Genomic DNA, 56,657 nt, shown 5'->3' with positions numbered 1-56,657 from the left:
TACCCTGGAGGTGGTGAAGCAGCAGCCCCTCACCTGCTTGGGCCCTCTACGCCCTGCACCGAACTATGTGTCTCTCGTCTCATGTGTATTTTAAACCTCATTATTTCTCTTAAAGGCACTGCCCCGCCCTCCAGAACACGGTACAAGCTTCAGGTCCCACAAAACCTGAATCCACCCCTGGGAGACGGGGGCTGGGTGGAAAGAGGGGGTTCAGGAGGCAATAAGCAAGGGAGTGGGGGGCTCTGGCCTCTGAGATCCAGGCGAGCGAGGCTTTGCCACTCACCCGCCGCAGACCTTGGGCAAGTCATTGAACCTCTGCGTGCTTCCTTTTCTGTAAAACAAAAATCACGAACGTGCTCATCCCCTCGGGCGGTTTGCAAGGTTTAATAAGATAATGTGTATAACGGAATTAGCGCCATCATTCGCACATAGCAAACACTCCGTGCCTTTGCTCTGATTTCCTGTTATAGAATATTCTTGTTAAAATGTATTTCCTGGGGGATCCCTGGGTGGCTCAGCGGTTTAGCGACTGCCTTTGGCCCAGGGTGTGATCCTGGAGTCCCGGGATCGAGTCCTGAGTCGGGCTCCCAGCATACAGCTTACTTCTCCCTCCGCCTGTGTCTCTGCCTCTTTCTCTCTCTCTCTCTCTCTCTCATCAATCAATCAATCAATCTTTTTTTTAAAAAAAAAAATGTGTTTCCCTGGTTGGTGTTCTCAGGATTTGTAATTTTCCTGTGTTGGGGTCCTGCTGTGGTCCGTGGATGGAGGGCCTCTTGTGTTCCCCCATGATTTGTTTGGGAGCGTCAGATCCTGTCCTGGGAGGCACACACTGTTTCGCAGGAGACATGTGGCCCTTGCAGGGTGGTGGGCGACCACCCAAGCCCACTTCTGGGATCACATGTACCAAGTGGCCCGTCGCACAGGCCCGAGGCCACGTCCCTCCTCACTGCGGTTGTGTGCCTCTGCGCCACCCCCAGGGGTGTGACCGGCAGCCCTGCTGCCCATCAGATCTCCCCCTTTCCTCTGGCCCCGCCGCTCTGGGGGAAACAATCCTTTGTCACTTGGAGCCAGTTTCTGGAGGAGAGGGTAGGTCTGCGATTGCAGACGCAGCCCCCGAGCATCCTCAGGGCAGCCGGTTCCTGGCCGGCCCCGGGTGTGGAGCGCACCCCGACAGCTGGTGTCCGTCTGCGGGCTCCTGCCTGCGGGGCCTGGAGTGACAGCTTGGCAGGCCCAGGCCACCGCGCTCCAGACCCTCCCCCAGGGCCCGTCGGGGACCTCTTTCCGGGCCCCCGTGTGGCCATTCCCCGGGAGGCCGCTTGATGGAGCTGTGGCTCCACCGGGCGGCGGGCGGTGGGGCCGGTGGCTCTGCGGGCTCCTGGCGTGGACCCGGGCCTGGCCCAGCACCACCCGCTCCCACCCCGCGAGGCAAGAAGCCCCGGCCTCGGTGCCCTGGCCCAGGCCCCGGCCTGGCAGAGACGACCCAGCTCACCCCGGACTTTTTATTCTCCTTAAACCATGTTTCTTTTTTTTCTTGTTTTGTTTACCTGCCTCCTTGCACCACGTTTCTGCGGTCTCACTAATAGCTCTTCACCGGGTCCCTTGCCCCAAGCCCCGGGGCCTGCTCAAGAACTATAATTTCATTTAATCTCTGCTCTGATTTGGGGTGGAGGAATGGAAGGAAGAAATGGCCGGGCTGGCCTATTTCCTCCTTTCAAGCTTTTCTGTGGCTCTGATTTTGCTCCAAGGAAGGAGAAAAAAAAAAAAAAAGTCCTTCTTAGGGCTGGTGCTTGGGAGAGAAAGGTGTTTGAATATAAAGTTCAAGCGAGCTGTCTAGCGTGGAATGCAAAGCGAAAAAATTAAGAAGAAAGGAAGCTTTTTAAAAGAGGACTTTTTATCTGACTCCAAACATGCTGCAGTGGCGCTTTTATAAAATCGTGAAAAACACGGAGGAAGAAATAGAAAGCTTTCATGATTTTTCACCCCGAACGGACTTCTATTTCAGTATCTTATTCTCAGCTATATTGTCAATCGCACGGATCTGCCTTCCCTAATCCCCCAAACTGGATCCATTGATTCCCGGGTTTGGTTGTCTGCTTTTTAATGTAATACATCAAGTACATTTTTAAATTTTTTTTAATTATTTTTTTTTATTTCCCCCCTTGGCAAGCTGGCTTTTTTTGAAAGCTGAACTCAAGCAGGTCGACTTTTGAAGCTTTTCTGTGCAGACGGCTCTCAGCTAGGTGTCTGTGCGAGAAGATCTCCCTGAAGCCGTGATTCAGACGGTTGGAAGAGGGTGATGGAAGTGTGGCTTCCGGGGGGCAGAGCTGGGGAGATGTGGCACGTGGTGAAGGCCCGACTTGCCCCGTTTCGACTTGCAAAGCGAGCTGCCCCCACTTAACTCAGCAGCTCTTAGAGCCCCCGGAGCGGGGTGACCAGGCCTCCGGGCTTTGAGCTTGCCTCGCAGAACCTCCGGGGTCTGGTGTGTAGCCACAGCTTCTCCAGGCTGCCCGGGTCTGGGGACCGAGGGGCGGGGCTCAGGGGTCACCGATTCAGGCCCTTGTCCCTTTGGAAGATCCTGGGCAGAGGCAGGAGGCCCATGTGTGCGTGCCTGTGCATGCATGCGTGCGTGTGTGTGTGTGTGTGTGTGTGTGTGTCGCAGGGGGTGTCGGGCTGCTTGTCCCAGGTCGGGCTTCCTCTCCCAGGCGGGGGCAGCAGCAAGGCTGCCCGAGCTGACCGGCCTGTGTGCCCCACCTAGAGCAGCAGCAAAGCGCAGGGGCAGGAAAAGGCTGGAGCTGGCACCCCTTGGTTCCCTGCTTTGAGGGCAGCGGGGCACTTAGCTCCAGGAGAAGTGAAATTTCATTTTGTCTTCTCTCTCTCTCTTTTCTTTTTCTTTCTTTCTTTTTGTTTTCCCCCTGCTCCTACTCCTCTATGCCACCCTGCCTGGCTGCCCCTGGAGGCACGATGGGTCCTGTGGTTTCTCAGGACGCAGGGAAGAAACCGCAGGGGACAGGGATAGAGGAAACAGAGCACTGTGGTCATCAGAGCTGTGATAGCCCGGATGACACTGAGGTCCTCTGTGCCTGCAGTGGCCCTGGAGCAGGACAGGGTGATGGGGGTGGTGGGGGCACAGCATCCCGTAGCCACACTGACCAGAACTCACACCCCAGCTTGGCCCATCTCTAGCTTTGTGTTCCGGGGGCAGGGAGAAATCCCACAACCCTCTTGGCTTTGGTTTTCTTATCTAGAAAGTCCAGAAACATCGACCAATCCATAGGTTTGATGTGAGGACAGCTGAAGTAATGGAGAGCGCTTTCTTTTTTTTTTTTCAAAGATTTTATTTATTTATGCATGAGAGACCCAGAGAGAGAGGCAGAGACACAGGCAGAGGGAGATGCAGGCTCCATGCAGGGAGCCCGATGCAGGACTCGATCCCAGGACCCTGGGATCATATCCTGAGCTGAAGGCAGACGCTCAACCACTGAGCCACCTGGGCGCCCCTGGAGAATCCCTTCTTAAAAGCTGGTAGTTAAAAAAAAAAAAAAAAGCTGGTAGTTACCAGATGCCTCCCATGAGCCACATGCTATGTTAATCCTCACAAGACCCCAACAACGTACATGTTATCATGGTCCCTGTGGTGGGGACCTGACACCCAGACAGGCCATTGTCGCTGTGCCCACAGTCCCCCAGATGCCAGGCCCTGGAGCCTCCGAGCTCGACCCTGACACCTTTTGCCTGGTGGCTGTGCCCCCCCTCCTGCCGCCTCCCCAACACCACTCTCCTCTAATGCCCCTTCCCCGTGTGCTCCGGCGTGGCAGGCAGCCAGTCAGATGGCGGCTCATCCCACCCCTTGCCAAGGACCTCGGGTTTGGAGCTTTGCGGGTTTCTTCCTCCAGAAGTCATGGGATCCACTTCCTGTTTCTGAAACTCCACAAGAAACCACCCTGGAGCTTTGAATAAAGAAAGGAGCAGCGTATTCGGTAGTGGATATGCACGTTTGTGGTCATAAGACATGAAAAACGTCTCCGCCGTATCTCGTTTCCACTAAGGAAGAGCAAACCTTTGAGGATGCGTGTGTGTGTGTGTGTGTGTGTGTGTGTGTGTGAACATGCACTTGAGTAGGTGGGGAATCCTCAGCCCTGCAGGTGGAAAGAGCACCGGAGCCAGATGGCGTGACCCAAGGCATCAGGTAGGGGCGACGCTGGGAGACGGAGCATCACTCCAGAAGGCAGGCAGGGGTGGGGTGGGGGAGCGCAGGGGGCAGGTGGGGAGAAGCAGGGCGGCAGAGCAAGCCTTCCAGGGCAGGATGAAAGGCCTGGGGTGCCTTCTGGGGCTCCCCTGCCTACGTGCCTCTTGTGTCCTTGCTGCTGTGGTTTTCTTATCCAGTAAGTCCAGAAACATCGACCCTTCAGACCCTTCAAAGAAGAAAAGGTCCTTTCATTTGACTCTCAGGGGCTGGCCCCCCAGGGCAGTGCCTGCGGTGACACCTGAGTGCCAGTGGGTATCACTTGAAGCAGTGTCTCTGGTGGAGGGAGCATGCGTGCCTTCAGGCCCAGCCGTGGCAAGGATGACGGTGGCGATGAAGGGCTGCTGCTGCCCGCTGGAAGGCAAGAGAGAAGGCAGGCACATGGCAAACGTGGGGACCCGACTCGGCCAGGGTGACGTTATTTACTTTCTGCTGGGCCAGGTGTCTTTGGGGAGGGACTTTCTGATAGACCCGGTGAGAGAGCTGTTTCCTTTCTAGAGCTGGCCACCGGACTGTGCTTTTCTCCCTAGGACTTGCTGTCTGAGGGGTCTCTCCATCCTGTGTGACAAAGTGTGGGAGAGAGCTCAGTTTTAGGGCACACGCACGTGTGCACACACACCCCCACACGGGTTGTTAACACAATTCATCTCCAGTTGAGATGGGAGGCGGCCACAGCCTGTGAGAGCCACAGGTGGCAGATGGAGATGGCCCCTTGCATACCCCCAGGTCCCACCCTGAAAACCCACGTCGGGGTTGGAGGGGGTCCCCACATTCCCCTGATGTTCCCACAGGTGACTCTGCTCAGTGGGGACCATCACCTCTTTCATCCTTACGATGCTGGTGGCTGGCCTGAGGACTTACCGCCAGGTTGGAGTTCCTGGCCTTTCTTTTAGCTCTAAAAATGACCCCCCCACCGGTGCTAATTTGGGGAGGCATGAGGGAAGTGGTCCTGGGGGGATGTTGGCATTTCCTATCGCTCTTGGGTGGTGAGGCTGAGGCTGCTGTTGTGTCAGCAGGAGCCTCTCGCGGGCCTTTCCCGGAGACCCCTGGGCACCCCTGACACACACATCAGCAGGTGTGTGTCAGTGATGCAGGGTATTCCAGTAATGCTGCGTGTGATGCCCAGAACGGTACTTCATAGAAACAGTGAGAGGCTGCCCTCCTGGGGCTTAGAGTCAAACACTCATGTAAATCCCATAAGCAATAGCTTGTGTTTATTGCCCGTGTGCTGTGCCCAGATGGTGTTTTGCATGGGTTCTCCTGAGACCTTTCACAATTCCGGGCGGATGGCTAGGTATCATTGACATGGTGGGAATGCAGAAGCATATTCAGAGAAGTTAAGCAACTGGCCTGAGGTCACACAGCTTGTTTCGGGCAGAACTGAGAACCTGATTCTCATCTATCTGTCTGCCTCTCCAGAGAGAAAGTGCCCTTCCTGCTCAGCGCCAGGTGACACTGGGGGCCAGAGCCAGGGGTCTGCCCCCCCCCCCACCGGAAGGGCTCATATGCTCAACTTGACCCCCTTGAGAGCCTGCTGCAGCTAGAAATGCCCCGTGGGACTGACACCGCAGCCCACTGCCCTGCTCCCCGGGGATGCTGAGGAAGGGGGAAGTGTCAGCTAGCCCTCTGGGCAATGATGACAGAGGAGCATGTGGTTGTCTTCTGAGATCTGATCTTTGCTGTCTGGCAGTTGTTCAAAAACCAGCCGGACAGCTACGTGCTGTGGTCAGACCCCTCTGGGGTTTCTGCTTCCCCATGGGATCTGCAAGCCGGAAGGTGTCTAAGACACAACCCACTGACCTGCCTCGTGGTGACAGCCATGTGCACATACCTGAGTCCATTCATCCCTGGATGTCGCAAACAGGAAGAGTTCGCTGCCTTCCTTCCCGCCTGCTGCCTCGGGTCCCGGGGGCTGACTTCACCTGCCCGGGGTTCTCCTGCTTGTGGAGCCTCTCTTCTCCTCGGAGCGAGGGACGGAGAAGCCAAGATGACCTTGCTTGGGCTTCGGACTCAAGCCTCGGGTGAATACACGTGGGCCTGCACCCCGGCCTGCCTCTCCCCGAGCTCCTTCAGCCTTCACGTAGTAGAGGTCACCTTCTGCAGACTGCAAGTAAGCGCGAGTGGAAGGCAGAGCAGTTGTTTGCGGGGCGAGCTAGCTTGTCAGCGGAGCCTCTGCTTGAGCAACTCGTGGCCCAGCACCACCCCGCAGACTGCCCCGGGGCGGGGGTGCAGGTCTGACACTTGTAAACATCCGCACCTGGAATGAGTTTGGATACCTGTTTTGTGTTTGAGAAAGAAAACCTCTTATCCGCAGATCTCCACGAGAGGAATTTATTCATTTGTTAATTTATTCAACAAATATTTGTTGGGCCTGCACTATCGGCCTGGCAGGTGCTGTGTGCCCGGGCTACAAAGATGCATGCAGATACGTGCCTTCCAGGGCAGGGCTCAGATAGTCGGTAGGCAGACCTGTGGGCCAGAAAGTGGTGTGTGGTCAGTGGCTGGGGAGGGAAGTGTGGGGCTCCTGGGGGTCCGCCCGGCCATATGGGACGCAGTCAGCGGGAAGACGCGGCCAGGGAGTTTCGTTCAATGGGCTCTAAAGGACGAGAGTGTTCCACGAGTGTTGGATGGAGGAACTGAGTAGGGGAAGGGCATTCCAGGCAGAGGGAACAGCGTGTGCAGAGGCCCCGGGGCTTAGAAGAGAGGTTAAGGGATAGTGAGTGGAATAATAGGAACGCCCGAGCTTCAGCTTTGGGGACGAGAACACGCAATAGTGCAGGTAAAGTGCACAGCGCAGTCCTAGGAAGTAATGCTCTAAAGAAAGGTCTGCTTTTACCATCTTTCTGCTATTAAAATAACATCATCCCTTCCCTCTTCACCACTTGTCTGAGGTTTTTTTTTTTTTTTTTGAAGATTTTTAATTTATTTATTCATGAGAGGCACACAGAGAGAGGCAGAGACATAGGCAGAGGGAGAAGCAGGCTCCTCGAAGGGAACCCAACGTGGGACTCGATCCCAGGACCCTGGGATCATGACCTGAGCCAAAGGCAGACGCTCAGCCACTGAGCCATCCCGTCAGAGTTTTTCTTCCTTCGTTTTGGACCCCTAACGTACTTTTTTGTGATAACACGAGAAACGTTATGATGACCGTTGTCAAAGGAGAACCTGACATCAGTACTGTTTTCGTGACACTTCGGATGTATTTTGAACATGTTCACGGAGTGTGTTGTTTTGGACGGACGTGACAGGTCCCCTTTCGAGAGCGATGGTGATAAAGTGTGGCTGGGATCCGAGTTTTGGAGACGTGGCATTATTACGGATGACCGGCGGGCTTGGACGCAAGAAAGAAATGTGTTTTTAAATTGCTTCTCACGCCTTCTGTGCTCTCACGCACACTGAGTTAGGCTAATAACCTCTCAGAAAGCGTTCCTACGTATCTCAGGGTTGGGAGGGCGGTGGGGGGGGCTTTATCTGGGGGGTGCTGAGGTCGAGGGACAGGCCAGAGTGGGTGGATCCGACGGGAGCTTGAAATTGAGACACACAGCCAAGGTACAGAAGACCATCTCTTCCTTTAAATGATTTTCAATTTTTTTTTTTTTTTGATTTTCAAATTTTAACATCGAAAGCCTCCTGGGAGATTTTTAGACACGGACAGGCAGGGATCGTCTCAGGATGTCTAGCGACTTGGCCCGGACATTTCTTTGCAGCCTTGGCTGTTTCTTTGCAGCCTTGGCTATTTCTTGGAAGTCACCTTTATTGATTCTCAGAATTCCTGGGAATTCTGCAACCTATTCCCCCGTGAAATGTCACATTTCACAGTATACCCATTGTGTGTTTCCAGTGCCCTCTTATCCCAAACCCCAGCCCCGCCTGAGAAGTTGCAAAGGGCGCTTCCTTCCTGACCTCCCCTCTCTATTAAATTAATTAATTAAAAGGCAGGGACCCTCGTAGCCAGAGAACATTCTCCTTTTCTTTCAGCTGACTCCTGCCACTCAACAAAAATCTTCCCACCGTTTGGGTGACTTATGGGCCGCAACCGGCAACATTGTTTCGGGCTTCGTTCTTAACATCTTGGGGCTCCAGATTAGCTCCAGCAAAGAGACTTTGTCTGTCTGTCTGTCTGTCTGTTTGTTCATAAAGTGCCTGCGTGGGTGGAAGGGAGAGGACCTCCCTTTTCTCTTGAAAGGAGCGAGATGGAAATGCAAGGAACAGGATGGCCAGGGAGTCCACCTCCTGCAAGATAATCAAAATGAAAGAAAGAAACAAATGCATTGACAGAGAATTACTTTGAAGCATCAGGATTTGGGCCAATGGGGGAGTCGTGTTTTCCAGTACAAAGAATAACCTCATGTGCGTCCTCCCTCCGCTTGGTGTATCTCTTCTGCTGCCTCTTGGTCCACAGCAGAAAAAAAAATATTAGGGAATATTTTCTCTGTCCCCCAGCCCCCCTGTGAGATGATGTAAACACCGAGTCTCACTGGGTCCCTCGGTGGGCCGTGCAGACCCAGCATTTCCCAAATAGCAGAGGGACAAGAGACGAGGGGCGGGAGGTTCGTCCTGCCAGGGTCGGGCAGCTTCGGGCATGTTTCAGAGGCCACCTGTTACTCTCTTCACTGTCCTTCCATTTTCCAAATTATCAGGTTAAGTAAGAGCAAAGCGAAAGATGCCTGGGTGGCTCAGCGGTTGAGCATCTGCCTTTGGCCCAGGGTGTGATCCCGGAGTCCCGGGATCAAGTCCCGCGTCGGGATCCTCGCAGGGAGCCTGCGTCTCCCTCTGCCCGAGTCTCTGCCTCTCTCTCTCTCTGTGTCTCTCATGAATAAATAAATAAAATCTTAATAATAAAAAAGAGCAAAGGAGGAAGCACGCTGGAGTGTGTGCACATCCACTACCGTGGGTGGCTCTGAGAGTTGATGAAGTTGACTCGGTATTTATTTTAAGGTTGTTTCTAGAATGGAAAGTGCGCGGGTTGATAGCTTCTTGTTTTGCAGAAACCATGAATGGACTTATCTTTAACGGTGCCTATCTACACACGAATCTTGCTGCTCCTGGTGTGTGTGTGTGTACACCTGAGCCCATGCTTCCTGGCTGGCATATCTGTGTGCAAACATGTGCGAGACTATAAATAAAAGCCAAATGAATGCCTTTGACTAAAACGTGAGGGCTACTCTTTCTATTTTATGCAGTAAATGAGGCTCGCAAATCCCCTTAGGAGACCAAGCCTGGGGGGAACAGCAGCTCTGGGAAGGGGCTGGCAGAGGGTGCGGGGGGTCCCAGGGCCTCTGTTTACCTGTGGGTGTCTTTTCCTTGTATGGACTTGAAGGATGACTCCTCCTTTGATGCTCCAAGGTAACAGGGTATGAGCCTCAAACACAGACTGGTCGTTCTGCCATGCATCTTCCTAGGGATGACACCTGTAGGTTTCTTTCTTTCTTTTTTTTTTTTTTTTTTATTCATTCGTGTGTGTGTGAGAGAGAGAGAGAGAGAGAGAGAGAGAGAGAGAGGCAGAGACACAGGCAGAGGGAGAAGCAGGCTCCACGCAGGGAACCCGACGTGGGACTCAATCCCGGGTCTTCAGGATCAGACTCTGGGCCGAAGGTGGTGCTAAACCACTCAGCCAACTGGACTGCCCCACCTGTAGGTTTCTGAGGCCACCAGAAGGGTTGGAGGGGCTGCGCTGTTGGAGGGGCTGCGCTGGGGACTGGCCTTTGTGAGCAGCTGTAGTAATTAGAGTGAGCATTGTTTGAGCACCTGTGGTGTACTGAGCCCTGGGCTCAGAAGCGTTATCTCACTGAGCACCCAGAGGACCCTGGGAGGTAGGTCAGATTGTCCCCAGTTTACAAGCAGAGACAGGCCCTCCAGGAGGGCCACCACGTGGAAGCAGCATCCCCCAGATGGAAGCAAGGCCGGGATAATAGTCCGGGGTGGCACAGTGCAGAGCCTGCATGCATCTGGAGTCCTTTCCCTTCCTTCAGAAACGTCAATGCCCATTGAATGAATGAAATATTACGTAAGTCAGAGAAGTCGAAACACTCTCTCCAAGTGTACAATCTAGACATTAGCTGTGCACCTTTAGGCAAGGTATTTAGCTTCTCTGTCTCTGTCTCTTCACTTGTACGATGGGCAGATTATAGTTAGCACACACACTTATGAGGATTAATGGGGTAATGATCACGAAGCACTCGGGACAGGGGTGCTGGGTGGGGTGCTGTTAGGGGGATGATGGCCACGGTTACCAGGAGGTGCGGTGGGTGACGAGCTGAGGATGACATGCGGGAGGTGAGAGCAGACAGGAGCACCAGCTGATGGGTGGCTGGTGTGCACCAGGTCGGGCTTCCAAGAAGGGAGGATGACACAGGTGAGCCACAGGGGCAGGGACAACACGTGGGGGGTGACAGGAGGGAGATGGGCCCTGCCAGAGAGATCCAGGCCGCGCACGACCTCTAAGAGAGTTGTTACACCAGAGATGGGGTGAACCCAAGAGGGACGCTGCTTCCCTAGCTGTCTGGGAGAATGCCAGGCAAAGAGAGTGCGTGACACTTTGCTGGGGCGGGAGGGCTGTGGGGTGGGGGTGGGGAGGCAGGGGTGGGGTGGGAGGGGGAAGAGGCTCCAGATCAGTGGCTCTGAGCTGAAGACACATCAAATAAATGGAAGCTATTGGGTTTGTGAGGGAGCGGCCTGGGAGTTGAGACCGCGGAGGGAAAGGTGAGGCGAGCTCTGCAGGATCTCAGATCCAGGACCCCTGGGCAGCGCAGTACTGTGTTTCCTTTCTGTGGGTGCAGGTGTGTTCTATAGGTGGGTATGGAGTTGAGGGGGACAAGGAGTGGGGGACACCTCCCAGGTTAGGTAGATGGACTGCAAGGGCTACTTAGAAGCAAGATGACATCGGGAAAGTGGGCAAAGGTAGTTGGTGGAGTGCCGGGCGTGAGAGGGGGGCCTGTGAGTTCAGGCAAGATGAAAGGTGATCACAGAGGGAGCTGGGCATGAGATGGATCCGTCTCAGGGAGACCTCTGTGTCTACACCCCAGAGCCAGCCTTCTGGCTTCCTTTGACTCAAGTCGTGGTCCTGGGGTCCTGGGATCGAGTCCCGCATCGGGCTCCCCATCTTCCCAGGGCCCATCCCTTTCTGCGGAGATGCTTATGGAGCCAACTCTGAACCCCAGCCCTGGAGCCGGACTCTGGGTCTGAATCAGACACGTGCTTGTACTGAGCCAAGCGCTGAGCGTGACCCACACCAGGATGGTCACTACATAAAATGAAAGCATTCCATTTCCCGGAAAGAACGTTAGCAAGACCACCGGGCACACAGAAGAGGAACGTACATGAGACCAAGACAACAGTTTCCTGGTTGTGTGGCGGGGGGATGAGTGGTGGTGATGGAGGTGGAGAAAGGGAGTCTGGAACCTTGCTCACACTTCCGACGGTTGTACGGGGCTGAGAAATGCGGCAGGCAGCCAAGTGTCCTGATTTCAGGAAATACGATGGTTCTTTTTGGTGTGCTTCTGGATGGTAAGAAGCCTCAGGTGCATTTGCATCCCCAGTTGTGCAGATGGGTGAACTAGTTTTCCACCATGTGGGCATCTGCAGTAGCTGCTGGCGTGTTGCTTGGGTGAAGGCTGGAGCTTTCCTTTTTTTGGGGGGGGGGGGTTGGTAAGGCTGGATTCATAGCTGGAGCTTTCATAGCAAAGATGGCCCAGGTAGAGTACATAGATGGCCCCAGGCTAAGAGGTACAGCTGTCACACAGAGTTTGGGTTCAAAAATGGCCCACAAAGGGTAGAAACCATGGGCTGAAACCAACAAAGACGCAACTCTGCAATGTTAGGTCCTACACAATTGTATAAGGGAGAAGGAGTGATTCTTTGGAAGTTAGTCATATGATTAATATATCAAGCTGATATTTTTATCAAGCATCAAGAGAGTCAACAGTGTCCAGATAATGAAAAGTGTAGTCAAACAATTCTGGGCCACACAGAGCTCTAAGGGTAGTTGGTTATTTCGGGGTCCTATAAATTGGAGTGTATCAGGAGGAGGGTGGCCAGCTCAGGGGGGGGGTGTGTGATAAATCATACTGCGAAAGAAAGAGTTGTCATATCGCGGTCATCTGATATATCTTATGTGTTGAATGAGTGAATCATCTAAATGAGACAATACGTATGGATTTTGCTACCTGAAAAGTTGCCATGTTGGGAAGAGAATGTGTATGCCACGTCCTCCTATGACGCAAGAAGAGAACCACCTTTGTTACAGTTCTTGAGTGACAGATTTCAGCACGAATTAGGGGAGAGTTTGGTGAGAATCTCTAGTTCCTTTTGTCATGTGCTTCCATCTACTGCCTTGCAAAACCCATCCAAACAGGAAATAAGCTGCTTGACTACGGTCTCGATTAACTTTCCTTCGTCCAGGTGACCTGTTGGTAGAGCCAGCTTGGATAACAGGAGTGTGGGGCTCAGGGGAGGGGAGGTAGGAGCTTGGGAGAATGCATTAACTGTTGATTGGAACCTTTTCTAACAAACGGCTTGGCTCTCGTTGGGCGTGAAATAAACCTGTGGGGCTTAAAAAAAAAAATCTGTGTGTGTGGAAAAAAAAAAGAAATAAAAAATCTCTGTGCGTAGACCTTTTATTAAAGAATACCGCATATAAAATAAACAAATATGAAATGTAGAGCTTAATGAGTTTTTACATACGCATGCCTCCGCGTAACGACCATCCAAATCAAGATACAGACTATTTCCAGCAATCTGGAAGGTGCTGTCTTGCCAATCCCTCCCCACTTCCCACAGATAAACATTTCGTGGTTAATTGTAGTGTTCTGTTGTGGAAAGGAAGGCTCTCACGCTCACAGCTAGATGGTCAGCAGATGAGCCCGGCCAACAAAGAGAGAAGCATTGGCTTCTTGTGGAGATGTGTCTAAAAGGAAATTAAAATGGAGCTACATTTTGAGGTCGCATGAATCTTGGTGGATCCCAGGACCTTTCTTTGGCTGAGATATTTAGACACTGTTTTAAGAAAACTGTTTTGCTCGTGTGTAGACTTTTATCTGGCTGGGTTTCTATCCGGATGGTTTTCCTTTCTACTTATCTGACAAACCATAAATTTTATTTCCTTTAAGGGCAAAACCAACCCTTGCGTGCGTTCATGGCCCAGGTTTTAAGAGCCGGCCGCCCTTCCGATCCTGTATCTCTGGTTAAACACATTTTTCTTTTGCTTGGATCCACTTGGCAGACCATGGGGGCCGACGATCTGTAGTCCTCTGTGGAGAACTCCTGCCCACCCTGTGGGACAAGAGGAAGCCCCATTCCAGCTCATTCCACTCTGGTTGCCACGTCTCTCCGGCTGGAAGCCTTCCTCCTGGACACCGGAGTGCTTTACCTGACCTCTGTCGCTTGTCCTCGCTTGTTTTGTTCTCCTTTCTTGGTTTTTAATTGATTTTCCTCTGGCTCCTTTAAAGAGCGGCAGGTAGTTGGACTTGGGACCATTCATGTGCCACCATCGCTGTTGAGCTTCATGGGTCCGTTTGTGTCCAGCTCTGCAGCCTGCTTTCTGGTGAGCTGCAGGTGATCGGTTGACGAAATGAGAGAAGTGTCAGGATGCCGGGAGGGGGTTAGTGCCCCGCGTGTTATCTCCTTGTCTCGTGTTTGTGATGTTAGAGACGCGGGGGGTATAAGCACCAAGACTTGGAATTGGCGTCTTTTGAAGGACTTTCCTGCTTCTTGCCCTATCGGGAATAAGGTGGTTGAAAAATGTAGCTTTCTCTTTGAGCTTAGAGGATTCTTTCTTTCACTATTTATTTACCTAGAGTTGTGGTAACATACTTAATATAAAATGAACCATTTTAACCCTTTTTATGTGTACCATTTGGTGTCATTAAGGACGTTCACGTTGTTGTGCAAACATCACCACCATCCCCCCACAAAACTTTTACCATCTTGCAAAACTGAAACTCTGTCCCTGTTAAAGAGTAGCTCTCCATTCCCAGTGCCCCGTCAACCACCATTCCACTGTGTTTTCTCTATGATTTGACTATTCTAAGTGCCTCATTTAAATGGAATCAGACAATATTTGCCCTTTTGTGACTAACTTATTTCCCCGAGCGTAACGTCCTCAGGGTTTACCCACATTGCAGCATGTGTTAGAATTCCCTTCCTTTTCAGGGCTGAATAATGTTCCCTTATGGACATTTATGTATTTATTTATTTAAGATTTATTTATTTATTCATGAGAAACACAGAGAGGAGAGAGAGGCAGAGACACAGGCAGAGGGAGAAGCAGGCTCCATGCAGGGAGCCCGACCTGGGACTCGACCCCGGGTCTCCAGGATCACATCCTGGGCCAAAGGCGGCGCTAAACTGCTGAGCCACCCAGGCTGCCCGCGACAGACCATATTTAGAACCTAGTTTTTAATGCAAGGACATCACAGACCCAGTCTTCTTATTCTCACATGTCTGGAGCACCTACTGCATTCTTGACTACACGCCTGTTACCTTGTTGGGGGGCTTCCAGGTGTGGCTTCTGTGTTTCAGATGGAGAAGCAGAAGCATGTATGGGTGAAGCTGAGCTCTTTGGGGGGAAACAACCCCTCAAACTCCTCATTTCCCACGTTTGTTGCACAGAATGCTTTGAGGTATGGTCTAATACTTCTCTTCTTTTGGCAAGCCACCTTTCCTAGATTTATAGAAATATGACTAGGATTGTTTTCGTGGGCTTCAAAGCACAAACAATGATGTGTCTTAGGTGTAGGCTATTGGCAAGGCTGGTGGCATGTGGGGTCATTGTCCCCTAAATAAATATTGTCTGGAGACTTTTAATGTGATGTTTAAGATATATATCCATATATAGATATAGATAGATTTTTTTTTTTTTAGAGAGAGACTAAAGCACTATTTTAAGGGAATTGAAAATACAAAAAAAAGAAAGTGAACAAGCCAAAAGCCAGGCCCAGTTCTTCTGTTAATTCATTTTAAGACTCTAGAGAGGCTCTTCATTGTACTCCCTAGTTTTCTCCTTGGTCACATGGGAAGAATATTCCTACCCTCCTCCCACGTCATAGAGGTCTTCATAGGGAAGGATGGTTCAAAGCCCGTAAACCCTTTTTTTCCCCCAAAGATTTTATTTACTTACTTGAGAGAGAGTGAGAGAGCAAGCAGGAGCCCGACATGTGGCTTGATCCCAGGACCCTGAGATCATGACTTGAGCCCAGGGCAGATGCTTAACGGACTGAGCCACCCAGTTGTCCCTGAGCCCAGAAACCTTTTAAACAGGATTTCCTGTCAGTTCAAATGGAACTCCCAGCCCATCTTCAGCCCCTTGATCTGTACAAGGAAATGCGTGCTCGGGTCACGTGCACTAATCCACCTCCTGGTCTTCCCTGAAAGGCTTACCTTCCAAATCCATTCCTCTCTTCATCAAATAATCATCAATGGGTTCCTTTTTCTAGGCAATGCATTAGCATCCCAGTGAGAGAGAGGTGAACAAAATTTCAGATTAAGTGTATGTTGATCAAACTTTTCTGGGGAAAAAAGAGGATTCTGTGAAATCATACCTCCAGATTATTTTCATGCTCAGAGGCCAATTTGCACTATGCAGCCTCCCCTTCTCTCCCTTTCCCTCCACCAAAAAGCAAGAAAGAAAGAAGCTGTTTTGACTCTTAGCACCTCTTTGTCCTCTCCCTTTTTGAGAAAAAATATATTTTGAAGATTTTGTTTATTTATTCATGAGAGACACAGGCAGAGGGAGCAGCAGGCTCCCTGCAGGGAGCCTGATGTGGGATTTGATCCCGGGACTTCAGGATCACACCCTGGGCTGAAGGCAGGCTCCAAACTGCTGAGCCCCCCGGGGATCCCTAAAAAAAAAAAAAAATTATTGATTGATTCGTGAGAGACAGAGAGAGAGAGAGAGGTGGAGACATAGGCAGAGGGAGAAGCAGGGTCCCCGTGGGGACCCTGATGTGGGACTTGATCCCAGGACCTCGGCATCATGACCTGAGCTGAAAGCAGACACTCAACCACTGAGCCACCAGGTGTCCCTCTTTGTCTCTTTTGGATGAGTGTCCAGTGCAATCTTGATGCTCACAGATATTATCACTTCAAGACCTGGATGCAAACAATCTTTCTGTGCTTCTGTAGTTTTCTCTATCAAAGGAGAATATCAACAGGTTATAGATACTCAGGGCTTGGTGGTTGATCAACAGGTTATAGATACTTGGGTGGGGGCAGGGGGGACACCGGTGACATGGGGCAGATGGCTTTTGGTAGATCTTTGGTGCAGGGGTCCCTGCTCTCTGACAAAAAGAGACTATCTGAACCCAGACATTCCAAGTTCTTTTGGCAAATGGCACCTTCCCCTTGGGACTAAAGCGGTGACAGCCACAGCTAGTTCCCAGACCACCCGTCCCAGACTAGGTAAAGCTCACATGATCAATAGGTAGAGGGAGTCTTAAAGGTGCACTTTTCTGAATAGGGATACTGATTGCACCCTGAAAATAAGAGTTGGGGCAGAGATTCATGTGAAGGAACCCTTTTGTGGGATGATTTCTTGGCCCATAAGAGACAAACCTCATTGAGGTGCTGCTCAAAGTCATGCAAGAAGGCAAAATGAGTGACGGGTAACCTGGAAAGTGCTGGATGCACCTTGGGGAGACCTGCCTCTCCATCCTGGGGCCTCTGTTTCCCCATTGATGAAATGCAAGAGGTTGACCAGATGCCCCTATGGTTCTTTGGTGTCTGATCCCCGCACCATGGTTCTGGCAGTGTTTTCCAGCTCAACTCTTGGCCATACCACCTCCGGCCTGTAGCACGGTCTCTGGTACACGCCTTTGGGACCTGTTTGAAAGAGAGTGTTGAATACACAACCCTGAAGACTCTAACGAACCCTTCTAGGTAACACTTACTTCATTGCACTTTTAAAAATGAAAAAGAAAGAACACACCGCTTAGCAGACTCATGGTAATCAGGGCTGACAGATGTCACTCCGAATTTTATTATTTAAAGCCACAATGATTTTCCAAATAACCTGAAAATATATAATCCAACCTCAAAATAGTGTCCTGTAACACAGGCCAGGGAACCCTGTAGGAAATGAAGTCAGAATTTTGGCACCCATGATGTGGTGGTTCAGTGGCTTTGAACACTTTCACGTCCTCCCAGGAACAGAGCACATGGAGTCCTATCAAGTTGCTCGGCGTGGATGCCAAGCGCTCAGAACGCAGAGAGTGTCTTAGGTGTCTCACTCTGGTACCTAAGCCAAGGTGACACCTCTTCTAGTGCCCATGAGGAGCTTTCTCCCCATTCTATGAGAATAGGGGTGAATATAGAACAACCTTAACATGTTTAAAAAAAAAAAAAAGCACCTTTTAGCCTGTTAGTTATTCTACTGTATTCGGCATCTGGGCAGGTGGGTGGTACCGGCAGTTGTAACAGGGAACTAAAATGTATGGAGTAGGGGCCCCTGGGTGGCTCAGTGGCTGAGTGTCTGCCTTTGGATCAGGGCGTGATCCTGGAGACCTGGGATCGAGTCCCACGTCGGGCTGCCTGCAGGGAGCCTGCTTCTCCCTCTGCCTCTGTCTCTGCCTCTCTCTCTACATCTCTCACGAATCAATAAATAAAATCTTTAAAAAAAAATGTATCAAGTACCTACTGTGATCTCGGCAGTGTGCTTCATGTAACCCTTGTGTTGTTTATTGATTCCTCGTAGTTATTTAATGATGTATTAAACATTACTAATATTTGCATTAACTACATTAACACAGGATTGATGATAAAGTAATGCATTCGTTACATGGCTTTGTGGGAAACTACTGTCCCATTCGACAGATGAGGAAATCGAGGCCCAGGGAGGTTAGGGAACTTACCCCATGGATTACAGCGAGGAGATAAGGAGGCGCAGGGGCCTTTGAAGGCTGGGGGGGGGGGGGCGGTATTTGGGGTTTGGGAGCCGGCCTGAGTTTCAGTGCTGGCTGGGGCCCTGGGACAGTGGGTGGGACCAGGGAGCTGTCTTTCGAGGACCAGGAGACTGCAGAACTGGTCTGGTTTGAAGTGGGAGGGAGGACAGGCATCTGGGCCCCGTCGCCTGCGCCCCGCCCTTCCCACGGAGGCGTCAGAAGCCAGGCCCTCTGCCCCCGGTGGCAGCCCCTGCAGCACATCCCGCTGGATGCTATCTCTCCAGATTGATCTCCAGGAAGCATCTCCCGTGGCTTCCGAGCTGGGGCGGGGGGAGGCCCAGCATCTGACTGGCCGTTATTTGGTTTTCTCTGACTAGATCTTTGTTTCACTGAAGCCCTTGGTTGCTGAGGCTCCCGTGCCTCGGCTTAATCGCTGCCGCATGGAGCGCTAGCCTGGTTAAGTAAACACCGTTGGAATATTACCTGTCTGTTAACCTGTCAAAATTGCTTTACAGCCCCCTTTTATCTCCCCCCCCGGAATTTCCCCTGGAGTGGCCTGCTTGCTCTCTGGCTCCTTTGCTCGCTGCCCCTCCACCCTGCAAAGCCTCCCCACCCCCCGAAGTCATTAAATATTGTCGGAGTTCCGCCACTTACCGCTGCCCGGTTTGCCCGGTGCGGGTAGATTGCTGTTGACTGTGATGCAGACCGAGGACACCGGGCCCCCAGCCCCGAGCAGGGAGCCAGGATGCCCGCCGGGTGGGCCCCAGCCTGGGGGAGACTGCCCGGTCCCCCACGTTGCCTCCCAGCCGAGCCAGCCCTCTGCTTGGCGGCCTGACACCCCTCCTCCTCCGCTCTCTGTCCGCCCCAGCCTCTCCTTGAGCCCCGAGTTTATACCTTTGAGGGGCTTCGGGGAACATCCAGGTCTGAGTCTCCTCCAGGCCAATCCCCGGCCCCCATGGTTTGGTCTCCCGCTGTGGTGAATAAATTCAAGGATCCTTTGGAGAGTCACTTGTTGTTGATGATGATGTTACGGGAAAATACGTAGAACGTGAAATGTATCGTTGTAGTCATTTTGAAGCGCACAGCTCAGTGGCATCAGGTGCATTTGTTCACAGAGTTGTGCAACCCTCACCACCATCTAGTTCCAGAACTTGTGGAACCCACCCCACCCCTTTCCCCAGAAGGAAACCCCGTACCCGTTAGGTAGTAATTCTCCATGCCTCCCTCCCACCAGGAGCCCCTGGCTACTGCTCATCTCCTTTCCCGTTGCTGTTGCAGGTTTCATGGAAAGAGGGTCACACAATCCGTGGCCTTTTGTGGCTGGCTGCTTCCCCTAGCCTGAGGTTCTCGAGGTCCTGGAGATTGACTTTTGTCTTCTGCTCAGGGTGGGAGGACTGCCTCAAGGGACAGTGGGACAGTTGCTGGGAAACCTCTGGGTCCTGTTCGTGGCCGCCTCGAGCCTCTGATCTCTCCATCCCGGGGCCTTCCCACCAGAGCTGTTCGCTGTCTACTTGGGGGGGCCGTTGGGACTTTTAGTGAGGCCACGGGGCCTTCCCTCCCTGTGTGGCTGGGCCGAGGCGAGTCCGGAGCTCACCCAGGGCATGGAGAAGACCGTGCAAACGGGGACCTCTCTCGAGCAGCCTCCATCCTCGCGATCCCAGCCAAGTGCTACTCTCTTTTCATCCTCTGGATCAGGAATCCGATGGGTCCTGGGACCAGTTCCCTCTCGGGGCAGTGAGCGCAGGACGTTGCACGGAAGAGCCCCAGCTTTTTCATCAGTCAGGGGAACGACGTTAGGGGTGTGGGCTTCAGCGTCAGCCGGGCATGTGCGTCTTCCCTATGTCATCTCTTAGCCGCATGAGCTCAGTTTTTCCACCTGTAAAATAGGGATGACAATGCCTTTCCTTTGGGGCTATGATGATTACATGGTGATTGCATGCGGCACTGGCCATAAATCACTTTACACCGAGTGTAGTGCTTGACATTTAGGACATGTACAGTAATTGGTTATTGTTAATAAAATCCAGGATAAATTAATCAGTACCCCACCCCACATCAACCTCTGCCATTCTAGACTTCTGGCGGCTTCTAGAAAGTGCACAGGGCTTTGGGGCAGCACTTAATTGGGTGCGTTTGTCGGTTTTCAGGATTCTGAAAAGCTCTAAACCCGGGTCATGGCTTGGCCTGTGACAAGGAGAAAACCTTGCTCCTATTCAAGTCAGCAACAAAACAAAATGTCCCCATTTTTTTTTTTTTCTCTCGCTTCACCGTTTTTGGAATTCCTCCATTCTAAGGCCATTCCCGACTCATTCGTGTTTCCATTCCAGTAGGCTGACCCCTGGGACGTTGGTGACATGGCGCTCATTAATCACACGTGACACGGAGGGCCTGCGGAAAGTGTGGGAGAGTCGAGATGCTGCCCGAGCGCCCGGTCCCTCACATGGCAGCCTGACACGGGGCCAGTGGAATCCTGTGAAGTTTCTTGAACACCTACTAGGTGACTGTGCGAGGCAGGCTGCGGGGATGTCGGCGGGCGCATTGGTGGTTCTGTTTCTTGGCTGTTGTGAAACCTCTTGGTTTGGTCCCACGTCTGTGAATCATTTGCCCTCAGCCTGTGTGTGTGTCTTGTGATAGGAGCAGAGGGCGTGGATGCTCCTTGCACGGCACCTGATTCTTGGCTGGCGCTCCGTGGGCCTTTCAGGAGACCTGAGCAGAAATAGGTCAGGGTTCTAGCTGCAGGCTCCTCAGAAGGCCTTCTTGGGAGCTTTTGATTTTTCATTCACATTTCAATCAAGCAAAGAGGTGCTTGATTTCCTTCTTATTTTCTCCCTAATTGTATGTGTATGTGTGTTCATTTTTTTCTCTGGGAAGGATGAACCTGTAGACCTTTTGTTTTCTTTTTTTTTATTTTATTATTTAGTTAGTTATTATTTATTTATTTATTCTGTAGACCTTTTCTAAACTCAGGTTTATTTATTTTTTTTTTTTTTAATTTTTTTTTTTTATTTACTTATGATAGTCATACAGAGAGAGAGAGAGAGAGAGGCAGAGACACAGGCAGAGGGAGAAGCAGGCTCCATGCACAGGGAGCCCGACGTGGGATTCGATCCCGGGTCTCCAGGATCGCGCCCTGGGCCAAAGGCAGGCGCCAAACCGCTGCGCCACCCAGGGATCCCTAAACTCAGGTTTATATCAATAAACTCAGATTTATTGAGATCTAATTGACGTCACCTCTCTTTGCTGTTCAGTGGATTTTCTATTTTTTTTTAATCTTTTACTTTATTTATTCATGAGAGACACAAAGAGAGCCAGAAACATAGGCAGAAGGAGAAGCAGGTACCATGCAAGGAGCCCAATGCGGGACTCGATCCCAGGACCCTGGGATCACACCTTGAGCCAAAGGCAGACGCTCAACTACTGAGCCACCCAGGTGCCCCTGGATTTTCATTTTTTAAAAATTTTTATTTATTTATGATAGTCACACAGAGAGAGAGAGAGAGAGAGAGAAGCAGAGACACAGGCAGAGGGAGAAGCAGGCTCCATGCACCGGGAGCCCGACCTGGGATTCGATCCCGGGTCTCCAGGATCGCGCCCTGGGCCAAAGGCAGGCGCTAAACCGCTGTGCCACCCAGGGATCCCTGGATTTTCATTTTTAATGCAAATCGCCTTTCCTAAAATATCCCTGAGATCTGGTTGGGAGCACCGTGACTCGTGTACGCATGCAGATTTGCACAACTGGGAGGGTAGTGCTTGATGCCCAGCCCGTGGGATGAAATTATTTCAGATCTAATTAGAGAGTGGTCCTGGGGAGACCGATAAAGACCGGCGAAGGGAATTTCTGTCTTGGGGGAGAAATGAGCTACAATTGCTGGGCGTTTGCCCTGGCATCTTAAGGAAGATAGTAAGCGGAGAGCTGAGCTGGAGGACGTAACGTGTATGTCAGCAGGTTGGGTTCAGGTAGACTTGCCACGGCTTCCTGAGGCTGACCCTGGCTGTGAGTGCTTACCTGGAGGCCCCGAAACTACTCACATCAGGGATCCATGAAATGGGAAGGACAGGCCTGGGGCTCAGGCCATCACAACATCTTGCCTTCGAGAGACTGGACCTCATTTTCTTCATTAGCTCTAAAAGGAGCTTCCTGGGCCGTTGGGTTCTGGGCAGAGGCTGTGTCTTCTTCTCCCCGTGTCTGAGCCCTCTAGGCGCTGTGCTGTGGGGGTGTGAGCCCCAGTGACCCCCAGTGCCTTCCAGTTCACCGGCTCGGTGATAACGTTCCAGTGGATTTCGTGTTGTGTTGCTTGGAAACGGGTGGAAAGAGGCCAGTCGCCATCTGAGCGGGGCTCCTGAACTTTCTGGGGCCACCTTTGTGCTAGGCTCCCTACCCTCGCTTTGCTGGTTCCTTCCCCGTCCCTGCCTCTTGAGGAGAAAACAAGCAGAACTCCATCCACGCTCAGATGAGCTGCCTTAAACAAGAGGGGCCCAGAAGCGGAGACCCCCGTCTGCCTTTCCCAGCGGCTGCCTGCCTTCCCTTCTGGGGCCGAGGCAGGCGATTGTCTTGCCTTCAAGCCATCAAGAGACCACAGCCAGCCTTTGAATGTCCACTTGGGGAGCGTGGCTGGGGCTGCAATATGCCTGTCAAACTGAAGGGAGGGTGCTTTAGAAGGCTCCAGAGAATGGCTTTGTCTCCTCGCAGCAGCTCGTGGGCTTGCAGCCATATCCTGGCTGAGCGATAGTGGCTCCAGCTTCTCCGGGGCCAGGGCTGAGTCACCATGAATCCCCCACAGCGTTGGCAGTGGCTGCTTAAAGAGACCCCGCCTAGAGTAGCAGCAGCACTCTGGGGTTTCTCTGGAATCAAGCAGGATGAGGGAAGGGAGAGGGTCCGAGTGTATCAGAATCTTCCAGCATAAATGAATGATCCCGGAGCCCCCGCAGTCAGCCTTTCTGCCATGTGGTGGACCCCAGCTCCTGCCTAGGCTGGGCACAGGTGGAGTCAGGCCCTCTGAGCATGGGTGGCCCAGTTCACCTCTGTCTTGAGACAGGCGTGGGGGGCTTAGCTGTGATCTTCGCACCAGCTCTTTGCTGTAGCCCAGAGGCTCGGGTGGCCAATCCAGGGGTGCCGTGCCTTTCCCTTCTGTCTCCCTCACTGCCCACCTCTGGGTAGGCCCAGTGAGGAGGGCTGATGAGAGGGACCCCAGAGTTAGATCACTCCTCTTGTCTTCTGGAAGGGTCGAGAGGCAGGGACAGACTGAGAGTCAGCCTTGGGATTAGGACCCCTGCCCCCAACTTCACTTTCTTCCTTGTTCCCCTCCGCCTGGATGCGGGGAGCACTGAACACTGCTGCCACTTGATGGCTTCTGGCTGCCCCTGTATTTCCTCTCCTGAAGGGGCCTGTGTTCCACATTGCCATCTGATCTTTCTGCGCTGGCATATGGGAAGTGGCGCATCTTCCTCGAGGCCAGGCAGGGCGAGGGTGGTGGGGAGCAGTGGAACCTGAGAGTAGGTGAAGGGAGACAGGGGTGGGTGTTCTGGAAGCCCGTGTCCATATATATAACTCCACACATTCCTGTGATTGATCTGGCTTGGAAAGTCAACCGTACACTGGATGGAACAACCAGACCAAGTTCTGAGGTCCTGAAGACGTTCTAGAGTCCCTACAGACGTTTGCTTTAAAGGCAAGGGCATACAGACTTGGAGGGATTATAGGTGATATGAAAGCAACTTTAAAGCATCTTTAAAGGAGGAAGGGCCCTGCTGACCTTGGATTACCCGCCCCCCCCCCCCCCCCCCCCCCCCCCCCGGGTTCTCTGACCTGGTGACTTGGGGCAGGAGGGGTCTGAGGTCCTCCACCCCCTTCCTTCCAGCCGGCACTCCCTGGCCAACTCTGTGGGCTTCAGCATGCTACCTACTGAGGCTGGAATCAAAACCCTGAGAGAAGGAGTCATGTGGTTTTGTTTATCCTGTGACACAGCCCCCGGGGTGGCATTCTGAATCCAGGCTGCCCGAGCTGGAGTCCTGGCTAAAGCCTCTGTAATCCAGTCTCTAGAGGGACTTAGAGTGAGTTCTCTGCTCTCCCCCATTCCCTCCCACTCCCGCCCTCCGCAACCCCCGCTCCCCCCAATGCCACACCAGAGCTGACTTTGAGTCACCTCTTGTAGGAGGTTTGTCTTTTATGCTGGAGTTGTATGTAGCACAGTAACACCCTGGTTATTCCTAAATGTCAGGCCTAATTTGCTGCAAGTTTTATTTGATTCCAGCAGCATGTTTTATTTACAGTACGAAGGTCTGTCCATGGATCCTCCCTCTTTACAGTTTGTGCTTGCAGAGCATGCATAACTCTTTACAATTAAAAGAAAACAAACACACACAACACTGAGGGGTATTGCTTACAGCTCAGGGCCCTGGTTAATGTGCGGTCACTTCACAAACTCCAGCTCCGTGATAAGGCACACGTACGTACACCCAGGCAGTTAGAAATCCAAGGTCTGATCTTGTCGTGGCTTGGGTTTTAATGTAAGGTTGATAGGTTGAGTCACCTAATGTCAGAGATTTCCAAATTGGCCGGACAAGGCTCCCTTAGCAGTAACGTGCTGGCTTCATTCGCCCTGGAAGACACACTCTGGATAATGGGGCCTTGGCTTTGAAGGCTTAGGTCTCTGTGCGCTTCCCTGCTCCTATTGAATTACTATAGTATTTTATCAGCTAACAAGGGAAAGTGTCCTCTTCATCTTAAAGCCTGTTTTTTGTTTTTTTGTTTTCTCCTTCCTTGCAACCAGATCCCACCTCACCTCCCTAACAGCCAGGGGACCCTGTACGGAAAGGGTGGGTGGGAGGGGGTGGTTTCTTCTGGGCAGCTCCTACATCCCTTTAACCAATTAGATTTTTCTCTTCCCTGGGAAGATCCTTCTGTAGTTTCTGGGCAGAATTCAAAAGCGAAATGGGTTTTAGCAGCCACACAACCAGACCACAGAGGCCCCAGGGAGCTGACAAGCGGGAGACCTTGGGCATTGTTCTCGGGGAAATGAACTGGCATCCTTTGCCGCAAAGACTTGATCCCTCCTGACCTGAAGGTGTGGCCTTGAGCAGAGCGACAAGATTGCAAACATTGGGGGGAAGAAAGTATCTCATGTTGCAGCCCCTTTTCCTCCCAGAATATTCTGAACTTCCTGTCGTTTAGAATCAGTTGCGTTGAGGCGAAGAAGCTCTGAGTTGAAAGCAGCGTTTCCCCCTTTAAGAGGTTGTGTTGTGTATTAATTCAAGCTGAGCTTGGCATGGAAGAGCATTCCCTCTGACCAGTAGCTTGTTTTTTCTTTTTCTTTCTTTCTTTTTTTTTTTCTTTTTTTGCAGGCCAGGATGGCACTTAAGAATTCCCCAGCATGGGGTCTGGCTCCGTTTCTCTAAACCTTCCCTGCCACCCTCTTTTCCAGGCTTCTCAAATATATAACATTTTACAGTGCAAAGCATGAGGACAAAGTGTTTTTGCATCAAAGAACAGGAGTCTCAAAATAAAATATGGGCTTCTTTTGGAAAGGGAGACGATGGCTCCAGTTAGCATGCTGGGCAGGTTCCTGGTCCGGCTCACTGAGAGCCCAGCCGGGGCTAGATATGCAGGCCATTTTGCAATCTCCACCCCTCCCCCTATTTCTTGCACCATTAAAAAAATAAAAATAAAAATAAAATACAAGGCATACAGCTTTGCTGACTACCAAATCCTTTTGTCCTTCCTGTTGCATGCATTACTACCCAGGCCTGCTCAGGCTTTGCTTCAGGAGCTCCTGTAGACACTACAGAGAGATGAGAAGGAAATTAAACCCAGTGGGGGTTGCTCCTGCACCCCAAAAGCAATTCCATGATTGAAATGCCAAAGATCCCAAGATCCCTCTCTCTGTCAGACCCGGAGAGGGGAGAGTGGGAGTAGCTTGAGCCAAAGGGAATGAAGGTTTAATTTCTGAGTGGCTCTTTGAAATGATGAGTCTGGTTTTCGGTGTGAGGGGGGAATGCCTATCCCGAGGGTCCATTAACTCTTTCCAGTCCCATGGTTTTCTCTGTAAGGTGTAGAAGAATCTTTTATTGTCCAAATGAATTTAAAGTGACAAGGTGATAAGGCATATGGGCTCAGGCTTTCTGCAGGAGAGTGTGGCGACATGGATGAAACACCTTGAAGGACACACTCCTTGACACCCTCTCTGTGCACCTCTAGAAATTTATTCTGAGGCCATCATCAGACATGCCCAGCATGGGTTTGCGCTTTCGCATTTATGGAACAGCAGGAAACCAAAAGCAAATGGGAGTAGCCTTTGAGGGGAGGGGGGATCGGCCCTCCGTTGAGTGGAATATGTGCTAGGAAGCTACTGAAAATAATGCTATAGATTTCTCTTTGTTGACTTCGAAATACGTCATGATGCGTGCTGTTCAGTGAAAAAAATCTGTTTGCAAACTCTGAGCTCTATAGCATGGTACACCAGACTAGGTCCTGAAACAGAACAAAGACAGTTGAAAAACTGGGATAACCGACATGAAAGCCATAGTTCACAGTATTATGTCCATGTGAATTTCTTAGTTTTTTTTTTGAATTTCTTATTTTTGACATAAGTGCTGTAGTTACATAAAATACCCATGACGTTTGCTCTTCCCTGCGTGAAGGGCCTACAGGTACTCTGTACTATCTTTGCAACTTGTCTGTGAATCTAGTATTACTCCAAATGAAAGGTTGTTTTTGTTTGTTTTTTAAAGCGTAAGAGCACACTTAAAATTTTTGGAAGGATTTTTAACACAAGATGAACAGATTACCTCTGAGTGCTGTGATTATAGGTGATTTTAATTTTCTACTTTGTGATGAGAATTATTTTATGTCAAAAAAAATCAGGGAAGCTTATTCCCTTTGGGGAAAGAAAGTAGAACACAATATAATTTTGTTGTTATTGTTTTGGCATTATTGCCTCTCTCTCTCTCTCTCTCTCTCCATTAGACTTTGGGGTAAGGGTTTTAGTTCACTCTTTTTTTTTAAGATTTATTTATTATTTTAGAGAGAGAAAGAGGGAGAGAGAGAGAGAGAGAGAGAGAGAGAGAGAGAGAGCACGCACATGCACTCATGTGGGGCCAGGGAGGGACAGAGGGAGAGGGAGTGAATCTCAAGCAGACTCCCCGCCCGATGCTGGACTCCATCTCATGACTTTGAGATCACGACCTGAGCCAAAACCGAGACTCAGACGCCCAACCAACTAAGGCCACCCAGGTGCCCCTAGTTCACTCTTCTGGGCACAGCCAGGCAGGCAAGATATGTCATGACCCGGAGCACAGCCTTTGCTCTTTTTTGAAAAAATGTTTTCTTAAATCTAGAAAATGGGGTTAATAACTCTGTTCTCTTAAGGCCATGGGCAAAAGCTAACCAAGTCCATACAGTATTACTAACAGTGGAGGCCACAGTCCCCTAGGGGACCCTGCCCCTGACGGCTGATGGTGTTGGCTGTTTTTTACTCTAATCTATCCCTTCTGAAAGATTATATGCTAATCGTTACCACTTCTGTGATAGACGAGTGTGCGTTATATTTATTTGTTAATTCACTTAGTAAGAATTTATGGGCTGTTACTCAAACATTAAGTATTTGAGGACCATGATTATGCTTCCCATCCCACTGTCCCGTGCTCTGTGCCCAAATAATCTTTGTGGGTTGTGTTTGTATATGTTGTGTCTAAATTAGGCCAGTTGAGAAAAATCCTTCAGAGGTGTGATTTTGTTTTCCTGAGCCCCGACTCTCTCATAAAGGTTCATTGACTTCCCATGTCCTCACCCTACCTTACCTCTAAGCACTAGTGGAGTGTCTGCGTGTCTCCGGGGAGATGGCCATTGCCATCATTCCTAGCGGAGACCGATTCCTATAAACTCACATGTCCAGGAAGGGTGGCCCCAGGATCGTCAGCTCAGAGCCAGAGCTGGCGATTCCCTGCGGAGACCAGAACGCTCTGCACATGGCCCCAGAAGCCAGGCCACCACCGGCGTCCACCACGCCGGGTCACTGCTTACCTCTCGAGCCGGGTCCCCAGAGCCCGTCGGAGCTGCGGTCTCCTCCGCAATAGCATCCTGGCCACTCAGGCTTCCTGGGTCTAATGTTCCATGATTCTAGAACATTTGGCAAGAGAGCAGCACCATCCTCCCTCGGCCCCCACAACACAAAACAAAAAACATCCCAAACCAACATCAGAGGCTTGAGCGCTTTGAACATACCATTTCAAAAATGTTTATTTAATACTGGATAAAAATATACCGCCTTACCTTTGAAAAAAATAACTAAATAACCAGGAGGGCTTCAAAGCATTTCCTTTCCCCTCTGCTTTCCAGGAGGAGAAATATTTTTCACAGTCGTTTGCATATTAAAGGGGGGGAGGCCCCCAGAAGCCCTTGGTTTACCGGACTGCGATCAGCCAATCAATCAAGTATTTCTCCTGAACGGTGGTTTTGTGCACGGGTGGAAACAGAGACCCCGCTCCCTTTCTATTTTGTTCTTGAAGCCCCTATGTGTGCTGAGAAACTTAATCCACTTGTTTCTGATTCATTTTACACGTAACTCACCCTAACGCTATTTAGGGTGAGGAATTCCAAGTCCAAGAGGTGCTTCATCCCGAGGAACAGGAAATTGCACCTTGCACGGGGTGACTGCAGACCCAGGCCGCCGTGACTGGTCCTGACCCGGACTGTGTAGAGTGAAGCTCTGCCTTGGGAGGCCCTGGGTCCAGCCCTGAGCCCTCAGAAGCTTTCTGCTCCCCTCCTCTCTCTCCGGAGCCTCCTGAATCTGTAAGGGTCTGTGCCCGCAGCTCTGAAAACCCACCAGGTCCGCTTGCTGGTCACATGGAGCAGTTTCGGGGTGGCCTTCCAGTTTTACCCCCCCCCACGCCCCCTATTTTATTGTGGAAATTTATAGACATACATAAAAATTGAAAGCATTTTGCAGCGAGCGCCCACACACCCGCCACCCCGATTCCGTGATTGACCTCTGCCGGACTCAGTTTATCACACAGCCAGCCTGATGTCCACGCGTTTCTCTGTCCCCTTTGCTTTGATCCATTCAGAGTAAGCTGCAGACGTCAGTTCCCTCCCAGAGCACAGCTTGCGTATCTTGAACTAGAAGCCAGTAATTGGTTGCGGGCCTTCTGCTTCCTCGAAGGCACCATCGGCGTGTACGGTGCTGCACACACCTCGAGGGTCCCCAGGGTGTGGATGCTCCCGGCGCCCAGCGCGTTCCCACGTGGCCTTTGCCAAAGTCCGTCCCCACCCCCATAGATAGAGCCATAATAGTGGCACTAATCAGTTCTTCTGATTTTATTTTTCTGTCTGGATTAGTTTTGCCAGAGTCAGGCCCTATATAGGTATTCCATCGTGTGACGACTCTTGGACTCTGCATGACGTCTCTGAGATTCGTCCCATTGTTGTGCACCTAGGCTTGGTGGCTCTGCTGCTGCACATGGCTCTGCTGACTGACTAACCCATGGTTTATCCACTGTCCTATCCATGGGCACCTGCCTCGATTCCAGTTTCCGGCTGCACTGAATTAAGTTGCTGTGGACTTTCTTGAACACGGCTTCTCGCGGACACACGTCTTCCTCTCGGGGAAGTCACTAGGAGTAGAATTGAGGGGTCATAGCATAGCTACCAGTTTGGTTCTGTAAGAAACCATCAGCCCTCTTCCCTACGCACCCGCACGCTTTTGCACTCCCAGCGACTGCCTACAAATGTTCCAGTGGCTTCTCCCCTCTTTTGCATGCAGAGCGGTCACTCTTGAGCGGGTTAGCCATATTGGTGGGTGGGAGGGTGGACCTTGTGTCCTCACTGTGTGTTAGGGGTGTCACCTCTGCTTGGACACAGAGCAGGTTGTCATGGTGGGAAGAGGGAGCCTTCCACGAAGAAGCACGACGAGCCAGCTTACCTCTGGTTTGACCTCTGGGGACCTCAGGAGCCTTCCTTTCTCTTAGCAAATTAGAGCTTTCTGATTATATCCTGTCTCTCTCGTAGATCCGTTCTCTCCCCTACCCTCACGGTAGGGCATGTGTCCCTACCAGATTCCCAGTGCTGGGAAGCCCAGTAGGCCCCCCTTGGGGATTTGTGCAGGCACAGCTTGTTCCTGAGGCTCTAGCAGCACCCTTGTCACCAGACCGAGCCCAAGACCTGAGCATTCTCAGCTCAGCTGGATCCCCATGTACAGCCAAGGGAGAGACACATAGTAGATGCTCAATAAATATCTGAATAAAGGGATAGAGTAGCCTTTTCCCTCTTACAAGTTTTTCTTTTTTTTTAAGATTTTATTTATTCATGAGAGAGACAGAGAGAGAAGCACAGACATAAGCTCCTGTGGGGAGCCTGATGTGGGACTCGATCCCAGGACCCTGGGATCACGACCTGAGGCAAAGGTAGATGCTCAACCACTGAGCCACCCAGGTGCCACCCCCGCCTTGCAAGTTTTTATCCATGTATTCAGCAAACACGGTCTCAGGATCTCCTGTTCCCGGTGCTAACCTAGAGGCCGAGGGTGGTGTGGAGGCATGTAAGGCCTGCTGCCTATTCCTCTGGAGCTCTGTCTGGGAGCGCCTTGACTTCCGGTGCTGTGAGAGGTCACGGGAAGGAAGTGCCTTCAGCCGCACACTGTCACCTGCCACCCCTGTGACCCTGCATGTGGGCTGAGCCTCAGAGCCTCCATGTGCTCCCCTGTGCAATGGGATAGTAGGGGTTTCCACCTCACAAGGCGGTTGTGGGGCCCAGAACCCCTGCCTAGAAGGCCCTCAGCATGTGCCCGGTGCAGAATGCCACGCCGGGAGGGCCTGCTCGTAGTCTCCTTATGTTCACAGGTGCACCTCGGAAGCGACAAGAGCCACCGCGCTCTGGTGGGTCACTGGGCTCTCCCCCTAGCAAAAGGCAGACACACCTTAAAAGCTGGGATCGCCCTGTCTGATTTTTCTGGGCTCTCCTCTGTGTTCGGCATAGAGTCTACGAGTGCAGACCAAACGAACACGCCAAATGAACACATGGTAAATGGAGATTCATGTGTAAGGGATTTTTTTTTCCCCTTTTTTCATTTTGAAAAGGCAGCCTGGATCCCACAATGGGCGTGGCGTTGGCTCTGCCCGCAGACCTGGGTCGTGTCAGACGGGCTCCTCAAACCAGGGCTTTTTCAATTGCGTTACAACAACGGATGCTTCATGAGGATTTGCTGATATTCTTGGACGTGGGACCTAGACTTCTCTTCCTGCCGAGCCGCAGGCTATTGGGCTCACCCGGCTGAGTCTCGTCTCTTCTGAGTAGCGACGATTGTAAATAATCGCAGTGAAATGCCTACAGGCGATTAGCCTGTGCACAGGCTACAGTCCCAGCCCTGATTCTAAGAACACGAGTGAGGAGGGACATGGTGAGTGGCTGTGACCCGGAGAGGTCACCCCGGAGGCCGCCCCTTCCCCCAGGACGGGACCGTCCCCGCTGGCTCCCCCAGATCTGGGTCGCCCTCTGCAGTGTTCTTCACCCACTTTGCCAAGCCGGTCCCGGCTCCCCTTCTGGGTCACATATCCTCAGCGCGCTTCCAACAGCTGGGCCTGATGTCAGAGGCACAGAACTGTCTGGATTCCCGTTCCCGGCCTCCCTCCCCACCGCCCTTTTGATCCAAGATTGAGTAAGAGACGTTGGCAAGAACCAGGAGAGACAACTCAATTGTTTCAACTTGCAGAGAGGGGGAGATGGGTTCTCATCTGCAAGATGACTCATGCCCCCCCTCCGGCCCCCCTCCCGCTCCTCCCGCCCCGCCCTGCCATTAGAAAGTTCAAAACCGAATACAAAACCAGCAACAAACCACAAGCAAGTTGCCCCCTTGTCTGTGCACACACTTGGGAGTTCAGAGAGCCCTTGGGGAGGGAGAGGCTGGCCTGGATGAGCTCCTCAAGGGCTTTGTATTGCCAGCTCCGTTCTGTGGGGTCCGTTCCCTGCTTTGGGGGTCTGCAGTTTGGAGGCAGGGCCACCCTGGTCAAAGCCAGGTTAATGGGACTGGCTCTCATGCAGCTCGCTCCCCCTGCTGACTTGCACACCCCCACCCTCCTGACCCCCCTCCCCTCCAGGTCCCTTCCCAGCGGAGCTCCGAGAACAGCTTTTTCTCTGTTTCCTGGACTCTGAATGCGGTAGCTGTAGTCCTTGGGCCTGCAGCGCGGGCATATCATGTAACTCCTCCAGGCTTCATTCCTATGCAGGACAGGTAGGCTGCAGGCTCTAACACGCCGCCAGCCAGGCTCCACTGAGGCCTCGGCACCAGTGGAAATTTAAAAAATAAAAAAAATAAAAATAAAAATAAAAAGAGGGAGCAGGAGGGAGTGAGAGGGATTATTTTGTTTCAACGTGTTTGAAAGCGGGATCTGTGGCCAGTTGGGGTTTTTTTTTCCCCTCCCTCCCCACCCCCCCCTTATTTACACAGTCTGTTCGGAGGCACACTAGGGCCTGTTTGGATTGGGAGTTTGCTTCGGAGCCAGGCCAAGGATTTCAGCAGTGCGCGTTGGCACTGCCACCTCGGCGGCACCAGGAGGCCCAGTCGGTCACAAGACCTCACGGGGCCTCCTCGCTCTCTGCTTATCCTCCTTTTACCTCCTCTTCCTTCCCTGCAGCGGGACCCCAGCAGCCCTGGGGGCAGCGGGGGAGTGAGCTCCCTGACAAGTGGACCTCACCTGCAGAAGGAGGGCTCTCCGCGAGGCCTGGGCAGGGGTATGATGTGTGTGGACAGACAGGGAGGAGGGCTGCTGGGGTGCAGACCCTGGGGCAGATGCCTCTCTAGAAAGTCTGGATCCCCCCCCCCCTTAACCCCAGGGGCTGTGGTGAAACTTGCAGGGGGTGGACCAGTTCCACGTGTGGGATTTGGGGAGACACACGGTGGCCGGGCCCTCTCGAAATCTGCCATCAGGAGTGTCCTCATGGGGCGGACGAGCTGGATGGAGTAAGGCTTGTCTGCGGAGGCAGCGCAGAGCAGAGCCAGCCAGCGTCCTGTTCCAGGTCTTGTTGGGGGCAAGTGTGATTCAGCCTCAGCATCAGCTGGGAGCTTGCTGGAAATGCAGACTCTCGGGCCCCACCCAGACCTGGTGAATGAGAACCTGCCTTTTATCAGGGTCTCCAGGTGCTTCCCCTGCGTGCTACACTCTGAAAAGCACCGTTCTGGGCCCACGGTCCCCAAAGGGGGGGAGGCGGTGTCCCTGGCATCCTCATCCTACCTCGAGATGCTCTTGGACAAAGGGATTCTGTGGTCGATGCGTCTGGAGAGTGTCGCAACAGGCGCCTTCCACCCTTGGATATTAATGTGCTCACGGTTGCCGGGGAAGCTCTACAGGAAGAAATCTCTTTAGTTTGCTTTGAACTCAGGATTTACCACATTGGATTCAGATCATCTCCTACCATTCCTCTCGCGAGGAACACGTGTTGATATTCTTGAGCGCTAGTGGTGTGTGACTTCTCCTTGGAGGAGACATAGCTCCCAGTTGATCAAACATTTTTTTACCCTTGGTTTTTTTTTTTTTTTTTTTTTTTCAAGGAGCTTACTTTTGCTGTAGATCAGAGGACTGGAGCATGGTGGTTACGATGTAGACTTGAGTTAAGGACTTGGGTTCTAATCCTGGCTCAGCCCCTTTGCTAAGAGAGTGGCTTTTGCCGTGTTACACAGCTGCTCCAAGCCTTCGTTTTACCTTCTGTAAAATGGGAAGAATGATAGTACTTCCTAGATAGACTTGTGGTGGGGTTTGGATCATTTGGTGTCAACTTAAATCAGAACAGTCCCTGGGGTGGGGGGACACCTGGGTGGCTCAGCGGCTGGGTGTCGGCCTTTGGCTCAGGTCATGATCCTCAGGGGATTGAGTCCCACGTCAGGCTCCCCACAGGGAGCCTGCTTCTTCTTTTTATTTTTTTTATTTTTTTTATTTTATTTTTTTTTTTAGGGAGCCTGCTTCTGCCTCTGCCTGCGTCTCTGCCTCTCTCTCTGTGTCTCTCATGAATAAATAAAAATCTTAAAAAAAAAAGGAAAAAAAGAACAGTGCCTGGAACATAGAAGCCCCCTAATAAGTATTGGCTAGCAAATCATTTTGTGTCTTACTTTCTGGGGGTCGCCGCCTCACAAGTAGTCTGGATGAATAATCCCCAACTCAGTTTGGCATCAGAATCTCCCATGGAGTTTCCGGAGCCCCGTGCCAGAGTCCCTGAGTCAGTCTCTAGCGGGAAAGCCTGGGGATCTGCATTTCATAAGCTCTGGGTCTGATTCCAATGCATCAGGGTTTTCCTTAGGTGGCCAGGAAGTACCTGCTTCCAGACCAGTGTTCTGTGGCGAGGAAAGGCCTGCCCTGATGGCTCACACTGGTTTCCAGCTAACACTTCCCTGGGGAACGTGCAGTCTGGACTGGGGGCCTCAAGTTGCTGATAGAAATAGAACCTTCTCTCTGTACTTCATTCTCCTCCTCTACCACACAAGAGGGCCATGCAAAGTGTGGCCCTTGGATCGCCAGCGGTGGTATCTAGTTGGGACTTGCTAAAAATGCAGACTCTCAGGCCCCAGCCCAGACCTCCTGAAGCAGAAACTGCACTTCCACAAGATCCCCAGGATCTTTCTTGTTAAACAGTGCCGCCCCAGAAAGGGTTCAGAAAATCAGTTTGTGGAAGTCAAAATGCAGTTAGCCTTCTTTCCTGATGAAAAGAGAACTCGGTTAAGCCGAGGACGGGGCCACGTCGGTGGACGTGGGGACAGTGACCAGCTGTTATCCATCCAAATGGGTAAGAGGAAACAGGCTTCAGGAGCCTCGGGGATGACAGGCGGATGGATTGGCGAGAACATTTCCTGATGTTGCAGGCTACAAGTTCCTAGGAAGGTTTGCAGGAATAAGTAAGCTTTGGACCCGCTTCTCTAGCATCTATTAAAATCGGACTGATTGCTATGCATCCATTTTACAAATGCGTACACAGGTGCCAAGTATATGCAAAGCCTGGGCACCAGTAGTTTGTAGATGGCTGTGATTCCGTGTTGCTGTTTAGGTTCACGCTTCGCATCACTCACGATAAGCATGCACCTTAAGCATGCACCACGGAGCTTCGCGTGCACCAGCGGGGCACTCTGGTGTGGCTATCTATTGCCGCGTAACAAACCACCCCAAACCTTAGTGACTTAAAGCAGCAACAGCGACTCTTTTATTTGTTAATGATTCTGGAATCTGAGCTGGGCTTGGCCCGGCAGTTCTTCGGCTTGTCTGGTCGGTGGTGGTTACTCAGGAAGCTTCATTCAGCTGGAGAGTGGGCCCGGGCTGAGCTCAGGTGGGGACCCCGGGATCCTGGGACACTGGGCCTTTCTCTGTTTCTTTATCATTTCAGGGCTTCTCTTTCTCCGCGTGGTCTCTCCACATAATCCCTCCAGTAGGGTAACGGATCTTCTTAGGACTTCGGCCTGGAACCAGCACAACATTACTTCTGACACATTATGTTGGTTAAAGCAAGTCTCAGGGCCAGCCTAAATTCAGGGCTAGGGGCCTCAACAGGAGCATAGTGTTAAGGTTCAAGCCCCCAACCTCACGGTTAGCATGGAAGTCACGGATGCTGGTCTCCCGAAAGCCGTCTGATGGGAAAGCTCTCATTTTGTATCTGAGAATGACAATCAGAGATTGTCTCTGAACCACAGCGGTGACTCTCCAATTAGCTTTTACTGTTCCCTTAACATTTCTACCTGGAAGATACGATAGCTAAACTCCCCTTCCTCAATGTGTTTTTTGTTGGTTTTTGTTTTTAATTAGCAGTCGTGCCATCATTCTTCTGGTTATGGGATTATAAAATAAGAAGTGGGGGGCACCTGGGTGGCTCAGTCCGTTAAGTGTCTGCCTTTGGCTGGGGTCACGATCTCAGGGTCCTGGGGTCGAGCCCCACATCTGCCCAGCATGGAGTCTGCTGCTCCCTCTCCCTCTGTCTACTTGTGCTCTCTCTCTCTCTCTGTCAAGTAAATAAAATCTTTTTAAAAAATAAAATAAAAAGTGAAATTCAACCCTTTCTTTTCTCTCAGCCTCCCGACATGGTTTCCTGTCCAACTGAGCACAGAAAGGGTACCCAGGAGGAGTTGGTAGGGCTCGTCGGCTGATTTCTGTTGGTACCACCTACAGAGGCTCTTGGTCCTGGTGGGTTTATTGGGAGGACTTCTAACTGACCCCTCGCCTCACCTGCTCTTGTCCAGTGTGTCCTCTACTGAAATGACCACTTTCATCTCTCCTGCACTCGGCCTCTGGTGGCTCCTATGTCCTACAAGACTGATTGGAATTCCTTGGGTATAGTTGAAATCTTCCCCCAATCCCATGCAAACCACCTTTTTCGGTCCCCTGCCCCTTTCTGCTCTGAATAAATGAATCCTACGATTCATCCAGTGTGCTCTCCTGTGTGCCCGTCAACCTGGCACGCTGATTCTCACTTCTGCACCCTTGCCTTTGTTCTGCTCATTCTCTTTCCTCCTTTTGTGCTGATTGGAATCAGTTCCACCTCTGAAGCCTGATTGAAGTCCTGCTTTCTTTGTGACGCCTTCTCCGAACGCTTGAGTCACAAAGAGTCTCTCAGGGCATTCCGATCTCGGAACATATGTGATCGCTAACCGTTGTTTGGTGTTACTCATGGTCTGCTTCATATTCTCTTACTCCTCTCTCTTCTATGACACGGCAGCCTTTGCAGCAATGCCTTGATCTTAAAAAAAGAAAAAAAAATAATAATAATAGTAAAATAAAGCACTTCCCCATAGCACTACCTTCTGAGCTATAGCCCCCGTACGGAATACGTCTTGAATATCTTTTCTCTGTTGGAGAGATGCACTTTTCCTCCTAGATCAAGATCTGTTCTCTACATGCTGAAGTTACCATAACATGTTGGCCACGGGGCCACCAGTCATTGCAGGGGGAAGTAGGCCACGTGGCTTAAAGAACGTCTTTGAAGCTGCAGAATGAAGTAGTGAGATCAGCAGGGGCTCTCGAGGTCGACTTGCCCCAGTTCAGATACTGGCTCTGCCTTTGCTAAAAAACAAAACAAAACAAAAAAACCCAACAGTGTTTCTCGCCTGAGAAGTGCTGTTAGCATTCAGGTGGGGAAGTCCTGCTGGATGCAGAAATTCAGCATCCCTGCCACCTGCCTACCATGAATTGTGACAACCCGAGATGTCCCCACACCGTGTTTCACCAGATTTCCCTGCTTAAGAACCTCTGAGACTAACTCAATTGATTTCCTTGGGCAAGCTCTTCACCTTCCTAGGGCTCTTCAGTCGAGCCTTATAGGGCTGCTGGAGGAATTCCCTTAGCTCATGATGTAAAGGGTCTGGTACATCGTTAATGTTTATTGAGCACTTAGGTTATTAGCTTATTGGATAATCATCAGAGCCACTCGGGAAGTAGGGTTTTGGAGGCTTACGATCTGGAACAGGCCCTGCCTCTCACCTCTCCACCTGCCTGCTGCCCAGGTACCTCTGTTCCCTTGTCTGGGGACACCTGTCTCAGCCTGCCTATGGGGTGTGGTGAGATTATGCATCCTTGGAAGGTGCTCGTGTCATTCCACAGCAGCTGTTTGCACACGTGAGACTCTGCCACTTATACGGGACGTTCGACGGGTATATATTGAGCACCGACAGTGTGCCTGCCTGACGAAGATCTAGAAGGTGGGTGCTGAGGCCAGGAGAGAGTAAACAGGCAGATTTATTCCCACGTTTGTTGCTAGATCGTTTCCACCTGTTCACTCTTAGAATTGGTGAACGGATGTGTGTGCAAGAGATGCATTTAATGAGGGCCGTCGGGGAAAGGGAAGGAGGGCAGAGGCAGGGAGATGGTGTCGGTGCTCAGGTGCTCCACGGTCAGGAGGGGTAGGGGAGAGATAGAAAAGAAGAGGTCAGTGACCTGCTTCCTAAACACTGTCGTTGGCAGCTTGGGGGAACTCACCCAAGTGTTGAGGTTGAGGTTGTGCTAAGGAGCAAGTAGGTCTGATATGCAGAAAGTGCGCATGTCTTCTCATCGGTGACTCCTGGCGTGGATGAACTGTTTGTCGGGTTGTGCTTAACTTCACCAGATGTAGTCAATTCAGATGGATCCTGCCAAGTGCAATGAGGCCCGGGGGCAGAGCCGGCGACCTGCAGTAATTACACGACACCTCGCTGCCAGATGTAGAGGGGAGAGCACAGAGAGCTCACGGCCTTCAGGTGGGAGGCACCTTGTGCGAGGTGTTCATGACGGTCGGGGTTTTAGGTTTAATGTGGCCTTAATCAGGGCAACAGAAAGGGTCGTGGATAAGGGGGGAGCCCGTCCACAGAAGAGAGAAGGAATTTGGTGCTTCTCTGTGCCTCTCTGGAGAGCCGTCATGGTCCGTTATTTCCATTCGGGTCACTCTGTGCTGCCCCTTGAAGGTCACTCCTTGTGAACGTGCTGTGCTGAGTCCACCTAAGTCAGAGATGGTCCCATCCAGAGCTGGTTCTCGGCCCAGATCGGATTGCTAGATGTGTCTTGTTGGGCTGATGGTGTTCAGGGCTGCTTTGTGTGTACGTGTGTGTTTTTAAAGTTAGTTACCAACATTACAAATTGCAGTGTCTCCTAAAAAAAAAAAAAAAAAATCCAGTTTTCCAGCTTCCCTTGAAAATCTGGCAGCAGTGGGGTCTTCTTTCCCATATGGCAGAAATCAGCACGCTGAGTAATAAATGTTCCTTTAAGACTGGACATTCGCTCTCAATTTATTCAAATCCCCGCCACTCCTGACCCGATCCCCACCATGCCTGGCCCTCGTGGCCTGATTGAAGTTCCTGCTGGCCCCGTAGGCGTTGAGGCCCGGAATCGCAGGCCAAATGCAAGCCATCTCCTCTCAGATGCAGGGGGAAGTGGTGATACCAGTCGGCTGCAGGTTTCCTGGGGCCAGTGGTGCTGGCAGGAATGCGAGTCTGCGCTGCTGGGTCAAAAGGCCGTGAGTTCAGAAGTCTTGTTCCAGCTGTGCCCTTGACTTTCACGATGACCTGTCAGCGGTCACTTAACCCAGGTCAAGCCGAGTGGCAGCGTGCTAAATACCAAGACTTTACTCCTACGTCTGCAGAGGAATCATTCAGGAAGAGGGAAATGTTACTGTACGATTTTTTTTTTTCCTACATCATTCTTACTCATCTCATTCTTCCCCAGTGTCTTATATCTTGGGGGCAAAAATTGTTCTGGAAGTTTAATTAAAAATCATTCTAGGGGCGCCCAGGTGGCTCAGTTGGTTAAGCAGCTGCCTTTGGCTCAGGCCATGATTCTGGGGTCCTGGAATCGAGTCCCGAATTGGGCTCCATGCTCAGTGGGGAGCCTGCTTCTACCTCTCCCTCTGCCACTTTAGAAAACTACTTGACAGCGTTCACCAAAGTGGAACACACTCACACACACACACGTATATGTGTGTATACACACTTTATATACATTGATCTTTAATTCAGTAAAAATATGTTCACATTTTCTGTGAAAAGATATGTACTAGAATGTTCATAGCAGCCTTGTCTGAAATAGCCCCAAATTACAAAGCACCCAAATGTCTGTCAGGAGTAGAATGCATAGGGATGCCTGGGTGGCTCAGCGGTTGAGCGCCTTCCTTCGGCCCAGGGCGTGATCCTGGGGTCCTGGGATCCAGTCCCACATCAGGCTTCCTGCATGGAGCCTGCTTCTCCCTCTGCCTGTGTCTCTGCCTTTCTCTCTCTCTCCCTGTGTGTCTCTCATGAATAAATAAATAAAATCTTAAGAAAAAAAGTAGAATAGGTAAATAGACTGCGGTATAGTCGTTCAGTGGAATAGTATACAGCAGTGAAAATGAATGAGCTGCAGCTACACACGACAGGAAAGATGCATCTCCTAAGTGAAATGCTGAGTGAGAGGTTAAGACTACACACACCGTATTACTTCATTGGCATAAAGTTCAAACAAGGGCAATCTGCGGTGGCAGCAGTCAGGGTAGTGATTGTCCTTGTTTGGTTGTGATGACAACAGGAAGGCGGGCCCCCGGGGAGTGCTGGTGGCGATCGTGGTTTCTCCGCGTGAGTACTGGTTACATGGGTGTGTTTACTTTGCGAAAATTCAGTGAGCTGTACTCTCAGGAAATGTACATTTTTTTCTATTGCATTTTTTTATTGCAATGAAAAGTTAAAATTAATAAAAGCAAGACACAAAAAGAGGAAAAAGCCCAGTTTAAGAGACACGGTGTTGTCGCTTCCAAGTACCAATGCTAGGATGCTTGCACAGAACCCTGTCTCCATCACAGTTCTTGCTTGCAAGCAACAGAGATGACCTCTGGCTAAGTTAAGCCGAAACGAGCATTTATGAAAAGCAGATTGCATTAGCTCAGCACCTCCGTGAAGGGAGAGAACCCAGGTTTGGAGGCTCTGTATCCAGGAACAGGTCTCAGATGCTGCACGGCTGGTCTGATGACAGTGTCCCTTCTACCACTGGGCATGTCCATCACAGGCTACGACACTGACGCCAGGCACAGGAGGCTGACCCTCCGCACTGGACTGGGTCTCTCAGGACTTCCACTGCTTTGTGTTACTGATTCATGCTCAAGGTCAGGCCGTGGGTGTGAGTGATGAGGGGAGCCTACACCTGTTGCTCTTGCCCTGGATGCAAGAGAGACCGGGAAGAGAAGGACCCACGTCCTCGGCTCAGTAGCAGCATCGAGCTCTCTGCTTCATGAAGTGGGGCATCCCCCAAACCCGGGAGGTTGATGCATGTCCACCAGCATGACGATCTGCCTGCTAATGTCCAGCTGGATCTCTTGACACCTGCTTCATGAAGCCTTCCGCCCACTGCAGGAATTTTCTGTGTTTATCTGATCACATTTCATGGTGCCCAAGCCTTTCTATTGTTTTAAAAATAAATCAATGTATCCCCAAACTTATCCGCAGAGGAAACAGTATTTTTTCAGCGGTCATAGCTGAGCTCCTCTATATTTAAAATACGTGTGCTGGGGAGGGGGGGGCAGTGGGTGCCTGGGTGGCATGTTCCAACTCTTGCTTTGAGCTCAGGTCGTGATCTCAAGGTCGTGAGATCGAGCCCCGCGTTGGGCTCCACACTCAGCACGGAGTCTGCTTGAGATTCTCTCCTACCCCCTCTGTTTCTCCTGCTTGTGGTCTCTCTCTCTCTCTCAAAATAAATCCTTAAAAAGAAATGCTCAGGATTGTTAAAGGTTAATGTGGTTTCTTCTTTGTACTTGTGTTTTTTGTTACGGATTCACTGGAAGGGGGGGAAAACCTGGTCTTCCTCACAAGCATGAGGATGATAAGCTCGTGGAGAGGAGGAGCAGTGAGGAAGCTGTTCAGATCGGCGGTAATAATGAATGAGTTAGTGATCCAGACCCTGGAGGGTTCGGAGATAAAATGAGATAATGCATTAGAGCACTTAGTGGGGGTATGGTTTGTAGTAAACACTCAATAAATTATAGTAACAATAGCGATGACTTACAGATGCAGAAGGCCTGCTCTGAGCTCAGCCACCAGGTTAGAGGCGGGATGGAGGGCCTGAGGAACTGGGAGAGGCCTCCATCCTGCGCACCCTCTCACCCGACAGTTCTGTTATACAGATGAGGAAACTGCGCGGTTCCTCTTTAGCTCCCTAGGAACTGTCCTAAAAGCCCTGGTGGGGAGCAAAGTAGCTCAAAGATGGGACGCAGGACCGATGAGCCCGCTGAGCCACGTGGCACGGGCCGGCCAAGCCCAACCCAGACCTCTGGTCATGGCAAAGTGTGGGTTCCTGGGACGGTCACTCCATCCGTCCCATCTAAGCAGAGCAACAGAAGTGTCATTTCAGGAAATCCCTTTCGCCATATGCTAATTTTAAGTGGCGCTTCCATAAGTTAGGGTTCCAGAGTATGGAAACTGCCCCGGTTTCCTCATTAGCTCTCTAGTAACTGTCCTGACTCTTGCATTTTGGGCAAAGCTGGGAGATGCAGATGCAGAGCCAGGGCTGCTGGCCGGAGGAGGACGTGCAGCGGGCGCTGGAGGATCACTGACCAGCCTGCTGTGCAGCGGCCCAGGGATCTTAGGGCCACAGGATAAACAGGATGGAAAGGACGCAGGGTTTAGGGGAGCACCACATGTTGCCAGTCTTCCTCTCCGTCCCCTCCCTCGGTCGCCTCCCGTCCCTCTGCTCCCGCCACACCCCGAGCAGCCTGTCTCCGGGGACAGGACGGGCTCCGGGGCAGGAAGATGCCTCTCTGGAAGCCAGGCCTCTGCCAGCAAGTCCTGTACACCTGAGCCGGGCCCAGCAGGGAAAGCTCTGTGACTACAAGAGGTTAAAACTTGCCCCTGTGTTTACTTTTGTTGGCTGCCACACGGCATAAGAATCTGTCAGCACGTCAGGTGCGGATTTATTTGTGCATTAAAAATTGCCTCGAGCGGACGGATGCAGACGCTCTACAGCACGCTGGAAAATGTGCCTCCAGCACAAAAACAGCCTCTCCAAATATTTCACCCTTTTAATAAGTGCATTTAATTAAAGTCATATAACTTTTTTTTTTATTATATTAAAAAAAATCCTTTCGCTTGCTGAAGCTGAAAGTAAACTTTCGAACACAAAGAACGGGTGTGCTTCTCGAGTCCCTATTCTTTACAATGGAAAACTCATCAACCGGTGTGTTCACTCTTGCCTTTTCCAGGCTCATGGGAAGAGGGTTTCGCGCTGGCTTGGGGGGGGGGGGGGTGGCCGTGGTGGCCCAGGGGACTGTCCCCAGTTGGCCTGGAGACAGTTACAGTGTTTTGCTGTGTGTTTCGTGTTGCTTGTCAAGCGCAGGGGTATGAGCTTGACTCCGCATTCATGCCCCAAGTACGTGTATAAAAGGGGGTTGGCCGTGGCCTCAGCCTTTTAGAGACAGACGGCGATTTTGCACATTTCTTTTGAGGACGGCCCTGCCCCAAGGCAGGAGGGAGAAATAAAGGACCTCTTAAGACCTTCCCTTCTCCCGTGATGGGGTCGTGATTTTTGCAGGGGCTGGGGGTGGGAGCAGAAAGAGGGAATGAGCTGGAGAGGACGGAATCCAGATGAGAGATCGGCAGGAGGTGCCGCACTCGCCTTCTCCTTATTCCCACCGTCGCTTTGAAAAGTCTCTAAATGGGTTGAGACTAAGTTTGGCTCCGAGGTGGTGACAGCAGGGCTTTGTAGACTCGCTCTGCGTTTGCCAGCGGATTAGGGAACGTGTCGGTGTGAGGGTGGCGGTGGCTGCTCTGGGGCTGCCGTGCGGGGACCCACAGTTAGCGAGGTGGGGCCCCCCCGGGGGGGGGGCGACACGAAGGGTGGGGATGTGTGCGGCGTGGCGACAGGAGTGGCGCCGGTAGGAGGGGGCTCCGGGGCTGCAGTTTGGGGTGGCGGCCCAAGGCCCGCTAATTATGCAGCCCGAGGAGCCACGTGGACCTGCCCGAGGAGCCCGGAGAGGTGTCATCCAGGACCGCAGAAGGGGTCTGTGTGCCTTGGGTCTGGACCAGGGATGAGCCCCGGGGGCAGGGGGGGGGTGGGAGGGCGCTGGGCCTGCGGGAAGCGGGGCTGGATGCCCCAGCTGCTTGCAAGTCCACAGCAGCGCTTTCCCAAAAGGGGCTTCTGGAGGTTCTCCACGGAGGAGACTCGGTAGCTGGAGAGGCCCCTGGAGCTTCGGAATTCCAGGATGCCCGTTCCAGAAATTCTTCAGAACCAACCACCTTGGCCTTTCGCATGCTGCTTCTCACTGCTCCCCTGGGAATGCTCATTAGCTTCTTGCCACGGCCACAGAAACACCAATGTCCCCGAGCTGGTTGCTCAAAAAAGGCCACCCAGGGAGAGCCAGGTGACCAAAGACCAGGCAGGTCTCTTTTTAAAGTTATTCTCCCAGCGTCTTCTAATGATACGGGAGCGGTGGCTATTTGGGATTATTTTCCCTGTGGGCAGAGGGTAAACAAATTCAGCCTTTGGCTCTCCACCTTCTTTTTGAAGTAGAAACCCCCACGCCCAGCCTGGGTTCACGGTGTTAGGACTTTGCTACTTTTTTCCTGTGGCTCTAAAACAACAACAACAAAAAAACCCCATTTTCGTCGAAACGATCTGATATTGCTATTACCGGTTTTTGTGAACTGGGTCGCTCCCCCCTCGTCCCAGAAGAAAATAAATTTCGTTTTAGGAACCGTTACTGTGGACCTAAGCCCGAGGTAGGCTCCAGATATTGTTCTTTGCATTTTGGAGACAGTATCGCACACACGAGCTGGAGTAAAGCTCCGTGTGATATGCACTGCGTAGTCACAGAAAATTAGAAGTAGAGGAAGAACCGAGAGAAGAAAATAAAATCGCTGGTATTTGCCATTGTCTTTGGTAATCTATTTTATTTTTCCCTCCTCCTCATTGCAATCATGCAATCATATTCATCAACAGCTGTGGTCCTCCCATTTTTAGTCTCCGGACTCCCTGTTTGCTAGACTTTTGAGAGCCCAAAGAACTTTCCTATGTTGGTTTGTGCTTGTTGGTATTTACTGTATTTGAAATGAAAGCTGAGGCACTTTTAAAAGTTGTTTATTCATTGAAAAATGACAGTACAGGCATTGCATTCCAAACTTAAAATATTTTTATGAAAGATAACTGCGTTTTCCAAAGCAAAAAATGGGAAGAGTGGCATTTTTTCCTGCGTCTGCTAAGCTCTGCCTTGCCTGGCTGGATTGTTAGCTTTTTCTGCAGTCAGCCTGGAGGCACACGTGTTGCTGTGGCGTTCGTGTAGAAAATCCAGCTGCACTCAGATATATTCATAGCCTTTTTAGATAATTGTAGATATTCTTCTTTGATACTTCACCAAAACTTGACAAGTGGTTGGTTTTCTTCCTTTTCTTTTCTTTCTTTTTTCTTTTCTTTTTTAAATTTAGTTGCAGTGTAAATCTGCAACCATTTTAATCAGCTTTCTTATTCTGTCACATTGAGGTCTTCTCTGTCCTTTGATGGTAGAGTTCCTTTCCTAACATGGTCCTTGGGCCAGAGGAACAAAATAGGGGATGGGCCATTTTTGACGGAAAGCTTAAGTGAAAGAGCCCCATCTTTTTTTTTTTTTTTTTTAAGATTTTGTTTATTTATTCATAAGAGACTCAGAGAGAGAGGCAGGGACGTAGGCAGAGGGAGAAGCAGGCTCCCAGCAGGGACCCTGATGTGGGACTTGATCCCGGGACTCCAGGATCGCGCCCTGAGCCAAGGCAGACGCTCAACCGCTGAGCCACCCAGGTGTCCCAAGAGCCACTATCCTAACTGGTCTTGCAAGCATCCCACAGGAATGCAGATGAATGTACTAATAATATTTTTGGCTTTGTTTGGAAGGACAATTTTTTTTAAAATTTTCAAATTCCCCTGTTGTTCCAGTTTTTATTTTTTCCTTCCTGTTAATACCCCCCTGCATCAAAACCCTGATGACTTCTGTTTACTTACTATCCTGCCCTGAAAAAAACTCCATGATGTTACTAGCAGAACGAATGTCTCGAAAAAAAGTGAATAGGGAGGGCCTCATTGATACCTTACAGAGAGACCAGAGCTTTCCAGTTATTAAAGATCCTCTTCACTCATCTGGGCTAAATTAGAACTACAGCTACCTGTTGAGCAATGCTGTAGTTTGTTTACACGGAGGGTCCTTGGATCTTAGAGTTCCTAAAGCAGAGGTCCAGCTGGATCTTCTCTGTGTGATTTCAGTGTCATGAATGTCCTCAGGTGTGCCAGGCACATGGCAAGCCTTGGTGGCAACCACCTACTTGGAGCCACTGACTACCCAGGGGAGCACTGGCCTTCCAGTCAGCATGACCTCTGTGTATTGAGGCATCCCACATCATCACTCCCTGTGCATCGCAACTTGTATGTCTTGAAGAAAATGCTAGCAGTGGGGGATGCAAAAAACAAAGCATGGTCACTCATTAAAAATTTAGGGGCATTTTAGGCGATGTGCTTTAGCCAACAGGAGCATAGGAATTTCCCTTCGGAGAAAAATCCCATTTTTTTCCAAAGCCAAATCATGATGGATTTCTAACTCATGGAACCAGTGTGATATGTGTAAAAGTCCACAGTAGCCCGAAGGGAGGGTACAGGAGGCCTTTCTATTTGCCAACAGTGCTCTGGAATTAAAATATTGTAGAACATTCTAAACTTTCTCTGCTTTTGAAGATAAGGACTATGGCATTATTCATCCCACCCACAAGTTTTAAGAACCTACGTGCTAGGGATCCCTGGGTGGCACAGCGGTTTAGCGCCTGCCTTTGTCCCAGGGCGCGATCCTGGAGACCCGGGATCGAATCCCACGTTGGGCTCCCGGTGCATGGAGCCTGCTTCTCCCTCTGCCTATGTCTCTGCTTCTCTCTCTCTCTCTCTCTCTCTCTCTGTGACTCTCATAAATAAATAAAAATTGAAAAAAAAATTAAAAAAAAAAAGAACCTACGTGCTAGGCATTCTCCTTGCTGGAGTCTTAATGGTAAATAAGTAGAACGATCATCTGCCCTTAGGAAGCATATATTCAAATGGGGCAGACAGATGATATCCAAGTAGATAAATGAATCTATAAGGATATCAGTTGGATGATATCCAAGTAGATAAATGAATCGATAATGAAAAGTAAGGGATGTAGAGAAAAAGAAAGCAGGGCAAGAAGTGAGAGAGGGATACGTGGAAGGTTCAGGAAGGACCATTTTCGTGGCGTTGTTCTGGAAACCCCCAGGAGGTGGCATTGGGGCAGAGTGCATGTCTAATAAAAGTGTGAATGACTGAACTCACAACTCAAGCCCAGAGTGCCACGTTTTGTGCTAAATAAGCCATATGCGTGGGCAACGTGGTTGACAAGAGGTGGGGTTGGTTATATGATCATATCCTAGGGCTGCTAGGACAAATTGCCACCAACTGGACAAAACAGCAGGAATTTATTCTTCCACGGTTCTGAGGCCAGAAGTCCAAAAGCAGGGTGTCAGCAAGGCCATGCCCCGCCTGAAGGCTCTAGGGAAGCATCTTCCGTTGCCTCTTGCAGCATTAGCTGGCCACAGGCTTTCCTTGGCTTGGGACAGCACTGCTCCAATCTCTGCCTCCATCTCCACATGTTCTTCTCTTCAGCATGTCTCCTTTCCTCTTCTTTTCTCTTGTAAGGACACCTGTCATTGCATTTAATGCCTACCGGGATAATCCAATGAAGAGGTCTGTAACATAATTCCATCTGTGAAGACCTTTTCCCCACATAAGTACATACACATAGATTCTGAGGGTGAAGATGTGGGCAGATCTTTTGGGGGCCATCATTCAACCCACTAAAGTGTGCAATCTGGGAAAATCCTCCAACAGAAGCTTTTAAATCAAAATCAAACATAGCCCCTGACTGGAGTCCTGGTGCTTCTTGCCAGCAAGCTGCGTGGTTGCAATGCAGCTGCGTTTCAGTGGTGATGGGGAGGAAGCAGCTCGGGGCACTGGAGACACGCACAATGCAACAGTGTCTGGCTCCTACAATTGCCGTGATGTGGAGCCTCCGGGAGGCCTAGTGAGTCTACCATGCTCAGTGGGCATCTAGTTAGATTTTACTATCCAGGGGGCAATTGCAGCACGCAGCAGTAAGACACGGGGCTGTGGGTCTTCATGGGAGTACCTTGTAGAACAAGTAACAGTTCTTCCAGGATGGAGATACTACTGTCAGGCCCAGAGGAACAGAGCAGAGTAGTAGTTAGAGCAGAGGCTGGGAGGGAGGCAGTAGCATTCTGTGCAGACATTTCTCAAGCATAGAGGTGAACAATACTCATGGAGGCAGGAGACTGGGTAAGTTGCAGCAGTCAGCAGCTTGGGAAGCTGGGACCTCAGCCTAGGAGGAGATTTTACTGCATTGAGCAACCGACTCTTCCGGGAATGTCCATGCTGGGGTGTGCAGGTGTGCCAGAGGCGGCTGTGGCATCGAACCCACCTCCAGAGGATGGCCACTCTGCTCGAAGACTATCGCTTGGTCTTTTCTCAGTCCCATCTTTTGCCAGAGGAAGGCAGGGAGGAGCAAGTCGATAATGCCCAGAGTCTGCCTGAGTTGGGGATGAGGTTTGCTCAATTCTCTGCAAGCCCAGCTGTTGCTCCAGGTGCTAAGTTAGAACCTCGGTAATTAGCGGAGCTAATTTATTTAATCATGTTTGTACTGTTTTTCTTCTCCCAGTTGTTCTTCTTGCCCTGATCCTTCAGGTTTTCCTGGATCTACTCCCAGGTGTGTTTGTTGGAAGGTGGTGTTGAGGGAGGATGGATGCTCGCTGATGCCAGAGATCAGAGCAAGCTCTGGCTTGGCGATGGTAGTGGGGAATGCTGGCCTCCTCCATATTCTAGATCAGTGTCTCAGCCTCAACACGGTTGACATTTTGGGCCAGATAATTCTCTTCTGTGTCCTAGGATGGTTAGCAGCATCCCTTGGCCTGTGCCCACCAGGCACCGGCAGCGTCCCCCTCCCCAGTTATGACAATCAAGAGTGACTCCAGACAGTGCCACATGCCTCCTAGAGGGGTCAGAATTGCTCCCGGTGAGAACCCCTGTATGAGTGATGGTACTGATCACTGGTCTATTTCACTTAGACTTTCTTGGTGAAAATTAGCCTCCAGAGTCCATGCAATAGGTTGGGATGCCGAATGCCCTCCCTCAGCCAGGGAAAGGGGACAACTCAATGCCCTCAAACACAGCTTCTTTTCTCCAAGATGCACAATCTCTGTGTCAGAATGAGGAAGGGAAAAAGAAGGCTGTGGTATAGAGAGAGAGACGACTGGTGGCAGGGTTGGTGTCAGCAGGGAGAGAAAAGAACCAGAAAAGCCACTTGTGTGTTGAAGGTGAAAACTAAGCTTCACCAGCTGCCCGCATGGAACCGATCCAGCATGGCGGCCAAGCCTAGAAGGGAAGGGCGTTTGCAGTTTCTGTCTTGGTGGGTTCCCAGAGCTGGCTGTCTCGACCTCACTTCTTAAAGGGCTAAGCCAGGCCCTTCAGAGCCTTGGCCTCCTCTCCAAGAGTCTGATTCATTTTGGGGTCCCCCACACATCCCAACTTAGTGCTTTACATGCAGAAGACATCTTGAATGTCTTTGGCAAATGAATTAAGATTGATAGACTCTTTAAAAGGATCCAGATAATCTGAGGCAGCTCTGCGAGGAAGGGAAGGGGGTAGGGTAGGAGTGAGAGAGACGGGAAACTGAGAACCATTAGCCTAGAGCAGCATTGTCCTGTAGAAGTAAAACCCAAGCTGCGTATGTAATCTTAAACTTTCTAGTAACCACTTTTAAAAGAGGACAAGGAAACAGAAGAAGTTGATTTTGATCATCTATTTTCTATAACCCAGTATATCCCCAATTTTATCATTTCAGTATGCAATTGATATACAAGAAATCTATTAGTGAGATATTCTACTGTATTTTATTTTGGGTTGTGTTTTGGCTTTTTTTTTTACTTTTTTTTATTTTTTTTATTTTTTGGTTTTTACTACCTTCTTTATTTCTTTCATGCAAAGTCTAGGAAATCTGGTGTGTATTTTACCCTGCGGCACATTTCAGTCTGGACTTGTCACGTTTCCAGTGCCCATCGACTGGTGGCGCCTGTCCTGGACAATGCAGGTCTGGAGAGGAAGTTTAAGTGGTTAAATTTGGGAAATAAACCATTCTCCGTAAACAGGAATAAAAAAAAAAAATGAATTTAAAGACATGTGTGGACAGATTTTATCCACAGACCCTCCTGCCTGCCTTGGTAAGCGCCGGTCCCTGTAGCGCCTCTGTCTCCTGCAAACAAGGTCCGCTCACAGGAATCCACTGGTTGTCACTCTCCCCCTGACCTCTTTGTAGCCAACTCTGTTCCCTTTTGTTTCAAACGAACGAGCACACAAAAAAGGGCCCCGCATTGTGCAGGGCCGTCTAATTCACGCATGGCACGACTGGGTCTTCTCAGTGAGCCGGGAGCCTGCCCACCCACCCCCACCCCCCTCCCCGCCCAGCCCTTCCCTTTCTTCTCCTGTCTTCTCTGAATATTTATCAGGATCCTAGCTGGGCTCCAGCTTCCAGGATCATTTCAGGGGCCAAACAGACACCTGCCCAGGTAAATAAAAGCCAGCCTAGGCCTTTCTAGATGTCTCTTCTCTCCTATACAAACGGGAAAAGGGGAGGGAATGATGGTGGACAAGTCATCTCCTTTATGAGGTGAGGATTTTATAAGGGGCCCTTGGCTTCTTGGAAAGGTCTCCTCTCAGCCCTCAGTCCAGTGTCTCATCCCTCTGCCCCAGACGAAGATGGAGCGCTCTGGGAAGTCCATTTTGCCCTAGCTTTTTCTTCTGATGTGGATGTGGAAGGCCATTTCATCCTCTTTGCTGGTACCACCTTGAGGTTTCTAAAATGCCCTTTAGTCAGATTTTTATAGGTAAGCCTGATTGGGCAGCTGCCCAGGTGGTATGATCTAATGGGGCCCCTGGTCCCCCTTGCCACCACCATTATGTCAGTGGTCTCAATCAGAGGCCATCTGCCCCCCCCCCCGGGATTTTTTAAAAGATTTTATTTATTTATTCATGAGAGACACAGAGAGAGAGAGAGGCAGAGACCTAGGTAGAGGGAGAAGCAGGCTCCCTGTGGGGAGTCCCATATGGGACTTGATCCCAGGACCCCAGGATCATGACCTGAGCCAAAGGCAGATGCTCAACCACTGAGCTACCCAGGTGCCCCTCCCACAGGGGATCTTGGCAACGTTCGGAGACATTAGAGGCGAGGGGGTACTCCCTGGCATCTAGTGGGTCGGGGCCAGGGATGTTGCTCAACACCCCACAGTGTACAATGAAGAATTATCCAACCTAAAATGGCAGTCAGTAGTGCTGAGGTTGGGAGACCCTATGTCAAAATATCTTTCCTTAAATTGTAAAGACTGCTGTCCTCAAAATAACCTTTTAACCTGCAAAAGCCCCTGGGAGGAGCTGGCTACACTTAGGCATATAAGTGACTGAATTACTACCTTGCTGATCAGCTGACACCTTCTAGGACGTCGAGGGCAGCCAGCTGACAATAAGATCTGGGTCCAGACAATAAGACCTGGATGCCTGATGGAAGGGTGGATGGCCCTGATAGACAGAGGAGGTGGGGAATGGGAGCTGTCACCCCAACCAAGTGTCACAACTTTAAGGGAGGGGATTATGCTTTCTCAGTAAGGGTCTCTTTCATTCTGCCCCAGGCCTTTCTCTGCATGTGAGCAAAGCCCTCGTGAAATCCAGCTCAGAACCCGTCTCTACTGCCAGGATCATGACCCAGACTCCCCTGATGTTACAGGGAAGGTGCCTATGTGGATCAGGCAAGGCAAGCACTCCGTTCTTCCCACTGCTCTTAGCAGGGTCAGAGCCAGCCAGCAACATAGACTTGGAGGTCCCTGTGGAGAAAGGGGAAAAGCAAGAAAGAAAAAAAAGAACAAAGATCAACCTCCTGGTCTACCAAGCCTGAGGTGTGGGCCGGCCAGCCGTGCTGTGTTCTCAGGGTGGGTGGAGCCTTTGTGTCAGGCACCTGGTCTGGAATTCATCTTCCTCCAAACCATCACTGGTTCCGTGAGATTGTCACAGCTGCCGTAGGCGTGGGCCCTTCAGAAACATGCATTCCATTTCCGGGCCACTTGGTCAAGTGTCTTCCGTGTCTGTCACCAGGGTATGTCCTGGGTCCAGGTGTGGAAACACCAGGACTCTGTCCATGGAGACACATCTTGCTGAGCATCTGGGGGGATCTGGACCCTGAAGACCACTGTGCCACCGGGACTTCATGTTGGCTCCACCCGGAGAAAACCCCTCCCACAGGAGCCATTTGGTCAACCTGGCCGCTGGGGAGTTTATGCAGAGGGTTACCCACCGAGTCCCGGGAAATCTGGAGTTTGTCACGCCTGACATTCTCCTGCCCACCTCTCCCCTCCTTGTGTGGCTGTTGGGAAGATGGAAAAGTGTTCAGGGCCTGCAGGGAAGGGAAAGGATGTAAATCTGTGATGCTGGGATCCTGTTGTTGAAAAGAAAAAATATGACTTAGCCAGATACCTGGCTTCTGTCCCAGTGGTCATCAGAGTTGGGCTTTGCAAAAATCGATTTGACCTGTAGATTTTTAATTTTAATTGTGAATATTTGCTTTTTTTTTTCCTCCCCCCCCCCCCCGCCCCCAGACAACTTTTGGTGGGTGTACTTATGGAGGAAAACTTCCAGACTTGGGCTGAGAGGATCTGATACTAGCTAGCTGTGTGATCTGGGGCAAGGCATCTGGCCTCTCTGGGCCTCAGTTCCTGCTTCAGCAAGTGGAGTCCTGCAAGGATCAAATGAACCAATGTCAGTGAAGGAATTTTGTGACGTATAACAGACAAGGGTCTAATTACCTGGACTGGGAGATTTTTTTGCTCTCCCCCAGTGGAGACCTTCTCAGGGTCTCAGGCAGGGGCCTTTATTGGCAGATGTGTAACTCCTAAGACCTCCCTTCCCTTTGTCACCTCTGGCCTCCTGGGTTCAGGGCAGTCGCTTTATTTATTTATTTATTTATTTATTTATTTATTTATTTATTGAATTTAATTTTTATTTTTTTTTATTGGAGTTCGATTTGCCAACATATAGCATAACACCCAGTGCTCATCCCGTCAAGTGCCCCCCTCGGTGCCGGTCACCCAGTCACCCCCACCCCCCGCCCACCTCCCCTTCCACCACCCCTTGTTCATTTCCCAGAGTTAGGAGTCTCTCATGTTCTGTCTCCCTCACTGGTATTTTCACTCGTTTTCTCTCCTTTCCCCTTTATTCCCTTTCACTATTTTTTAATATTCCCCAAATGAATGAGACCATATAATGTTTGTCCTTCTCCGATTGACTTATTTCACTCAACATAACACCCTCCAGTTCCATCCACGTCGAAGCAAATGGTGGGTATTTGTCGTTTCTAATGGCTGAGGAATATTCCGTTGTATACATAGACCACAGCTTCTTCATCCATTCATCTTTCGATGGACACCGAGGCTCCTTCCACAGTTTGGCTACTGTGGACATTGCTGCTATAAACATTGGGGTGCAGGTGTCCTGCCGTTTCACTGCATCTATATCTTTGGGGTAAATCCCCAGCAGTGCAATTGCTGGGTCCTAGGGCAGGTCTGTTTTTAACTCTTTGAGGAACCTCCACACAGTTTTCCAGAGTGGCTGCACCAGTTTCCATTCCCACCAACAGTGTAGGAGGGTTCCCTTTTCTCCACATCCTCTCCAACATTTGTTGTTTCCTGTCTTGTTAATTTTCCCCATTCTCACTGGCATGAGGTGGGATCTCATTGTGGTTTTGATTTGTATTTCCCTGAGGCAAGTGATGCGGAGCATTTTCTCATGTGCGTGTTGGCCATGTCTGTGTCTTCCTCTGTGAGATTTCTGTTCATGCCTTTTGCCCATTTCATGATTGGATTGTTTCTTTGCTGTTGAGTTTTAATAAGTTCTTTATAGATCTTGGGATACTGGACCTTTATCTGATATGCCATTTGCAAATAAATTCTCCCATTCTGTAGGTTGTCTTTTAGTTTTGTTGACTGTTTCTTTTGCTGTGCAGAAGCTTTTTATCTCAAGTCCCAATAATTCATTTTTGCTTTTGTTTCCCTTGCCTTCATGGATGTATCTTACAAGAGGTTGCTGTGGCTGAGTTCAAAAAGGGTGTTGCCTGTGTTCTCCTCTAGGATTTTGATGGAATCTTGTCTCACATTTAGATCTTTCATCCATTTTGAGTTTATCTTTGTGTCTGGTGTAAGAGAGTGGTCTAGTTTCATTCTTCTGCATGTGGCTGTCCAATTTTCCCAGCACCATTTACTGAAGAGACTGTCTTTTTTCCAGTGGATAGTGTTTCCTGCTTTGTCGAATATTAGTTGACCATAGAGTTGAGGGGCCATTTCTGGGTTCTCTGTTCTGTTCCATTGATCTATGTGTCTGTTTTTGTGCCAGTACCACACTGTCTTGATGACCACAGCTTTGTAGTACAACCTGAAATATGGCATTGTGATGCCCCCAGCTCTGGTTTTCTTTTTTAATATTCCCCTGGCTATTCGGGGTCTTTTCTGATTCCACACAAATCTTAAGATTATTTGTTCCAACTCTCTTTTTAGAAAAGATGAGGATTGGGCAGCAGCAAGCCAGGGGAGGAATTTGAAGTCATCACAATGGTAGTGTGATTACAGATCCTGGTCCCCATCAGTCCTGGAGCTGTGTGTGCAAGGAGCAGAAATATTTGTGTCTCCCTTAACGGGGATCAATGCACCCCCTCCCCCATTCCCCCCCTCCCCACTGTCTGCTACATGCCAATTTTTCACTAAATGCAGGATTATTCACTTTAATAAGTTCTTTCCCCCATAAAAGCCAGGTGGGAGCCTAGGAAAACCCACATCTGCAAGGCCAGCCTCTTTCAGGCTGCGGCCGCCTCCTTTCCTGCCCACTCAGCCTGTCCCTTTTGTTCTTTTTATTTTATTTTTTTAAAGATTTTATTTATTTATTCATGAATTCATGAGAGACACAGAGAGGGGCAGAGACATAGGCAGAGGGAGAAGCAGGCTTCCTGCGGGGAGCCTGATATGGGACTCGATCCCAGGACCCTGGGATCACAACCTGAGTGGAAGGCAGACGCTCAACCACAGAGCCACCCAGACATCCCCCTTTTGTTCTTGGACCGTTTTGTTGGGCCAGTAGCACTTGGCCACCCTGACACCCCGACTGTCCCCTGGAGGAGGAGAGAGCAGAGGCGGGAGAGGGTGAGCGCACACGGAGGGGAAGAGATTAGAAGGCAGGGGAGGCATGACAAGCCATTAAAGAGAAATAAATTCTGCAGAGGGGAAGTGAAGGTCCCTCTCTGTGTCTCTGTAAATCACCTTGTTTTATGGACGGGATGCAGAGGAAAGTGGGGGATGCCCTGGCTCTGATAGCCAGGGGTCGTCTCTCCCGCTTATGTCTGTCAGAATTTTAGGATGTTCCATCCGAGAACCACCTCGAGCTGCAAGCCACTGGGGCTCCTCTCCTTAATTTATTGCTGCATTATTACTCCAAAATCAGAACTGCAGTTACTTTAGGGGAACATTTTAAGAGCTTTATTAGAAAAACATGGCTGGTTTGTTTCTACTGTCTGTTTTCTCCAGAAGCCTGATATCCCCAGCCGCTGTGCGGGCATCATGGACACAAGAATGGGATTTTGAAATTTCTTCACTTTTCGAAGTTATATTTCATACTAAATGTTTTACTTTCAGACCCAAAGTTTGTTATGACCTCAGGGTCTCAGACCTTGCTTCCCTTCATCATGCTAACGAGTCTTTCCACCTGGAGGGTGTTCTTAAGAGTCAGAATGCACCAACCTCGATCTATGGCCCCAGAAACCCGGGTATGGGTGTGGTTGTTTTTTATTTTTTTCTACCTTGTTGCTACAAAGGTTTGAGGTAGTTGCCGATACTTAAGTTGTGGGTATTATTCCATGTGACATTTTGGATCTCTGGCTTTCCTAGGATAAGTGAGGCATTTGAGGACGGAGCCAGTATTCTCCTTTGGCTGCAGACTCTGGGAGCTGCAAAGTGCCACCACCTACCTGGGGCTATCACAGCTCCTCCAACCTCCTATTCATTCGTGATGCTCAGCCAGCTTGACTCATTTCTGTGTTGCACCTGCTCCTGAGTTTGAGATTCCCTCTTACTGGAAGCCTTGAGTTACCCACTGGAGGAAATGAAGTGGATGATGGAAACCGTGGATGCAGTTGGGGTGGCCGTTGGCATGCTGCAAGGACCCTCTCAAATGTGGACTTAACTTGGCAGTTGGAGGTGTGTTGGCCAATGTGGAGGCAGATCTACCCTCCCCTCACCAGCAGCTGTGTATCCTTGGGCAAGTCAACTCCCTTCTCTAGGCCTCACTCTTCTCTTATGTAAGGTGAACTGTCTGAAGTATAGTAGTAGTTCTTTTGGGGAAAAAAGAATGTAGCCACTTATCCCTTTGTGCAAACAAAATCTTGCATAAAAGTCAAATATATGGAATTGTCGACTGTGGCAGCTGAAGGGGACCAGGGGCTTGGGAAAGACAGATATGGGTTTTCCGTCCTTCCCCAGGCTCTTATGGCAGATCGTTCAGAGGTGTGATATCTACTTGCCATAAGCATATGTGAAACTTACTGCCCGCCAGGTGGTCACCTGTAAGGTGCTCAGAGCCTAGTCTAGTGGTTGCCACATGAGAAAAAGAAAAACATATTTATATATCCTCATAAACATTTATGCTCACAATATATGAGTGGCTGCTGTGGTCCAAGTGTTTCTTCTAGGCCAGATATGTAAGATCTGGTTCCCATCTTCACGGGGCCAGCAGACCAGTTATAAACGCATGGCGGACCATGTGCACAGTAGATTAGCAATCCAAGTGACCTCAGTGGAAGACCGAGGTAGGCAGGAGGGTCTAAGAGAGGTCTAGAAAGTTGTCAGAGAAGAATAAAAGCTCTGAGGAGGCTGAGGATCGCTGGCTTGTACAGCAGAGCTGGAGTGGGGATGGCAGAGATGACTGTTTCAGGTGGAAATGGGGCCAGGTGGGTCTGGCCAGGGCTTCCCAGTAGTTGGGTGAGG

General features: G+C 50.6%; 4 long non-coding RNA genes across 6 annotated transcripts; all 4 read right to left on the bottom strand.

Annotated features, from left to right (window-relative positions):
- Positions 1 to 4,214: 4,214 nt before the first annotated feature.
- LOC144286905 (uncharacterized) lies at positions 4,215 to 9,657 on the bottom strand. Its single transcript, XR_013354854.1, has 3 exons — positions 9,531 to 9,657; positions 6,075 to 6,500; positions 4,215 to 4,801 (listed from the first exon to the last, which is right to left on the bottom strand). It is a non-coding gene; the product is annotated as an uncharacterized LOC144286905 (long non-coding RNA).
- A 3,185-nt stretch (positions 9,658 to 12,842) lies between these two features.
- Positions 12,843 to 15,120, bottom strand: LOC144286910 (uncharacterized). The gene is made up of 2 exons (XR_013354861.1): positions 14,723 to 15,120; positions 12,843 to 13,956 (listed from the first exon to the last, which is right to left on the bottom strand). It is a non-coding gene; the product is annotated as an uncharacterized LOC144286910 (long non-coding RNA).
- Positions 15,121 to 29,736: 14,616 nt separating this feature from the next.
- LOC144286909 (uncharacterized) lies at positions 29,737 to 33,122 on the bottom strand. The gene is made up of 3 exons (XR_013354860.1): positions 31,941 to 33,122; positions 31,621 to 31,686; positions 29,737 to 31,478 (listed from the first exon to the last, which is right to left on the bottom strand). It is a non-coding gene; the product is annotated as an uncharacterized LOC144286909 (long non-coding RNA).
- A 2,141-nt stretch (positions 33,123 to 35,263) lies between these two features.
- On the bottom strand, positions 35,264 to 36,748 carry LOC144286906 (uncharacterized). 3 transcript variants are annotated; one of them, XR_013354855.1, is made up of 2 exons: positions 36,304 to 36,748; positions 35,264 to 35,737 (listed from the first exon to the last, which is right to left on the bottom strand). It is a non-coding gene; the product is annotated as an uncharacterized LOC144286906 (long non-coding RNA). The 3 variants fall into 3 exon arrangements; XR_013354856.1 differs by having other exon boundaries at positions 35,264 to 35,543; XR_013354857.1 differs by having other exon boundaries at positions 36,447 to 36,748.
- Between the last annotated feature and the right edge of the window lie 19,909 nt (positions 36,749 to 56,657).

The sequence above is a fragment of the Canis aureus genome, chromosome 16, assembly GCF_053574225.1.
Source record: "Canis aureus isolate CA01 chromosome 16, VMU_Caureus_v.1.0, whole genome shotgun sequence".
NCBI lineage: Eukaryota > Metazoa > Chordata > Mammalia > Carnivora > Canidae > Canis > Canis aureus.
The sequence above is the reverse complement of the archived record's forward strand: the minus strand, read 5'-3'. Positions and strand labels throughout refer to the sequence as shown.